This window comes from Sciurus vulgaris (assembly GCF_902686455.1).
Source record: "Sciurus vulgaris genome assembly, chromosome: X".
NCBI classification, from domain to species: domain Eukaryota; kingdom Metazoa; phylum Chordata; class Mammalia; order Rodentia; family Sciuridae; genus Sciurus; species Sciurus vulgaris.
The window spans coordinates 96,342,466-96,414,554 of record NC_136471.1 but is presented as its reverse complement, the minus strand read 5'-3'; the positions used below and the strand labels follow the sequence as shown (position 1 = coordinate 96,414,554).

At 41.0% G+C, this 72,089-nt stretch overlaps 1 protein-coding gene and 2 pseudogenes across 3 annotated transcripts; 2 read left to right on the top strand and 1 right to left on the bottom strand.

The window, feature by feature from the left end:
* The first annotated feature begins 1,510 nt into the window (after nucleotides 1-1,510).
* Nucleotides 1,511-2,947, top strand: LOC306652024 (syntenin-1-like; annotated as a pseudogene). The gene has a single exon. The product of its transcript is annotated as a syntenin-1-like (transcript).
* Nucleotides 2,948-34,677: 31,730 nt separating this feature from the next.
* On the bottom strand, nucleotides 34,678-36,137 carry LOC306651279 (protein SET-like; annotated as a pseudogene). Its single transcript has one exon. The product of its transcript is annotated as a protein SET-like (transcript).
* A 17,227-nt stretch (nucleotides 36,138-53,364) lies between these two features.
* Nucleotides 53,365-55,181, top strand: LOC306651409 (magnesium transporter NIPA2-like). The gene is made up of 2 exons (XM_079123975.1): nucleotides 53,365-53,764; nucleotides 54,247-55,181. Exons 1-2 carry the CDS (start codon nucleotides 53,563-53,565, stop codon nucleotides 55,119-55,121), a joined length of 1,077 nt encoding a protein of 358 aa, XP_078980101.1. The 5' UTR covers nucleotides 53,365-53,562; the 3' UTR covers nucleotides 55,122-55,181.
* The last annotated feature ends 16,908 nt before the right edge of the window (nucleotides 55,182-72,089 follow it).

Genomic DNA, 72,089 nt, shown 5'->3' with positions numbered 1-72,089 from the left:
TATATACATGTGAAATGATTAAAATCTAGGAAATTAGCATGTGCAATGCCTCACGTAGTTATCATTTTGTGGTGAGAACACTTAACATCTCTCTTAGCAGTTTTCAAGAATATATTAGTAGAGGCCAGGCATGGTGGTACACACCTGTAATCCCAGCAACTTGGGGGGGCAAAGGCAGGAGGATCACAAATTCAAGGCCATCCTCAGCAATTTAGCAAGGCTCTAAGCAACTTAGTAAGACCATGTCTCAAAATAAAAAATAGAAAAAGGACTGGAGGGGCTGGGATCATGACTTCATGGTAGAGCTCTAGCCTAGCATGTGTGAGGCACTGGGTTCAATTCTTGGAACCACATACAAATAAATAAATAAAGGTTCATCAACAACTAATAAAAATATTTGGAAAAAAAAAAAAAGAAAAAGGGCTGGAGATGTGGTTTCATGGTTAAGCATCCCTGATTCAATCCCAGTGCTACCAAAAAAGGTGGTGGTGGGTTGGTAGAGCACTTGCCTAGTATGTGTGAGGCCCTGAGAAAAGAAAGAATCCATTGGCTGTAAAGAAGTGAATTTATTTTGCAGCCCTCTATACTGTTCCATTGAGCAATGTGTTTGTTTTAATGCAGGTATCATGGTATTTTGGTTATTATAGATTTGTACTATAGTTTGAAATCATGTAGTGTGAAGCTTCTAGGTTTGTTCTTCTTTCTCAAGATGCCTTGACTATTCAGGGTCTTTTGCGATTCCATTCAAATTTTAGAGTTTTTTTTTTAAATTCCTGTGACGAAGTCCTTGGCATTTTGAGAGGGATTGCATTGAATCTGTAGATCTCTGAACTATAGCCCCTGTTGGACTTTTTAAATACTTTAAGTCCAAAAAAGGCAATATATTTGTGCCTATACTCTCATCCTTAAAAGGTTTTCCTTAAGAACTAGACAAAATTGATATAAACATGGGTATCTGTGTTTTAAAACTTTTTCTTATTATGTCTTTTAAAAATGTACATTATGCCCTGGGTTCAATCCCCAGCACTGCAAAAAAAAAAAAAAAAAAAAAAAAAAAAAAAAAAAAAAAAAGTACATTCTTTCAGTGTAATATGGAGATAGGAGAGAAATATAGAAGTTAAAAAGAGGTAGAGAGCGAGGTGAGGTGGTACATGTCTATAATTCCAGCAATTTGGGATGCTGAGGCAGACAGATTGCGAGTTTGAGGCCAGTCTTTTTTTTTAAATACATTTTTTTAGATGTTGATAGACCTTTATTTTATTCATTTATTTATACCTGGTACTGAGAATTGAACCCAGTGCCTCATACATGCTAGGCCTGCGCTCTACCACTAAGCCACAACCCCAGTCCTCGAGGTCAGTCTTGGCAACTTAATGAGACCCTCTGTCCAAATAAAAACTGAACAAGGGGGTCTCAGAAGTCAGTGCCAGTGACTGGAGGTGGTGGCAGCAAACGGGTGCTTGTGTTCTAGGTGAGCTGCTCTGACGGGAAGGAGAAAAATCCTGCAAAAATGTCTCTCTATCCATCTCTTGAAGATTTGAAGGTAGACCAAGTAATTCAGGCTTGAACTGCCTTTTCTGCAAACCCTGCCAACCCAGCAATTTTGTCAGAAGCTTCTGCTCCCATCTCTGAAGATGGAAATCTCTATCCTAAACTGTATCCTGAGCTCTCCCAGTGCATAGGCCTGAGTTTAAATGATGAAGATACACATGCAAATAGGGCCATGGTCCCTGGGGCACCAGTTCAGGGGTTGGTAGCAAGGCCTTCCAGTATGAATTATATGGTGGCTCCTGTAACCGGTAATGATGTTGGAATTTGTAGAGCAGAGATTAAGCAAAGGATTCGTGAAGTCATTTTGTGTAAGGATCAAGATGGAAAATCAGGCTTAGGCTTAAATCTATAGATAATGGTATATTTGTTCAGCTAGTCCAGGCTAATTCTCCAGCCTCATTAGTTGGTCTGAGATTTGGTGACCAGGTGCTGCATATCAATGGTGAAAACTGTGCAGGCTGGAGCTCTGATAAATCACACAAGGTGCTCAAACAGGCTTTTGGAGAGAAGATTACTATGACCATTCATGACAGACCCTTTGAACGCACAATTGCCATGCACAAGGATGGTACTGGACATGTTGGTTTTATCTTTAAAAATGGAAAAATAACATCCATAGTGAAAGATAGTTTTGCAGCCAGAAATAGTCTTCTCATCGAACATAACATCTGTGAAATCAACAGGCAGAATGTCATTGGTTTGAAGGACTCTCAAATTGCAGACATACTGTCAACATCAGGGACTGGAGTTACCATCACAATCATGCCTGCTTTTATCTTTGAGCACATTGCTAAATGGATGGCACTGAGCATTATGAAAAGCCTGATGGATCACACCACTCCTGAGGTTTAAGTCACAGCACAGTGTAAACTCAGCTGAACTTCTCCAGTTCTCTTCTTGGGAAGCTTCTGGGTTAGGCACACGAAGCTTCCCTGGAGCCAGGGAACATACGCTGCATGAGGACCTTTCTATACATCATGGCTGGGAACCTTACTGTTGCATCTGATACTTTCTTCAGATTTCAAGATAGTTGTAGCCTTATCCTGGTTTTACAGATGTGAAACTTTCAAAAGTTTTTATTGACTTTCCTAGAATAGTTTCTCTACTGGGAACCTGATGCTTTTATAAGCCATTTTGATTAGGATGATTGATACAGGTTTAGTTTTGTGTGAGAAGCAGTCACTTGTCTCCTAAGAAATGAATAGTGTGTTCATGTTACTTTAGTATGGTATATTTACATTTTTAACATGTTACCATAGTACAGTTAGGATGATTGCCTTTGATAGTTTAAGTTCTGTGTGTGTGTGTGTGTGTGTGTGTGTGTGTGTACGACACCAATGAAGTAACACTGATTTCATTCCGTGTAAGCATTACAGAGTAGTAGGTTGCAAGAGATTCTAGTGATTGTTATTAAATTTTAACTACCTTCGCTTAATAATGCTTGCACTGTCACCTTAACTGTGTTAAGCATCTAGAATAAAAGCCAGAATATAATTATTGCTGCCTTTCTAAAGTCCAAAATGTAGTTGTATATTAAACTGAAATGTACACTAGCCCATAACAGTTTAAGGGTACTTACTGAGCAATGGCATAGCTGCTTAGTTGTAGTTGAGATTTTCTAGTCATTGAAAATTTCTTTCTTCTAAAATTTGCCAGAATCACTTTCTGAAAAGCAAATTGCTATATATTTAATGTAAAAATTCTTATACTAAACAGGATAAACTTTGGACTCCTTTTTTGTCATCTGTGGATTAAATGAGATAATACTTAATTTTGGTATTTGAATCTTAATTTTTTGTAACCTAGCTACTTCAGAATGCCCTTAGAATGTTTTCCGGATAATTTGTTGTCCCCTGACTCCTACCTGAAAACAAAATGTAAGTGACACTTTATCCTTTTTTTAAATTTATGCCTATTCTATTTTAATTAAATATGTATAAAGTTAAAAAATACTGAAAAGGGCTGGGATGTGGCTTAGTGATAAAGCACCCTTGGGTTTAATCCCTAGTATCATATACAAAAATGATAAAGGGGGGCTGGGGGTGTGGCTTGCTGGTAGAGCACTTGTGTAGCATGTGCAATGCCCTAGGTTCCAACTCTAACAGGAGAAACAGAGAGAGAGAGAGAGAGAGAGAGAGAGAGAGAGAGAGAGAGAGAGAGAGAGAGAGAGAGAGAGAAAGAAGAAGAAGAAGAAGAAGAAGAAGAAGAAGAAAACAAGAAGGAGGAAAATGAGTAGCACATGGATGAGATTTACAGAAATGGACTGTGGCAGTTCACTCTTTCTGAATTTTCAGGTACCGTTTCCATAGAGTGCAATGCATGGCTGATCTGAGGTGGTCATTGCCTGTGGTAGCTACTCTATAAATGGTAAAAAACAATGTGTAAGACCTCCACAGAAGCACTCTTCAGTGTGACTGTAACTTTCAGATATTGTTAAGAAATGAACAGTGTCTGAAACCAGGATTCCAAGGAACAATCCAATCCCCCTTCATTGTTGGTTATGTAGCAGAGGGAGAGAGACTGTTTCTCTTTCCATAATAGGGCTATTTTTTCTTCTCCCTTCCCTTCCCATTCCATCTTTCTTTCTCTCTTTCTTTCTTTTTCCTTCCTTCCTTCCTTCCTTCCTTCCTTCCTTCCTTCCTTCCTTCCTTCCTTCCTTCCTTCCTTCCTTCCTTCCTTCCTTCCTTTCTCCTCCTCCTCTTCCCCTCCTCCTCCTCCTCCTCTTCCTCCTCCTCCTCCTCCTCCTTCTTCTCTCCTCCTCCTTCCCTCTCTCAATCTCTCTCTGTCTTTCTCTCTTCTGCAGTATTAGGCAGTGAACCCAGGGGGTACTTTACCACTGAGCACTGAGTTACATCCCCAGCCCTTTTTACTTTTTTATTTTGAGACAGGGTTTCAGTAACTTGCCTAGGCTGACCTCAAACTTGTGATCCTCTTGCCTCAGCCTCCCAAGTAGCTGGGTTTACAGGCATGTGCCACCAGGTCCAGATTTATTGACCCTTTCTTTTTGTGACATATGGATAACACTATGCATTTAAGTAAGGGTTAAATATGTGTTTTAAAATAAAATCTGTTTCCAGGCACGATGGCACACGCCTGTAATCCCAGTGGTTCAGGAGGCTGAGGCAGGAGAATCGTGAGTTCAAAGCCAGCCTCCGCAAAAGTGAGGTGCTAAGCAACTCAGTGAGACCCTGTCTCTAAATAAAAAACGAAATAGGACTGGAGGTGTGGCTCAGTGGTCAAGTACCCCTGAGTTCAATCCTCAGTACCCACCCCCCAAAAAAGTCTGTCTTCACATCTATCCTGGGAACCAGAATATTTTAATAGGTATTAAAAACTGTACACTGCTCCAAAGTCATTAAAAACAATAATGTATGTGGCATTTCGGGCATTACAAATGGCTTTCAGGCATATCTCATTTGTTCTCTGTGAAAACACTCTGGAACATAGTATTATCATGCCTTCCTTACACATGATGAAGTTGCTGCTCAGAAAGTTGGAAATTTTGCCCAGGGTGATGTACTAAGATAGTGGTATCTTTATCCAGATCTCTCCAAAGCTGCTTTCTATTAGTTTGTTCTAAAACGTGTCTAAGGGCAATTACATTGTTTAAAGGAAGAAAGTACTTTTCAATTCTCCTAATGAATATGATTATGTGTAAGCTTTAAAAACTTCAAAGGAGCTGGGTGAGTGGCACATGCCTGTCATCCTAGTGACTCTGGAGGCTGAGAGAGGAAGATCACAAATTTGAGGCCAACCCCAACAATTCAGTGAGACCCTGTGTCAAAATAAAAAGAATAAAAAGGACTGGGGATGTAGCTCAGTGATAAAGTGTCCCTGTTCAATCCCCAGTGCCCTCCCCCCTCTTCCACTCTCCCCCTACTCCCTCAAAAAACAAAACAAAACAAAACAAAAAAACCAAACCAAAACAACAACAACAAAAAAAACCAAAGAAAATGTATTTCTGTTATGTGAAGGTGCAAAAGCTGCTAGTAGGGTCAACTCTCTAGAAGTCAGTTAATTATTTTGGCACATCTCATTCCTTAACTTTACCCTTTTCTACTCTACCCTGGTGGGATTGATGTGGTCCTAGGTGAACAGCTCTCCATCATGGGCTGGGTAGGGAGGCACATGTTACAGGTCTATCAGGATTGCTACTTTATTAGTGGTTCTGATGTGAGGTTCGAAAGTAAGAAGTTTAACAAAGCTGACTTTATAATTTTTTTCAGATTTTTTTTCAGATTTCAGCTATTTGTGGTAGCTATGTCTTAATCCTGAATTTGAGAAATGGAGATTGTTATTCTGTTGCCCAGGCAGAGACTGAACATCAATTCATTTGTCTCTCCATCCTATCTTTGGTCTGTTCTGAAAACACCCATAATGGGGAAAAAACCCACGGGGCTGCCTACCACCATTTTTGTGATGCTGGGGATGGAACCCAGGCTCTCCTGCATGCAAAGCACGTGCTCTCCTACTGAGCTACACCCCAACCCTTGCCTCCATATATATGTATATTTTTTTGGCACCAGGGATTGAACTCAGGGGCGCTTAACTGCTGAGCCACATCTCCAGTCCTTTTTGTTTTTTTTTTTTTTAATTTTGAGACAGTCTTGCTAAGTTAGTTAGGGCCTCGCTAAACTGCTGAGGCTGGCTTTGAACTTGCCATCCTCCTGCCTCAGCCTCCCAAGCCACTAGGATGACAAGCTTGAACCACCATGCCTGGCTTGTTTTGTTTTCAATGGTACTGAGGATTTCACCCAGGAGTGCTTAAACACTGAGCTACTTCCCCAACCCTTTTCAGTTAGGGCCTTGCTCAGTTGCTCAGTCTGGCTTGAAACTTGCAATCCTACTGCCTCAGCCTGGGAGTATAGGCATGTGCCACCATGTCAGGCTTCCTCCCCATTTTTATAAGCATAGAAACACTGAAAGCTTCATATGGTGCCATTGTGGTAATAACCAATGTTGAGGTGAAATAATTTTATTTGTAAGAAAATAAGCTGAGGGCTGGGGATGTAGCTCAGTAGTAGAGCACTTGCCTAGAATGCACAAGACCCTGGGTTTAATCCCCAGCACAAGTTTTAAAAAAAAATGGTTTGTTGGGGGCTGGGGGTTGTGGCTCAGTGGTATAATGCTTGGCTAGCATGTGTACTGGGTACGATTCTCAGCACTGCATAAAATAAGTAGATAAAGGTCCATCAACAATTAAAAAGAAATATTTTAAAAAATGGTTTGTTAGGGCTGGGGAGATAGCTCAGATGGTAGAGCGCTTGCCTCGAAAGCACAAGGCCCTGGGTTCAATCCCCAGCACCGCCAAAAAGAAAAAAAAAAAAAAGAAAAATAGTTTGTTGGAGATAAACTGAGACCCACCCAGCAGAGTCTGACACTTTCAAGTGGGCTACTTTTATTGGATTTATGGAATTAAACAGAAGACAAGGAAATGTATCCAATACATGATTACTTGTCCTTGACTACATCTGAAGCTCTAATCTCAACAAAGAGGTTGGAGCATGCAGGGAGAGTGTGCATTGAATCCACAGCTGGTGTGTGTTCTCCAGGGAGCTTTTTAATGCAGGGATTGACAGTTTTAATTTCTTATTGCAATGCTATGACATTTCTTATTTTTCCCATAGCTCTGTGCGTGCACAGGAGTGTGTGTGTGTGTGTGTGTGTGTGTGTGTGTGTGTTGCTGGAGATTAAACACAGGGCCTCACATTGTTAGGCAAACACTGATCTACATTCCCAGACACACATTGCTAGGGAACCACTGAGCTACATCCCCAGACCTTTTCTTTTCTTTTTGAATATTATTTTGAGATAGGGTCTTGCTAAGTTACCCAGGATGGCCTCAAAGTTGTAATCCTCCTGCCTCAGCCTCCCAAGTATCTGAGATTACAGGCATGTGCTACCATGCTCAGTCCCATACTATCCTTCTATGACTTTTTTTTTTCTGGTACCAAGGATTGAACCCAGGGCCTCATGCATGCTAGGCAAGTGCTCTACCACTTACATCTTCTAACATCCCTCCTTTCCTTTCTTCCATTTTTCTGCCAACAGTCTCCAAAGTAGAATTTGGGGAAAACCCATTTTTTTTCTTTTAATAGAATTTTGTAAATACTTCCAAGAAATCAGAAGTTCTGTTTCTATTTTGGAAGTACAATTTTATTTTGTTTTGTTTTATTTTGTATTTTTCTGGTGCTGGGGGTTTAACTCTGGACCTTGAACATGTGTAGCTCTACCACTGAGTCACACACTCGGCCCCAGAAATACAATTTTAAAAACTGCACTTTGTCAGGCATGGTGGTACATGCCTATAATCCCAGCAACTCAGGAGGATGAGGCATGAGGATCAAAAATTCCAGGCCAGCCTGGACAATTTAGTGAGACCCTGTCTCAATAAAAAACAAAAAGGACTAGGGATGTAGCTCAGTGGTAGAGCACCCCTAGGTTCCATCCCCAGAACCGCATGTGCGCATGTGCACACACCCACAAACCCAACAATCCTTTAACAGTCCCTTATCAATTTCACTGAAAATATAGCTTTCCAAATTGATATTTGCATTTTAAAGGATTATTAGATGCCAACAGTAGAGATAAAGAAACCGTTCATGTTCCAGAGCTCAGTAATGTCCTCAATATAGTGCTTTATGTATGACAGACTTCATTCTCAAATCTCACAAGGTACTCCTTTCATCTGAAGTTAGCACTTTACAGGTGTCTCTTCCATGTCATCTTGCTCTAAGAAAGAAGGAGCACCTTTGGTTTTAGTCAGACCCTGCTCCTAATTTCTCTTTCTGGCCTTGATCTTTGTCTGCAGCTTTAGAAGGAATGTTGAATGTTGCTTTTAACACAAAGCTCTTGCCACTCTCTGTTTTCATGGTTCCAAGAACACAAATAAAATAGCAGAGGAACCTAAATTTTATGGGAAAGAATCACCTGTGTTTAATCTCTCTTTCTCTCTCTCTTCCTCTTTCTGTTAATATTCTAGGAAGAATACAATGACAATGAATGCATTCCTGAGCAAAATTAAACAATAGAGTTGGCACAACATGGCCGACCGTCTCTATGGCAACCTCTCTTGACCGTGTGTGCACATAATTTACTCATCCTGGTAAATCATTTTAAAATATAAATGATTTTACATTCATGATCATGCATCTGTGATCATCAGTTATTTGTCTCGGTGGTGTCTCTCTGCTATTGTTTCTGCTCAGGGATCTTATAAAAGCTGTGGAGGAGGTAGGTGGAGGAGACACAGGAGATGGATGACTCATTTTAACCTTTTCTGGAACAAACAGGTTGATTACTTTAGGGGGAAAAATGACTTTAATATCTGCTTCCTCCCACCACCTGGATACGTTTCTTGGTGAAATTACAGTGCCCCTCAGCAATGATCTTTGCCCTTCAACCACTGCCATCAGGCTTGGGCTACTTTTCAAGTGCTGTGTAGGCTTGAGAGTACCTTGCATTTAAGTAAGTCTGGGGGAATATTTTGGTAAAGAGGCTCAGTTGTCTCCTCCTTGTTGGAGACAATTCTTTGAGAATCTCATTTGCTAATATCTTATCATGAGAGTTTAAGAATCACTACAGATCATCCTTATTAGCCTCATTAAACCAGATAGACATACAAACCAATGTGGCAAACCCAAGGCTTCTTTCTCTTTTTGGGGGGGGTGTACTGGGGATTGAACTCAGGGGCACTCAACCATTGAGCCACATCTCAGCTCTATTTTGTATTTTATTTAGAGACAGGGTCTCACTGAGTTGCTTAGTGCCTCGCTGTTGCTGAGGCTGGCTTTGAACTCGAGATCCTCCTTCCTCAGCCTCCCTAGCTGCTGGGATTATAGGCATGCACCACTGTGCCCAGCTAACCTGAGGCTTCCTGATGTCATAGCTTAGAAAGTCAGCTATAGGTTCAGGCCACCACATCTGCAGGGCACATGCATTTGATAAATCCCTTTCTCTCTATGGCCTTCCATTAGTTTTTACCATAGTGTTAAAAATGTGTCAATATTCCCTGATGAGTTTGTCAGTGTCATGGATGTGTCATCTCCCCTGTGAGCTGTGACAATAATAATAAGAAGAAGATAAGAAGGATCCACAGAAGGCAGGAATCCCTCTGTGACCCATGGGCTACTGTAAGGATGCCATCTTGGTCAAAGGAAGCATTTTATTCTGTTCATGCATTGCTGAAGATCCAGGGTTGAATGAGTGACTTGAACTGTGGTTCTTTGCTTACAGTACTGGAACAACCTACACAAAAATGCTAATTAGTCACTCTTCAAAATTATGAAAAAAATAATGCTTTTTTTTTTTTTTAGAGGCAGGGTCACACTGGGGATGTAGCTCAGTGCTAGAGTGCTTGCCTAGCAGGTGTGAAGCTCTTGATTCGATCCTTAGCACTGCAAAAAATGATTAAGAGTCAGGGTGGGGCTGGGAATATAGCTCAGTTGGTAGAGTGCTTGCTGGCCATGCACAAGACCCGGGGTTTAATCCTCAGCACCACCAAAAAAAAAAAAAAAAAAAAAAAGAGAGAGAGAGAGAGAGAGAGAGAGAGAGAAAGAAAGAAAGAGTCAGGGTTTTGCTAAGTTTCTAAGGTTAACCTGTCAAACTTGGGATCCTCCTGCCTCAGGCCCCTGAGTTGCTGGGGTTGCAGGTATGTGACACTGAGTCCAGCTGACTCTGGGGTTGAATGCCCGTCATAGCTTTCTTCTCACAAAGAAACCCTAGGATTCTCCATGTCTACCTTCCCAAAGTTGGAAAATTGGTCTTCATCTGTCTCAAAGGCTAGCAGAGGTTTTCTCCTTAGAGACAAAGAGCTATGGTTGCTAAATCATTCAAAAGCTATATAAGAATCTTCCTTGTGGTTTGAGGGTTCCAGCAAAGATTCCTGCCATCTGTCTGTGTGTTTTTCTGTCGCTCCTGAAATCCTGGTACCATGCCCATGATCTAAGCAACTAATTCCTATGGCTATTAGAATTTCTCTACTGATTTTCACACTTGCTTTCTGCTTACATGTTGCTATCGATTAAACTTAGCTTCTTGTTTATAGCAATTATAGGCTTCTCTCCCCCTTTCCCACACTTTGGTGCTGGGACTCCAAGTCAGGGTCTCACAATTGCTAAACATTTCTTCTACCACTGAGCTACAACCCCAGCCCCAGTAGGAGTTATTACAGTGAGAAGCAATAAGAGGTTTTGATTCTCAGGAAATGTAACCCAATTTTCTCTTTTGTTCTGACATATTTTTCCTTGTCTTTGTTACTGTAGTTATACCCAGAGAAGTAATGTTTGGTTTTGCATGTATAAAAATCCCTGTTTCCCACCAAAGGTAGTTCACAGTTGCTTTTTTTTTTTTTTTTTTGTATCGGAGATTGAACCCAGGGGCGCTTAACCACTGAGCAACATCCCCAGCCATTGTTTATATTTTATTTAGACACAGGGTCTCACTGAGTTGCTTAGGGACTCACTAAATTCCTGAGGCTGGCTTTGAACTCATGATCCTCCTGCCTCAGCCTCCCGTGCCGCTGAGATTACAGGCCTGTGCCACTGTGCCCGGCTCACAGTTACCTATTTTAACAGTAACATGTAGTATGTACTGCACATTCCTTTCCTTAGACTTTTAAAATCATTTTCAGCTTTTGTTCTACTATACTGTTATTCCCTGTTCCTTTTTTGGAAGCACAGCAAAATAACTTGCTACTCTTTTATAGGTCATAAAGATTTTTTTTAAAAAAACTTCATTTTATGATTTTTATCAGGGGATCCAAGATGGCGGTCTAGAGGGAGGCTGCGTTCCTTGTCGCTCCGCAACGCCGGATTCAAGCAGAGGATATCTGTTTCTCGGTGAGGCAGTTTTTGCTGCGTATCGATGCCCTGCTCTTTACCCCATTTGTCTGCTGTGATCACCTGCAATCTGCCAGCTTATCGACGCCTTTTTTGAGAGCAGATTGCTCACTGTCAGGCGTCTATCATCCGCCATTTGCCTGCCTCTCGCCTGTCCATTGCCTGCCTTACCCCTATCCATCACCCAACGCTCGAGGTTCACCTCCCGATCGTCTGACAGCTGCCAGCAGATTGACCGCAGACCGCCAGTGGAGAGCCAGCTGCCTGCTGCTGCCTGGAAGTTCACTGTCACAGTACCTGCAGGTTTGATTACATGTGGCTGCCGCCGTTTTGAGACAACAGCCAGGCCCTGTAGGACCCCTGGCCGGACTGACTGAGCCACGTCTCCAGGATCCCTCAGCCCAACCGATCACTCCCTGCCTCCCGGGCCCTCACATCTACTGACTGCTCCCTGCCGCCAGGACCCCCAGACCAACTAACTGACTGTGCCCAGACCAACTGATTGCACCCGGCCTCCTGGATCCCACAACCACACCAAACACACCCGACCTCCAGGACCACTGCCAGACCAACTGCATCCTGTCTCCAGGACCTCCAGCTGACCACGTCCACCCCTGAGCTGCAGCTCCCCATTTGCCAACACATTTGGAAGCCAGAGCAGCCATGGTATTGGCACCAAAATAGACAGGTAGATCAATGGTACAGAATAGAGGACACGGACATAAACCCAAATAAATACGATTTTCTCATACTAGACAAAGGTGCCAAAAATATGCAATGGAGAAAAGATAGCCTCTTCAACAAATGGTGCTGGGAAAACTGGAAATCCATATGCAACAGAATGAAACTAAACCCCTATCTCTCACCCTGCACAAAACTCAACTCACAATGGATCAAGGACCTTGAAATCAGACCAGAGACCCTGCATCTTATAGAAGAAAAAGTAGGTCCAAATCATCACCATGTTGGCTTAGGATCAGACTTCCTTAACAGGACTCCCATAGCACAAGAAATAAAAGCAAGAATCAATAACTGGGATAGATTCAAACTAAATAGCTTTCTCTCAGCAAAGGAAACTATCAGCAATGCGAAGAGAGAGCCTACAGAGTGGGAGAATATCTTTGCCACTCATACTTCAGATAGAGCACTAATTTCCAGAATATATAAAGAACTCAAAAAACTCTACACCAAGAATACAAATAACCCAGTCAACAAATGGGCTAAGGAAATGAATAGACACTTCACAAAAGAAGATGTACAAGCAATCAACAGATATATGAAAAAATGTTCAACATCTTTAGTAATAAGAGAAATGCAAATCAAAACTACACTAAGATTCCATCTCACCCCAATTAGAATGGTGATTATCAAGAATACAAGCAATAATAGGTGTTGGAGAGGATGTGGGGAAAAAGGTACACTCATACATTGCTGGAGGGACTGCAAATTAGTGCAGCCACTCTGGAAAGCAGTGTGGAGATTCCTTAGAAAACTTGGAATGGACCCACCATTTGACCCAGCTATCCCACTCCTCGGCCTATACCCAAAGGACTTAAAATCAGCACACTACAGAGATACAGCCACATCAATGTTCATAGCGGCTCAATTCACAATAGCCAGACTATGGAACCAACCTAGATGTCCTTCAATTGATGAATGGATAAAGAAACTGTGGTATATATATATACAATGGAATATTACTCAGCTATAAAGAATAATAAAATTATGGCATTTGCAGGCAAATGGATGAAATTGGAGAATATCATGTTAAGTGAGATAAGCCAATCTCAAAAATCCAAAAGAGGAATGATCTCACTGATAAGCGGATGATGACACTTAATGGGGGACAAGAATGGAGGAAGGAGGGACTGTATAGAGGGAAAAGAGAGGTGGGAGGGGTGGGGGGAAGGAAAAAAATAATGGAATGAATCAAACATCATTACTCTATGTAAATTTATGAATATGCAAATGGTATGCTGTAACTCCATGTACAAACAGAAACAACATGTATCCCATTTGTTTACAACAAAAATAAATTAAAAAAAAAAAACAAAACTTCATTTGATTACCAAAAATGCCCCAACACATGCAGTAAAGCTTGTGAAATGGCCAGGGACAGTTTTTGGCACAGAAAGGTATCTTTGTTTATTAACAAAATGCTTGAATGTGGCACCTACAACACAATAAGATTGTGACATGCTTTCTTAATTGTGAAGTAAAGTCTAAACTATATTCAAATGTAATGTTAAATAGGATTCTTTTAAATTATTTGAAAAACTAATAATTCATTGTAATACAAGTGGTACCATTTGATGAATTGCATTATCGGGCTACTGGATCTTGATATTTCGTTTACTAAATAACAGAATTTCCTATAGAATCTGCTAGACCAAGACAGGCCTTTCCTCTGAGCGGTAGTGATAAAATTTTCTAAATATGTGAATTGGTGGTATTTTTTGTGTACCTTTTCTTGGTACTGGGAATTGAACCCAGGGGCAATTTACCACTGAGGTAGATCCCCAATCCTTTTTTATTTTTTATTTTGTGACAGTGTCTCACTAAGTTGCTGAGGCTGGCCTCTAACTTGTGACCCTCCTGCCTCAGCCTTCTAAATTGCTGGACATTTTTTGTGTATTTTAAGTAAAAAGTTAAAAGATTAGTTAGATGATTTTTTTGAAAGTTGTTTTTGTTTCTTAATACCTATTTTTCTTCAGAGAGTGATTTAGTGACTTCCTGTGAAATGCCAAGTCTGGCTGCTTTGAGAGGTAACAAGAGGCCACTAAGGAAAATCAGGGAGGACCAACTAGGAGATTATAGCCCTCATTTGCTTGGCTTTGAGCAAATGTGCAGCAAATATTATTTATGTGTTAAAGTGCAGTTGTAGCATTTTTATAAATGGTTGGCTTTTTGAACAGTTGGATTTCATTGAATAATATAGCCTTCCCCAGTATAACCTGGGAGGGTTGGTCTAGGATACCTGTGGATACCAAAATCCGTAGATGCTCAAATCTCTTATATAAAATGATATAGTATTTGCATAGAACCCACACATTCCTCCCATATACTTTATTTTTTACATATTTTTCAACAGTAACACAGGTTTGTTTGGGACAAACCTGTGTGGGGGGGTGCCCATTGGAGACTGAGACCCCCCCAATTATTTAAATTATTATTTAAATTATTATTTAAATAATTTCTAGATTACTTATAATAACTGATAAAATGTAAAAGCTTTATAAATAGTTGTTATACAATATTGTTTAGGAATAATGACAAAAAATGTCCATGTTCAGTGTAGACAGTTTTTTTTCAAATATTTTTCTCTCACAGTTGTTTGGATCTCTGAATGTAGAACCTGTGGATAGTGATGGCTAACTGCATATTAAAATGGTTTGATTTCCAAGACTGATCCATTTAAAACTTATAATAAACATCTTATAGATAAATATGCCCCACCCTCTTTTTGGGGGGTACTGGGGATTGAACCCAGGGTACGTAACCACTGAGCCACACCCCCAACCCCTTTTTGTATTTTATTTAGAGTCAGGGTCTCACTAAATTGCTTAGAGCCTTGCTAAGTTGCTGAGGCTGGTTTTGAACTGGCAGTCCTCCTGGCTCAGCCTCCCAAACCTTGGGATTATAGGTGTGCACCACCTTGCCTGACCCCCCCATTTTTTGGGGGGTGGGTACTAGGGATTGAAGTCAGGGACAATCCACCACTGAGCCACATCCCCAGCCCTATTTTGTATTTTTATTTAGAGACAGGGTCTCACTGAGTTGCTTAGCACCTCACTGTTGCTGAGGCTGGCTTTGAACTCCAGATCCTCCTGCCTCAGCCTCTGGAGCCACTGGGATTAGAGACGTGCACCAATGCGCCCAGCTCCCCACACTCATTTTTGACACTACAGGGTGATATTGAAACGTTCTGTTAGTGGCTCTTTTTTTTACTTACCTGTAATAGTGTAAGCACTAAATCACAGTTGTATATTTAAGTTCCAATAGAAATATGTTCAGAATGAGTTTTCCCTTTGACATTTTATATTGTGTAAACAATATGAAATGAATACATTGCTGTTGCCATCACCATATGTTTTGCTCATCACTTATGTTTTTTTCTGTTAGTTTGTTCATAGCGGAGCGTAGACTGCACCCGGACTGGAGTCAAGACAGCTGGCGTGAGTCCCAGCTTACTAACCACATGGCGCTTAAAACATAGAAGTCGGCAAAGGGCCACAAATGCCCATTCTCTGAAGTTGGGTATGATAAGTACATTTATAGCCTAATTTGCTTTATTTTTTTGGTACTGGAGATTGAACCCAGGGACTGTTAACCACTGAGCTACATCCCCAGCCCTTTTTGTATTTTATTTAGAGATGGCCTTGCTGAGCTGCTCAAGGCCTCACTTAAGTTGCTGAAGCTGGCTTTGAACTCAGGATCCTCCTGCCTCAGCCTCCCTAGCAGCCAGGATTACAGGTGTGTACCACTGCATCCTAACTCAAACTATTGAGACTAACTATGCTTATTATGTAACTAACTATAAGTTATTGTATAACTGTGGTGTAATTCTAAGTTTGATAAATGTGTATGATCGAAAACTTCCATTTAATGGTGGCACACACCTGTAATCCCAGAGACTTGGGAGGCTGGGATTACAGGCAGGTGGATGGTAAATTCAAAGCCAGCCTCAGCAACTCAACCAGGCACTAAGCAACTCAGTGAGACCCTATCTCTAAATAAAATATAAAACAAGGGCTGTGGATGGGCTGGGGTTGTGGCTCAGCGGTGGAGCACTTGTCTAGCATGTGTGAGGCACTGGGTTCGATTCTCAGCACTGCATACAAACAAATAAAATAAAGGTTCATCACCTACTAAAAATATATATTTTTAAAAAACGGGCTATGAATGTGGCTCAGTGGTTAAGTACCCCTGGTTTCAATTCCTGGTACCAAAAAACAAACAAACAAACAACAAGTACCTTTCATTTACACTGAATGTAGTGAAGCATGTCTCTGATTCCAGAAGCAAGAGGATCACAAGTTTGAGGCCAGCCCAGACAGTTTAGGAAGACCCTGTCTCAAAATAAAAAGGGCTGGTGATGTAGCTCAGTGGTATGGCTCTTGTCTAGCATAGGCAAGGCCTTGGGTTCAATCCTAGGTAGTACAAAGACACACACTCATAAAGAAAACTTACAGTTAAGTAAACTTTTGGTGCTCTTACTAATCCCCCTCCACTGAGTTGATACCACTCCAGTGGTAGGCAAGTGCTCTGCCACTGAGCTACACCCCCAGCTCTCAGTCTATCAAAAAGATGTCTGAACATGCAACTGGAAGGGGTGGGGTGACCTCAAACATCAGAACAGACAATGGGATCAAAAAGGTGGCCAGCCACAAAGGAGAAGCCATGAAAAACACTAGCACAGTGGCATGTAGGCAAACAGTGCCCTTCACCTGTGCATACTGAGGGAAGGGCACATCATTCATTGCACCCCCAAGTTACCAGTGCTATAGAACAATATTGGCCACATTACCAGAGCACTCACTATAGTAACATTTTTAGGGCATACATTTTACATGAGTTTGAAAATTTTCCTTTATTGGTCTGCTTTCAGATTTTGTTTAATGCAACATATGTTTTAACTTTGAAAAGGAGAAAATAATGGCAAACTAGAGACTGAGTACACAGTCTATTTTGGGTGCAGGTGTTTGCTCACAGTTCCTTCCACAACAAGCCCAACTTTTTTTTATTTTTGGTACTGGGGATTGAACCCAGGGGTATTTAAGCACTGAGCCACATTCCCTGTCCTTTTTTTATAAAAAAACTTTTTGTTGTTGTTGTTGATGGATTTTTATTTTATTTATTTATTTTTATGTGGTGCTGAGAATCGAATTCAGTGCCTCACACGAAGTAGGCCAGCACTCTACCACTGAGCCACAATCCCAGTCCCTAGTCCTTGTTAAAATATTTTATTTAGAGATAGGGTCTTGCTAAGTTGCTGAGATCCTTCTGCCTCAGCCTCCCAAGCTGCTAGGATTATAGACATGGGCTGCTGCTCCTGGAAAGCCCAACTTTTGATGGAATAAAGGATATCCTGATTCCCAACCCCCGAATGAGATTTTGGACAAGTCCCCTTACAGTTCGATGTCTCCATTTCCTGACCTGTAAGGCTGACAAGACTATATACCTATTTGATTTAAGTTGTTGTTGGCCTAGTTCATCTCCAAATACCCTTTTTACTATAAAATTCCTGTGATCTGGGGCTGCCAATGTGGCTCACTGGTAGAGTGCTTGCTTAGCATGTGCAAAGTCCTGGGTTCCATTCCCAGCACTTCAAAAAAAAGTTACCCTGGTCGTGTATTCCTATATGAACAGAGGAGAGTTATGTCTGATTCATTCCACTGTCTTTCCCATCACCCTCTCTTCCCTGCACAAATTTCTTTACATTGGATTTTTTCTAGGAAATTTACAGTTATGTTTTCTTGTCCTCCCTCTTATAATACCTTAAATTATACTCCACATCTGAGCTCCCAGTGGGTTCTTGGCCACTAACACAGTGCAGGGTTCCATCCCTCCTGGGTGTTGATATATTAAAGCAATTTGACACAAGAAGCTGATGTGGGAAACTGTAAGGTAAGGTGACATTGGAAAGATGTTTCATCAAAATGCCAAAGCATGCGAAAGCATATCCTCCCTCGCATTTACGCACTTTGATGTCAAGTGGTCAAGCAGTTCCTAAGCAACCGTGCGGAGGCGGTTGCTAGCCTGGCTTGTCACATGTCCACTGATTCAATTGGAAAAGAAACCATGAGCTCAAATGCATTCAGACAGTTTATTGCTTAAAGGGACAGTAAGAATGAGACCATTATGATGTCAGTTACCATATCCCCAGTCCCACAGAATGACATTGAACTGATGGTGGTGGGGTGCACAGGTGTTGGGTCACTCTGTCATTGTGTGTGCACGTGTGTTTGTGTGTGTGTGTGTGCACATATGTTTGTATGTGTGTGGTGCTGGGGATAAGACTCAGGGCCTCCCACACACCAGGCAAGTGCTTTACCACTGAGCTACATTCCCAGCTCTCAGTCTGTCATTGAAGGGCCGATCCTAAACCACAGTCAAGCAGTTTTATAATAAACTTATGGAAGTCTGCAGCTGAGCCATAAGCGTGGTCAAAGCCTCATATTTCCCCAGAGCTAGGGAGGCCAGGATGCTTGTCTTGCCAGGTTCTGGGAAAAAATCTCAGGTTGTTCTGCCATGACTCAAGTCAGATTTCAGCCAAGCCTTTCCCTATATGTCTTATATGGAGATGTGCAAGGTTGCCATGGTGTCATGGCAGAGCCGTTCCCTGATAGCTGCATCTTCCAACCTTTTGTGAGCCCAGGTGAGAATTGCTTATTTATTTATTTATTTATTTATTTATTTATTTATTTATTTATTTATTGTTACTGGGGATTGAACCCAGGGATGCTTAACCACTGAGCCATATCCCCAGCCTCTCTCTCTCTTTCTTTCTTTCTTTTTTTTATTTTATTTTGAGACAGAGTCTAAGTTGCTAAGACTGGCTTTGAACTTGCGATCCTCCTGCCTCAGCCTCCGGAGCCACTGGGATTATGGGTGTGTGCCACCTCACTTGGCTCCCAGCTGAGAATTCTTTTTAGAAACCTAGGCCATCCCATTGGATGTCCTCAGTTATTTTTACCAATAGGGGTTTGGATGAAATCCTTTCTATTTGTCTTAGGTGACATCAGATGAGAGTAACTGTGGCTATGAAACCCAGCAGAATGATCAGACCTATTTGGAGAATAGACAATGGCCAAGCTCCTAGTCCAGAACCAAATTAGCTAAGTATGTCATTAAACTAGGTGCAATAATAGGTACTATCAATGGCATGCAGCCTGCTCGGGCTTGCCAGCAGGAAGTCCAGGGTGATGTGATTGCCCATCACCATTCATGACAGAGCTTAGAGTGGTTTACGTGCAGCAGGCAAGCACAGATCTGACATCCACCTACAAACTGGTATCCCATTTGGGTACCAACTATAGCAGCACTATAAGTACTATTTTTTTTTTATATCGGGGATCAAACTCAGGGGCACTTAACCACTGAGCCACATTCCCAGCCCCTTTTTGTGTTTTATTTAGAGAAAGGGTCTTGCTGAGTTGCTTAGGACTTTGTTAAGTTGCTGAGGCTGGCTATGAACTCACGATCCTCCTTTGAACTCACTCAGCCTCCCAAGCCACTGGGATTACAGGCATGTGCCACCGTGCCTGGTTATAAGTACTATTTACTAAAATAGGAATAAACCAATTTTGTGTCCCTTATGATAGACAAACCCTTCAAGTGAAGTTAAATAATTCCTGCAAAGTAGGTTGAAGAAGTATTTCTGGAAAGAACTATTTTACTTCTGCTGTGGTCTGAATATTTGTGTCCTCACCAAATTCATATGTTGAAATCCTAACCCTTAAGGCAAGGAAAGTGAGATGTTTTAGGAGGTGATTTGATGATTAGGAATTAGTGTCCTTATAAAATAGGCCCAAGGGAGCTTGCTGACCTCTTCATGTGAAAACACAGGGAGAAAGTGCCATATATGAACTAGGATGTGGCCTGTCACCAGACACAAAATATGCCAGTGCCTTGATCTTGGACTTCCCAGTCTTCAGAACTAAAATGAGGAATGTTTGTTGTTTACAAGTACTCAGTGGAAGTAATTTGTTGTGGCAGCCAGCACGGACCAAGAGCTGTCACCGCCAGAGCTGTTATAGCCAAAGCAGCTTCACTGCTGTAGCCTGCTCAGGGTGAACTGGATTTTGCTAATAGATTTGCAGAGACCTCAACGGCAACATCTCTTGACTTGGAGTCTAGGTCGTGGTTACAAAGCATTCTGAGATGACAGGCCAGGCCAGGTGTCCTGAAGGCAAGAGCCAAGACAGCCCATGGTGCCTCCCACTGTGTCAACATCCCAGGCTGCTCTCCCTTTGCCAAGTAATCAGTATAACTGGGGTCTGAGGCAAACTTGTTTTCTAATCTTACTCATACTTTCCCCATACTATGTCTAGATTTGTCTTGAGGTGGCTCAGTGGTTGTTTTTTCTTCCCTTCCCCTTCCCCCTCTTTCTTTCCCTTCCTTCCTTCCTTCCTTCCTTTCTCTCTCCCTCCCTCCCTCCCTCCCTCTCCCTCCCTCCCTCCCTCCCTCCCTCCCTCTCTCTCTCTCTCCCTCCCTCCCTCCCTCCCTCCCTCTCTCTCTCTCTCTCTCTCTCTCTCTCTCTCTCTTTCTTTCTTTGTTTCATAGTGGAGATTGAACCCAGGGGCTCTTAACCACTTAGTCACATCCCCAGCCCTTTTTATTTCTATTTTTTATTTTGAGACAAGATCTTGCTAGATTGCTTAGGGTCTAGTTAAGTTACTGAGGCTGGCCTTGAACTTGCAATCCTTCTACCTCAGCCTCCTGAGTCACTGAGATTACAGGCTTGCCAGCAAGTCCAGATTTTTTCCTTTCTCTCTCTTTCTTTTTTCCTTCTTTCTCCTTCTTTTCTTTTTTCCTTGCAGTACTGGGGATTGATTCCAGGGCCTCACACATACCAGGCAAGCTATACCCCAGCCCTAATGGTTTCTTTTTTGTATACCTTGTGTCTTCTAGAACATCTCCCACCCCTTCACATTCGCACTGCTCTAGGGCCCACTCAGCAACAGTATCCTTGGACCTATGAACACCATTGTCAATGTGTGTGACTGCTAGTCTGAGCAGGATGAAAAACACCAGTTGAGGTATGTGTGGAAGGGAAAAAGGTTGAGTGAAAAAGATTCGTAGTGTGGTTTAAGTCTTTTATAGACAGTCTGAGCCTCTTCTCTTGCTCCCATTTTCATAAACACTTTATTTTTTTATCACTATGGAGGGGGCACAAGGGATTGAACCCAGGAATGCTTTACCACTGAACCACATTCCCAGGACTTTAAAAATTTTTTTTAAATTTGAGACAGGGTCTTGCTAAGTTCCTGAGGGTCTTGTTAAGTTGCCCAGGCTGGCCTTGATTTTGTGATCTTTCTGCCTCAGCCTCCTGAGTTGCTGAGATTACAGGTGTGTACCACCACATCCAGCATGAGTCTATTTTTTAATTAAAAAAATTTTTTGGTACCAGGGATTGAACCCAGGGCACTTTACTTTTATTTTGAGATAAGGTCTTGCTGAGTAACTTAGGGCCTCACTAAGTTGCTGAGGCTGGCTTTGAATTCACAATCCTCCTGCCTCAGCCTCCAGAGCCACTGGGATTACAGGTGTGCACCACTGTGCCTGGCTGAGTCTATTTTTTTAAATGGCATTTGTACTTGTGGGCATATGGGTCATGAAATATTCAGCGAATGGCCCGCTATTGGGTAATTTTTGCTAAAAGGCAGCACCATTTGATTCTGTTTAGATATGTTTTGAGAATCCAAAAATGAACCCTCACCCATGGATGCATCTTAGAATAGTATGTTCCCACCTGCTGTGCAGACAGGGATCGGAGTGTCACACCCTGAAAAGACACCTGAAATTGGTTTCTGGCAGATATGAAGAGGAGAGGGAATTTAGGGCCTATCTGCTAGGTCCAGTCAGCATTAGTGACCTCAGATGGAATATATACTTTGAACTTCCCTTTGCCACCCAGCTGTGTAAGTAGCAGTCTCAAGTGTCCTTGGGTTCTTGTGCCAGAATCACAAGCCTTGTTTTGGGGCCCAGTCCTACATGGTAGATGGGTTACCACATTCTGTACAAGGCTGTGTCCAGGGCACCATAGCCCTTATCTGAGCATTTTGTTAATGTTTATCCTGAAAGGGTCTTGAGCCATGGGCATCCACACAAGTGACAAATGGGCATGGATCTAGTGCAATCCACCACGATAATGTTTGTCCCCATGGAGGCTAAGAGTTGGTCATCTAGTCAACATGCTACCAGGGCACTAACCATAGGTCCAGGACAAGCCCTGCAGCCTGCAACTTTGTCCAAAGAACAGAGTTCCCTTTTCCATGCACTATTCTTTTTAAACTTTTAATTTCGAAATAATGATAAATTTGCACAAAGTTGCAGAAACAAAAGAATATACAGGGCTAGGGATGTAGCTCAGTGGTAGAGCACTTGCCTAGCATGCATGAGACCCTGGGTTCCATCCCCAGCATGCCCCATCCCAAACAAAATACGAAGAAGTTCCATGTATCCTTTACACTGTTTTTCCACAAGTGTAGTATGATATCAAAAGGAGGAAACTAGCTGGGCACGGTGATACACGCCTGTCATCTGAGGCTCGGGAGGCTGAGGCAGTAGGATTGCAGCCCACTGTGATCAACCAGCCTCAGCAACTTAGTGAGATCCTGTCTCTAAATAGAAAATAAAGGGGGCTGGGGATGTGGCTCAGTGGTTGAGTGCCCCTGGGTTCAATCCCCAGTACCAACAACAACAACAACAAAAAGGAAGAAACTGACACTGGTATGATCCACAAGTTCACGAGTTATATTCAGTTTTCACCAGTTTTATGTGCATGCTTGCATGTGTGTGTGTGTGTGTGTGTGTGTGTGTGTGTGAAGTGCTGTGCAATTTTAGTACATTTATAGATTCATGTAACAATCATGACAGGATTCAGAACTGTTCTCTGAGCACAAAGAGCTGGTGCTAACCCTTTATGTTCCCGTCCCCTCCCCCTTGTCCCCCTGGCAACCACTAATCCTATCTCCATCTCTGTAATTGTGTTATTTCAAGAATGTTACGTAAATGGAATCACACTGTATGAAATCTTTTGAGCTTGGTCTTTTTTCCACCCAGCATAATTTCTTTGAGATACAACTAAGCTGTTGCAATTATCAATAGTTCTCTCCTTTTCATTGCTATTCTGCAAAACGGATATATCACTGTTTGTTTGTTTAATCACTTACTCACTGAAGATATCCTGGCTAATTTCAGTTTGGAACTCTTATGAATAAAGCTGCTAAGACCATAGGTGGACAGGTTTCTGTGTAAATATAAATTTTCATTTCTCTGGGATGAATGCCCGAGAGTGCAATGCTGGGTAATATGGTAGTTACATGTTTAGTTTTATGAGAAACTGCCAAAGTATTTTCTCCTACTCTGTAGCTTGTCTTTTCATTCTCTTTAAAGAGTCTCTTTCAGGGCAAACATTTTTAGTTTGGATGAAGTGCAGTTAATCAAATTTTCCTCTGTGCTTTCCAATGTGCTTTTTGTGTTGTGTATAAGAACTCTAGCCTGAGACCCTTAGATTTTTTTCCAGTTTTCTTTCTTTTCTTTTTTTTGGGGGGGAGGGGCGAGTACTGGGGATTGTACGCAGGGGTGGTTAACCACCAAGACACATCTCCAGTCCTTTTTATATTTTATTTAGACAGTGTCTTGCTAAATTGCTGAGGCTGGCCTCGAACCTGTGATCCTCCTACCTCAACCTCCCAAGTTGCTGGGATTACAGGCAGGTGCTACAGTGCCTGGCTCTTCTATGTTTTCTTTTAAAAATTTTAAAGTGATATGGCTGGAGTAGCTAGAGTGCTTGCTTAGCATGTGTGAGGCTCTGGGTTCCATCCCCAGCACTGCAAAATGTTTTTTTTAAGTGTTACATTTTATACTTAAGTTTATGGTTCATTCTGGTTAATTTTTGTATCAAGTATGATTTAGATTATGGTTAATTTGGGGGACCTATGGATGTCTAATTGCTCAGCACCATCTGCTGAAAAAGCTATCCTTCCTCCATTGAATTGTTTTTGTTCTCTTTTCAAAAATCAGTTGGACATATTCATGTGGGGCTCTCTCTGGGTTCTAGACTGTTCCATTGATCTATGTGTCTGTTTCTCTGCTAGTCCACATTCTCTTGATTACCAGAGCTATCTACTAAGCCCTAAGGTCAAGAAATATGATTCCTCCCATTTTTTCTTTTTTAAAATTGTTTTAGGCCAGACATGGTGGTGCATGCCTGTAATCCCAGCAACTCAGGAGGCTGAGGCAAGGGGATCACAAGTTCAAAGCCAGCCCCAGCAACTTAGTGAGACACTGTCACAAAATAAAAAAATAAAAAGGGCTGGGGATATGGTTCAGTAGAAAAGCACCCCTGAGTTCAATCCCCAGTGCCAAAAATTTTATTTTGGCTATTTGAGATCTTTGGCCTTTTCATATAAACTTTAGAAAAAGTTTGTATATATCTATGAGAACTTGACTGATACTTTTATTGTAATTACATTAACCCTAAAGACCAGATTGGATAGAATTTTATTCATTTTTAAATTTAATTTAATTTTTATTTACTTATTTTTTACCATGTGGAGTCTTCCAATCCATGAACAGGATATATCTCTCCATTTATTTAGATATTCTCTGATTTCTCTCATCAATATTTTGTCAATAATAGCATACAGATCCTGTGCATTTTGTTAGTACTAGAGATTGAACCCAGGAGTGCTCTACCACTGAGCTATGCCCTCAGCACTTTTTAATTTTTATTTTGAGATAAGGTCTTGCTCAGTTGCTGAGGGCCCTCACTAAGTTGCCAAGGCTGGCCTTGAACTTGTGATCCTCACATCTGGGATTCCCAAGTAGCTGGGATTCCAGGCATGTGCCACTGCATGGAGCTTCCCGTACTTATTTTGTTAGTTGTATACCTAAGTATTTTACCTTCTTTGGAGTAATTGGATTTGGTATTGTGTGATTTTTGTCTTTTCGTTTTTTGCCTTTTTTGTTTTGGTGCTGAGGTTCAATCCCAGTACCTTGTACATACTAAGCATGTGCTTGCTCTACTGTATCCCCAGCCCCTGGTATTGTGTTTTAAATTTGGATCATTAATGTATAGAAATACTACTGTGTGTGTGTGTTCCAATAAAACTTTATTTACAAAAACAGACAGTGATCCATATTTGGTCACAGGTCATGGTATGCTTGTCCCTTCTTTAGGAGAACATAAAAATAACTTAAAGCAGATATGCTAAGGGTTTCTTCTCAAAAGCAGCTTCTGTTTTTATTAAATGGATGAAAAAATACCAAAATTATTTCCATTTGAAAAAAGTTCTAGTATATCGTTCTCTTTAGTAACATTATGGTTACTTTTATGTATGAAGTACATAGGCTAATGCATATTTCCATGGCTATGCATATCAATTTGTATCAATTCTGAATTCTTTTAATATATATCCTAATCAGATGAAAGTAATCCAATACTTTTCCCCTGAATGAAACATTTAGACAAAAGCTCTCTCGTGGCCAAAAATGTAAGCAGCCTCCCTGTCTCTTTGTCATACATAAGTCCTTTTGTATCTTCCTATGACTCAGTTCTTTTATTTATTTATTTATTTTGCAGTGTTGGTGCTGGGGATTTAACCCAGGACCTCATTTATGTTGGGCAAGTGCTGTCTCTATCACAGAGCTACATCCCCAGTCATTTTTATTTTATTTTTGAGACAGAGTCTTGCTAAGTTGCTAAGGTTGGCCTCAAACTTGGGATTCTGCTGCCTTGGCTTCCCAGCAACTGGGATTGCAAGAGTGTACCAGTGAGCTTAGCTTCTGTTATTGATTTCTAATTCGATTCCACACAATCAGGTTAGTTTACTCTATGATTTCAATTCTTCTAAATTTGCTGGGATTTGTCATATGGCCCAGGTAATGTTATATCTTGGTGAACGTTCTATGGGCACTCAAAAAGAACATGTATTTCACTGTTATTGGGTCTAATGTCCTATAAATGTCAATTAGTTCCTGTTGATTGATGGTGTTGTTCAGTTCTTTATCATTGCTGATTTCTCTCTAGTAGTTCTACTAGTGCTGAGGATGGGTGTTGATGACTTTTGTTAGAAATGTGAATTTGTTGGGGCTGGGAATGTAGCTCAGTTGGTAGAGTGCTTACCTTGCAAGCACAAGGCCCTGGGTTCAATCCCTGGCACTGGAAGTCTGGGGCTGGGTTGTGGCTCAGTGGTACAGCACTCGCTTACCACGAGCAAGGCACTGGGTTTGATCCTCAGCACCACATAAAAAAAATGAAATAAAGGTATAAAAAAATGTGAATTTGTCTACTTCTTGCACCCTGATCAGCTTTAAAAAAATAACTTAATTGTAAATGGACACAATATCTTTACTTTATTTATATGTGGTGCTGAGGATCAAACACAGTGCCTCACACCCTCTAGGCAAGTGCTCTACCACACAGCCACAACCCCAGGCCCCCGATCAGTTTTTGCTGCTTCTTTCTTTCTCTGAGATAGGGTCTTACTATGTTGCATGGTCTAGCCTTGAACTCCTGGATCCAAGTGGTCCTCCTTCCTCAGCTTCCTGGCTTCATGTATTTTAAAGCTATTTTGTTTCATGAGAATGCCTTGTCTTTTTAGTGGATCGATTTTCTTTGTCACTGTGGGTTGATTTGTTCTGAAATCTACTTTTAAAATTTATGGTGCATGGTACATTTTTTTCCAAACTTTTATTTTTAGCCTACCTATGTCATTGTATTTGAAGAGAATTTTGTATTTGTGTGTGGTGCTGGGAATAAAAACCAAGGGGCTCAGACATGCTGGGCAAATGCTCTGCCACTGAGCTTCACCCTAGTTGAGGTGGATTTCTTAGAGATAGCATATAATTGGTTGTCTTCATTTTATCCACTCTGCCAATCTCTTTTAATTGGCTTATCAAGACCATTTATATTTAATTAGTGATATGCTTGGGCTTCTGTCTGCTCATGTTTTTCTCCATGTATTTTCTCTCTGTCATTTAGGTTGGGTGATTTCTACTGTTCTGTTTTCAAGATCACTTCTCTTCTGTCATATTTGTTCTGCCATTGTTTTTCACAAAAGTTTTACATTTCTATATTTTTCAGTTGTATCATTTCCAATTGGTTCTTTTTTATATCTTCCACATGGTGACATTTTCTATTTCTATTTTGTTTCCAGTTGGAATCACTTTAAAATCTTTGTCAAATAATTCTAGAATCTGATTTGTCTCATTATTGGCTTCTTATTGATTGTCTTTTTTTCTTTCACATTGTGACTTTTCTGGTTTTTAGTATGACATGTGAATTTTTAAAAATTATATCCTGGACATTTTGCCTATTATGTTAGGGTGCTCAGGATTTTATTTATATCTTCTATTTTAGAAGATAGTCATCTTATTTAGGTTTGGCATGCAGGTCCTTGCCTTTGGGGGCTGTGAATATAATAAGAATTTAGTTTTCAGAGACCATGCAATGCCCCTCTGGTCTGCCTAGTTAGTCTGTCCCACTGGGGCAACATCTCTGTCTTTGTTGATGCCAAGGGTGGATATTACTTCCCTAGTTCCATCTGGTGCCACTTGATGGGGGAATGGAGTATATGGGCTTGGAAATGGGAGTGCTTTTCTCTGCTTCCCAGGGCTGGCAAGCCTCCTGTTCCATATATATCAGTGCCACTCAAGGGTGTAAGGCTGTTTCCTGGGTCTGAATGCTACATGCCAAGTTTTAAGCAAGGTGTTCTTTTGTTTCTTTGTTTTGCTGTGCCAAGGATCAGATCCTGGGCCTTGCACATGCTAAGCAGGAGCTCTACCACTGAGCTGCATTTCCAGTCCCCATAAAACAGGGTTTTTTGTTTCGTTTTGTTTTGTGTACTGGGGATTGAATCCAGGGGCGCTTACCACTGAGCCACATCTCCAGCCCTTTTTATTTTTTATTTTCAGACAGGATCTCACTAAGTTTCCCAGGCTGGCCTTGAACTTGTAATCCTCCTGCCTCAGCCTGCTGGGATTATAGGCATGTGTCACTGTGCCTGGTACTGTTTTCTTTTTTCAATGCTGGGGATTGAATCCAGGGTCTTGAGTACATTAGGCAAGTGCTCTAACATTGAACTACACTCCCAATCCACAGGTTGGTTTTTTTTTTTTCAGTTGTAGACAGACACAATACCTTTATTTTATTTATTTTTATGTGGTGCTGAGGATTGAACCAAGTGCCTCAAATGTGCTAGGCAAGTACTCTACCACAGAGCCACAGCCACAGCCCTCCAGAGTTTTTTTTTAAAGCACTTCCTGGGCTGGGAGTATAGTTCAGTGGTAGAGGGTTTGCCTAGCATGCATTAGGTCTTAGGTTAAATATCTAGCACCATAAAAAATATAAGATAAAATAAAGCAATCCATCTCTATTAGGATTTTATTTAATGCAGTGATCTTTTTTTTTTAAAGTATTTTTTCAGCTCACAGTTCAGGCAGTTGAAAATCCATGCAGTATGGCACCAAATCTGGTGAGAGTGCCCTTGGCTATGTCACAACATGGCCGGGGGCATCACAATGGAATTACACACAAGAGGGAGTGATCACTTGGTGAGATGAGAAGGCAGAAGCAATTTGGAGGTCAGGGTTGCTCTTTTATAGAAACTTGCTAGTTTTGTTGTTGTTGATTTGCACTTTTTTTTTTTTTTTTTTTTGGCACTGGGGATGAAACCCAGCAGCCTTTTACCACTGAGTCACATCCCCAGCTCTTTTATTTTTTTAATTTTGTGACAGGGTCTTGCTAAGTAGCTTAGGTCCTGGTTAAATTGCTAAGGCTGGCTTTGAACTTGCGATCAAAGCTTCCCCTCCCAGGCTTCTGGGATTACAGGCGCCACTGCACCTGGCTAACACAATGATCTTACCTTCCCTCTCATCCATTATTTCACTGATACCATGTGGCTGAGCTGAGGAAGTCAAGTTTGCTCCTGTTTGTGACTTTTCCTATTGCTACTATTTTATTTGTGGCATTTCTTTCTTGGGAACTTTCCGTATGATCAAGGGAAGTATTACATATGCCTAAAATATCATTACCATACTTTAAGCGTCATTAGTTCTAAGCACTGGGTGTGTATCTGTCAAATAAAACATGGTACAGCTTGAAAAAGCATCAACCATGGTGCGGTACTGTGGATAAGCCAACAGGACATCACCATCCAATGTAATTCATCTATTAAGAGCAAGTAAAGCCAATGCCCCATGTAACCAGGACTTTATAATCACAAGACCACTGGACCAAGTGTTAACAGAAGTTGCAGGTCTGGCATGCAATGGTAGTTTCTGAAACAGATACAGAATCCTCTACTTTTTAAGAGACAGCATTTTTTTCCCTCTTGACTTGCAGAAGGACTGAACGTTGTGAATTCACTCACATAGATATGAGAAACTGCTTGGTAAGCAGGACTCTGGATTCATTGGGATTGACCAGCTACCCCTGCTGGTGGAGCTGAGGTAACACCAGAGCCCGCACTGTGGAGAATGAGGCTTTAGACGAGCCAACCCACACGACATCATCCACCTTGTGAAAGCTTTGGGAGTCAGAGGGTAGAGTCACTTGCACTGAATCTTGACTGATGATGAATAGCAGGGAGCGGTCCCATGCATGCTTTTTACAAGGGGCAGTGACCTGAAAAGAGAAAAAGGATGAGCTATGGGATCCCATGGGCTCTCCGCATATCCCTGAAGTTGGTCTGTACTGCTCCTCTGTTGTCTCTCCAAAAAGGCATTGTGGCCTTACTTGGCCCCATGTTGGGTGCCCATTTGTCAAACTGTCAAGTAGTCCCTAAGCAGCAGTGCAGTTAAATTTGGTTCATCACATTTCCATAGATTTAGGTGGTATGGAGACAATAAGCCCATGAAAATTTATTATGTACAGACAGTAAAAGCAATGTCAGAGGGTGGGGATGTAGCTCAGTTGGTAGAGTGCTTGCCTTGCAAGCACAGGGCCCTAGGTTCAATCCCCAGCACTGCAAAAAAAAAAAAAAAAAAATAGCAATGTCAGTATTGTTTCACTCCTCACAGACTTCCTCCCATGGGACTGCACTGAACCAGAGGTGACAGATGACAGAAAACATGCATAGTGGCTTGCTCCATCATGGAGGATCCTTTTCTAGACTATAGCCAACCCATTGCATAGATTTGCACTGAAGTCTTTGGCTGTAGCCAGCCACGGTGATGCATGCCTCTAATCCCGTTGACTCAGGAAGCTGAGGCAGGAAGATACCAAATTTGAGGACAGCCTCAGCAATTTGATGAGGCCCTAAGCAATTTAGAAAGACCCTGTCTCAAAATAAAAAAAAGAAAAAGCTTTGGGGATGTAGCTAAGTGGTAAAGCACCCTGAATTCAATCTCCAGTACCAAAGGGGGAAAAAAGAAATTAAATGTATAAGATTATTCTATTCATAGGTAATTTCAATTTAAAGGTCCTTTGCATTCCCACATTTATCCTTTGTACAGTTGCTGTGTATTCATAGTAACTTTTTGTAAACCTTCAAGAGCTATAAACAATTCCCTGTTGCCAGAGACTTGTATTTAAATCAGTATTACTAGCTAAACGCCTAAATTTCTTTCTTTCTTCTTCCTCCTCCCCCTCCTCCTCCTTTTTCTGGGATTTAACCTGGAGACACTTTACCACCAAGTCACATCCCCAACGCTTTTTTCATTTAGGGATAGGTTCTCCATAAATTCTGAGGACCTTCCTAAGTTGTTGAGGCTGGCCTCAAACTTGTGATCTTCCTGTCTCAGCCTTCAGAGTTGTTGGGATTATGGTATGCACCACCACACCTAGCACATCTCAATTTCTTTTAACATGTGATTACCTGTTTATATATTCTATATTGCAGGCAAGGTAAATTCAGACTCTTGTCCTCTTGTCCTGGGTTTTTATTTTTTTGAACTGGGGATTGAACCCAGAGGTGCTTAACCACTGAGCCACATCGCTAGTCCTTTTTATATTTTATTTTGGACAGGGTCTCACTGAGTTGCTTAGGGCCTCATCAAGTTGCTAACATTGGGTTTGAACTTGCGATCCTCCTGCCTCAGCCTCCCAAAACACTAAACTGAATTTTAATAAGTACTTCAGAGCTGGGCATGTAGTTCAGTGGTAGAGCACTTGCCTAGCATGTTGAGGTCCTGGATTCCATTCCAAGCATACAAACAGACAAACAAAATGAAAAACCACTTTGTATTGCTGTTAATATTTCCTTGAAGTGAAATTTTCTAATAAGGATGCATTTGAAAGCACAGGGAAAGGAAGAAGCATGAGAATAAATGGGAAGAATGGGAGAAGCAGACAAAAAAAGGAAGAAAAAATTTATTTATTTACTTATTTGTTTGTTTATTTTGGAGAACAACATGTCAATTTTTTAGACTTTACTAGTCCTGGCAAAATCTTAGGATTATTCAGTTTCTAAGCATCTTTTTTTTTTCTTTCTGGTACTGAAGATTAAACCCAGGTGTACACTACCACTGAGCTACATCCCCAGTTCTTTTTTAATTTTGAGACAGGGTCTTGCTAAGTTGCTGAGGCTCAACTCAAACTTGTGATGCTCTTACCTCAGCCTCTGTAATCACTGGGATTTCAGTTGTGTGTCACCATACCTTGTAAGATTCTTTTTTGGTGCTAGGGATTGAACCCAGGGCCTCATACATGCTAGGCAAGCACTCTACCACTGAATTGTACCCCCAATCCCTAAACTTTGTAATTTTTAACAATTCAAATAATCATTGAAAAAAATGACAAAGACTGGGAAGGAAAATTGTACCTTTTTTGTAGTGGTGGTACTAGGGATTGAACTCAAAGCCTGGCACATGCTAGGCGAGTGCTCTACCACTGAGCTACACACTCAACCTGGAAATTACACCTTAAAATTTTTTTATTAGTGCATCATGATTATACATAATAATGGGATTCATTGTTACATATTCACACAATGTAATTCGTTACATATTCATGGCACATAATTTGGTACCTAGTACCCGCCTCCCTTCTTTTTTTCCAGTACTGGCTATTGAACCCAGGTGTACTCTGCCACTGAATTACATCCTCGGCCCTTTTTATTTTGTTTTATTTTGAGACAGGGTCTTGCTAAGTTGCCCTAGCTGTCCCGGAACTTGTGATTCTCCTGCCTTACCCTTCCAAGTAGCTGGGATTACAGGCCTGTGCCAGCATACCCATCTAGGAGCCATCATTTTCTAGGGGACAAATTGCTGTCAGTTTGGTTTCACTGTAATGACAACCTCAGTTGGCATCATACACCACCAAGAAGCAAATCGGAGGCAAGAGGTGGGCAACTGATTTTATCAACTGAAGCCTGGGATACTTCATTCATATCCTTGGTTCTCTCATCCATCCTTTAGAAGCTGGGATCGTCTTTCGGCACTCATCCTGTGAGTGCTTCCTCCTGCTACACCAAGAAAATGGTTGTTCAAAGCACTTGCCATCAGTGTCAGGCAGGATAAACTTTGTGTTTGGAGGACTATCAAATACTCAGACTATGATGTTTGGTATCAAAGTGGTTAAATAGTTAAAAGAAGGATATGATTTCAGCCAAACTGCTTCAAATAATTAAATATACTAAAGTTTCATTTATATTCTTTTGTAGTGGTGCTGGGGATGGAACCCTGGACTTGAGCATGCTAGGCAAGCACTCTACCACTGAGCCACTCCCTAACCCCATAAACTCTTTTTATTTTTTGTTTTACCTGACAGTAGAATGTATTTTGACATATCATTCATACATGGAATATAACTTCCCATTCTTGTGGTTGTACATGATGTGGAGCTACACTGATTCTGTATTCATATATGAACACAGGAAAGTTATGTCCGATTCATTCTACTGTCTTTCCTATTCCCACCCACCCCTGCCACCTGCTTATTGTGAATCAGCATCCGTATATCAGACAGAACATTGGGCCTTTGGATTTTGGGAATTGACTTATTACACTTAGCATTATAGTCCCTAGTTCCATCCATTTACAGACAAATACCATAAATTATTTCTTCTTTATGTATGAGTAATATAGCATTGTGTATATGTACCATTCCATAATACTCTTTATATCCACATTAATGTATGAAAATCTCCCATAGTTGATACAAATCTCAAAATAGAAATGGTATCGCCCCTCTTGAGACTTATCCTTAAGTACAGGAGTCTACATAGTTATAAGGCTAATGGACACACATACAAACACATATATATCTGTATATATATAATTATATATACATGAGATATACATATATATATGATATATATATTTAGTATCATATATATTACTAATAGCTAAAGTATACTGAGATATGTATATGTATATATATAACCAAATACCTGAGAAAAACAACTTAAAAAGAGGAAAGGTTTATTTTGGTTCACTTTTGCAGAAGTTTTAGTCCATGATTGGCTCACTCCATTGCTCTGAGCCTGTGGTAAGGCAAAGCATCATGGCAGAGAGGCTGTGATACAGCAGAACTAGTCACCTCATGGAAACAGGGAAGGGGAAAGAGAAAGAAAGGGAGGGAGAGAGGGAGCACCAGGGGCAAGATATACCCTTCAAAGGAAGCATGCCACCAGTTATATACTTTCTCTAACTGGGCCCCACCTCCTAACAGCCCATTCAAATGTGAACTTACCAATGGATTAATCCACTAATGAGGTTATGATCCAATTACTCATCCAATTACTTCCCCAAAGCCCCACTCTGAACATTGCTTCATTGGGAAACAAGAATCCAATTCATGAGCCTTTTGGGGACATTCCAGATTCAAACCATTTTATATATATATATATATATATATATATATATATATATATATGGTCTTTTTTCTTCTTCTTTTTCTTTTACAAGATCTTGTTATGTTGCCTAGGCTGGCATCAAACTCCTGGGGTTGAGAGTGATATTCCCAAATATCCTCAACCTTCCCAATAGCTGGGATTACAGGCACACACCACTGCACCAGGATTATTGGACACTACTACTAATGAAGACATGTAGCAAAAATTGAGTACATCTAAATCTGCAGAATTAGTGATTTGTGTAGGATCACTTTTAAAAAAAAGTTTAGTTAAAACATCTGTTTTCACACATGTATATAAGGTAATAATATCTGTCTCATTCTACCATCCTTTCCATCCCCTAGGATTACTTTGTGTGTGTGTGTGTGTGTACACATTTAGTTTTATTGTAACAGAGCAACTTGTACACTTTTAACATTTAAAACTGAGCATCATCTTTCCTTTCCAGTGAAAACAAAAAAGAAAATTTAAAAATAAACAAACAAAATTACAATAGAGAATGTAAATTCCAAATAAGATCCTACAGGTTCTGCTGATTCTCCCATCGAGTGGCAGGGCTCAAGTCACCATTAGGAGAGAATTTTATTTTAAAAGTGTCATCTTAAACTGCAAGGATGTCCATTAAACATCACAATTAAACATGCCAAAGGAGAAGCCATGTTGTCAAAATGCCCACTTAACCCACCCAAACATCTCAAACCCACCCTTTGCTGACCTTCTATAACCCCATTTTTTAAAGTTTTTTTTTCTTTTTTTAAACAAGAAAAAGTAGACAGATACATGTTGGTAATTGCTAACTGTCCGTATTCACATAGAGACACAGTGTAATCTCTGAGCCCAATATACACAGAAAGGAGGAAAAAAGCTAGATTCTATGCACTACTACACAGGGGCCTAGCACCCTCCAGCTTCCAGCAGAGTGAAGGGAGCAGAAGGTTTTTCTTTTTTCCCACAGAGCATGGTGGTGTTGATTCCATACAGTTTTTTGTTTTGAGACAGGAAGGGATAAAAATGAATTCAGAACAGAAGGGTGTAGATTCTTTTCCCATTATACTCTGCTCAAGGTATTTCCCCCAAAATAAGTTGAGAACCATGGTTTGAGAAAAGAGACCTCAAGAACAGGGTGACTGAGCACAAGGGGGGGAGGGAGGGGAAGAAAGGAAGGGGAAAAAAAAAAGACTGCAGCTTGCTCCCAGGGACCGAATTAAAAGGGAAAAAAAGAAAGAAAAAGAAAGAAAAAAATACAACAAAGAAAAAAAAAAAGATTGGAATCCATCAGTGTTCAATTAGTCATCTTCTCCTTCATCCTTCTCTCCTTCCTCCCCTTCATCATCATCTTTATCCTCTTCACTTTTATCCTCATCCCCTTCTTCATCAATATCTTCCAATCCTTCTTCTTCTTCATCATCATCATCATCTTCTTCTCCTTCCCCTTCTTCATCATCCATATCAGGAACCAAGTAGTACTGCAATGGATTTGGCCGAATATCATCTTTGATGACCTCTCCTAATTCATCTGCACCTGCATCAGAATGGTCAGTAAACCAGGTAAAGAAGCTCTCTGGTTCTTCATGCTGCCTCTTCCTGCTGGCTTTATTCTGCGTTTGACTTGAACGTTTCGTCAAATCCTTTCCAGATTTCCATTTGATTTCAGTGGACTTTGAAGATGGATCGCCACTCTCATTCAGATGAAATTCTTTGGAGAGAACTTTATTTTCGAAGTAAGGATTTTCATCAAAATAAAAATCTATTCTGTAACCTGATTTGATATCTTCCAATTCTGTCACTTCAACTCTGGTCAAATAATGCAGCACCTCTTCATCTTCCTTCCCAAGCAGTGCAGACACTTGTGGATGGTTGACAAATGTTGTTACCCAAAAATTTGGGATTTTGGCGATCAATTCTGACCTCTTCTGAAAAAATGTTTGGTGGAGTTTGTTATATTTCTGTTCTACTTTCAGTATCTCCTCACTGGCTTGTTCATTAAGTCTGTCTATTTCATTTTGTACTCCATCAATATGTTCAATTGCTTCTTGTTGTTCTTTTTCACCCTTCGGCAGGCAAGCCCGGAGAGGCCGATGAATCCGCCTGCCTTGGGGCAGGAGGCAGTTTTGGTTTCTTCATTTGAGACTGGAGCGAAGATTGGCGTTTGGGGGCCATTCTGTGAGGGAAGTCAAGGAGCAGAGCTGAGGTCTCACAGCTCACCAGGGAGAAGTGCAGAGAGCCCTAGGATCACTTTTTTACCTCTAGTTTTTATGTCAACTTGATCTTTCACAACAACACAAGGTTGTTCAAGTCTCATCTCTAGCCATAACTTCCCCTGGTATTTCAAAAGGGACTGCTTATTGCCAACAATTAGAGAAATGTAATAAATGCTCTTACAAATGCGTTTAGCAATGCCAAGAGTTGGTTTCAATATGAAACAATGGGAACTCCCATACACTGCTGGTGAGAGCACAAACTGGTACAGTGACTTTGGAAAACTGGCATTAGCTACAGTTTTCACATATGCATACCCTTTGACCCAGCTATTCCACTCCTAGGTATACACCCAGCAGAAATGTGTTCATATATGTGTACCAAAAGAAATGGAGATGTATGCTCACATCTGCATGTTCTTGTAAAAGTAAAAACCTGAAAAGAGTTCTATGGTTTAAGATGAGGTGTCCCCCAGTAGCTCATGTGTGAGACAATGCAAGTTTAGAGGTGAAACGATTGGGTTATGAGAGCCTTAATGTAATCAGTACATGAATCCCCTGATAGAGATTAACTGGGTGGTGACTGTAGGCAGGTAGGGTGTGGCTGGAGGGGGCAGGTCATTGGGAGTGTACATTTGAGGCAAGCTCTGTCTGCTTCCTGGTGCAGTATTCCCAGCACCTTTCCTCTACCACACCTTTTTGCCATGATGTTCAGTCTCATCTCAGACCCCAAGGAATGGACTTGGCCTTCTATGGTCTGAGACCTCTGAAACAGTGAGCCCTCGAATAAACTTTTCCTTCTCTAATTGTTCTTGTCAGGTCTTTTGGTCACAGCAGGGAAATAGCTGAGTAAAACAACAGTCTAACCAGAGACCTGCCTCTGGTCTATGTCTACCAAAAATAGAAAGAAGGCCTGGCATGGTGGTACACACCTGTAATCCCAGCAATTTGGGAGGCTGAGTCAGGAGGATCACAAGTTCAAAGTTAGCCTCATCAACTTAGTGAGACTCTGTCTCAAAATAAAAAATAAATAAAGTGCTGGGGAAGTATCTCAGAGGTAGAGTTCCCCTGCGTTCAATCTCCAGTACCAAAAACAAAACCAAAAAACAATAGAAAGGATAAATTGTGGTATATTAATTCTGCAAAGTATAATCTATCCTCCATGTTGGTGGGTTCTGCATCCATGGATTCAAACAAGTGCAGATCAAAAATATTTGGGTAAATAAAATTTCATTTGCATTGAGGATGTACAGACTTATTCTCTTGTCATTAGTCCCTAAACAATGGAGTATAACAACCATTCACATAACATTTATATCAATTAGGTGTTATAAGTAATCAAGATTGCTACAGAAAGCATAAATATATTCAAAGCATGAGGTGAACCATGTTACATTTCCCCACTGTCAATTTCTATATTCCATTTCTATGGAAAAATGGGCAATGACATATCCAAGCTGCTTCCTGATGAGACAGGGCAAAGTTGGCGGAAGTGATCCAAAGTCCTTGTTCTCTATCAGTTTGGGGCATAAACAGTTAAGGGCAGTCAGTATCAGAGAAGTCCAGAAGTTCATAGTAGCAGATGGCAGTTGACTGGACAAGGTATACATAAGGGAAGGGGTCATGATAGGACAATAACAGAGCAAGGCATTACTTTTTTGTAAACAGTTAGCACAAAAGCAATTAGTATTTCAGCCAGTCTCTGAAAACCATGAAGATAGCAACTTATAATCATACAAGTGAAAAACACATTGAGTTTATGTAGGAGGTTAGGAAGATTTGTAAGTCTATGAGACCAAATTGACTCAGGACAAACCTGTGAATCTAGAGTCCTTTGTGATCATTATTATTAGGCACTCCCACATAAGAACCCTTCCTTTATAGCATCCAGCTTTACTTACTTTTGGTAGGGCTGACAAGTGTACATCTTAAATTACATTTAAAAAAACATTGTTTTCCTTTAAAATGTCCATGTAGGACTGTGCTCAGGCTATACTCTCCTGCCAGGTGTTGAAGACCAAGCTGGTCAAAATTGCCCTTGTTCCTATGTATTCTCAAGAGTCACCTGAGATTCCTCAGAGACCACTCTTGGGGACATGTGTGAAGCCTCTTGGCTCTTTTAGCGTTTCTCTACCAGTGGTGCCACCTGCCAGGATGGGTTGGTGTCTGGCTGACCATATGTGGCTTCTCTTGGAAGCATCAGGGGCACTTCTGTCTCCAGTGAACCTCCTCTTTGCAGAATGCAAGGCTTCCTGTTCTCTAGGGTCCTCTCCATCTCACTGAGCAGCAGATCGGGTGACTCACTGGAGTTGCAGGGCCCAGAGAGGGGTCCTGTTGTTCTCTGGGTCCTGGCTGACCTTAGAGGGAAAGTGCCAAAATGTTGGTTGGCTGCTTTTCCTTTGGCCATTTTACTTCCTTGACTTTGGTCTCCAAGTTTTTTATTTTAAACACCCAGCAAGCCAATTTTACCAGTCCTAAAGAGGGAGTAACAGGTTATAACTTCAATATCTATAATTTTACAGTTGCCCCTTTCATTTAATTGGGGTTAATATTAGTACTGGAAGTCAGCATTATATACTATCTGTCCTGTAGGTGAGGGCTTATCCTGAATTAACCCAGATTTTTTTTAAGAAGAGTACTTTTGCAAAACACTAACAGGCAACAGTTAAAAAGTCTATAGGAGCTGGGGAGATAGCTCAGTTGGTAGAGTGCCTGCCTTGCAAGCACAAGGTCCTGGATTCAATCCCCAATATTGCAAAAAAAATGTTTACAAGGAAAATATAAAATTAACAGAGCAAAAGCATTCAAGACTGGGGTTGTGTCTCAGTGGTAGAGCACTTGCCTAGCATGTGTGAGGCACTAGGTTTGATTCTTAGGACCACACATAAATATAGGAATAAAAAAAGGTCTTTCAACATCTAAAAATGTTTTTAAAAACATTCAGTTTGTGTAATAGCTATGAACAAAGAAAAATGATTTTTATAATCTTGAACCTTTACTTAGTTATATATTAAATCCCCTGATTAAGATCACAGTAATCTTTACAACAAAAATCAATCTTTTGAACATAACTTTAAATGAACTTAAGTCTAACCTATTTGGAGCCAATCTAATATGGAGTAAGGTGGGAGGCAGAAGTTTATCTCAGGTTAAAGTGGGGCTCTTCAAAATATGATATTACATCTGAAACATGAACCAAAGAAAGGCTAAGAGTTTTTTAACTTTCTTTTTGTGGAAAAAGTGGCAGAATGCTTCCATGTTTTACAGTGTCACCTTTAAACAGATCGGGCTCTCCTTATTGTCTTCCAAAAATGCATTTAAATTCCAATTTCAGTGTGAAGAGTAACACAAAATTGTATATATAACTTATTGATAACAGGTTACGTTATCTGGCTATAAAACATCAAATCACATGAATGAGTACCAACTAAATTTGTTATATTTTTACAAACCCGAGATTTTTCTACACGTAATTTTAGTTTGGAGAAAACCAACTTGGCAAAGTGCTCTCCTAAGCTTACATTTAACTAAGTTTTAACTTTTAAGGTACAATTTAGAATTCAAAGTGTACAGCAGGGCGCGGTGGTGCTCACCTGCAATCCCAGCGGCTCAGGAAGCTGAGACAGGAGGATTGCGAGTTCAAAGCCAGCCTCAGCAAAAGCAAGGTGCTAAGCAACTCAGTGAGACCCTGTCTCTAAATAAAATACAGTAATAGGACTGGGGATGGGGCTCAGTTAAATCCCCAGTACCAAAGAAAAGAATCCAGAGTGTATGGTAACAATAATCACAGGTCTGCATGGGGTAACAAAAATCAAAGGATAGACGTAAGTCTCTTATACATTTAGAAAACAGTGTTAATGATTAGAAATTGACTTAGTCAAAGCAAACAGATATAAGACAGGTCTTCAAATTACAGTGTGGCTCTTCTATGTCAGATACAATGTATAAAAGAAACCACTCATTGGTTATCTTGCCAGTAAACTTACATAAACTTCATTTTACATACTACTTAGACAAGGTAGACAGACATAGCTCTCAGATGCATACATATACCTAGTCACATATATTTAGGGTGGCACTATATTGTTATAACCTAAATAACAGGTGTTAATTTAACCAGTTACAAAGTGATCATTTCAGACTTTGAAACAGGTACAAACCCTACTTCCTTTAAGACTTAGTTTCCCTAAGTAATAAAACCTGACAAATACAAGAAAATTATCTTGATAAGGGCATATCAATGTTGTAGACTTTGCTTCGTATCAGTACACTAAAGTTCAAATAACTTTAGCTAACTACACTAAATATAGCAATTTAATCACAAGCAAAAATTTATTGATATTTACCTTCCACAAACCTGCAACTTACTGAAACATTCACTGTAAGGAATCCCACGGAAACCACGCCGGACACGGGAAATCACATAAGGGATTTTATTAAGCAGAGTGTCTCCCTGCAGGGTAAGAGAGAACATGAGAGGAAAAGAAAGAGAATGAGAAAGGGCGTGTGCTAGAGAGAGTGTGAAAGCCAGGAGGATAGAGAAAGTGAGGAGAGACAGAAGGATGAGAAAAGATGGCGGGGTAGCTACAGTAAAGCAATTGAATTCCACCGGGCTAACAGGGGACCAATATCGGAGAAGGATACTTGCAAGCTGACTGATGAACCATAGCTAGCCAGGATGTTCACAGATTGACAAGTGGTTGGGAGGCGGGGAAAACGGCTGCACCGGAAAGGTCAGGGGGAGCAGCTTTGTACATTACATTCACAACTTCCTTACATCCTTAGTTTTGCCTTCTTTCATCTTGGGCTTTAGCCCAAGAATGTTACTTTATCAGACAAAATATTTTCTCATCCAGAAACATTTCTTTTACCTTCTAATTTTCCATACTAAAATATTTCCATACCTATTACTTTCTTTTATCTTTTCTAGCTTTGGACCCTTTCTTAAATTCATATTCTGAAGCTGATCTTATGAATGTTATCTGTGTACTTAATTTACATAACAGATTTCATCCCAGGAGAGGATTGGACAATCCAGCATATATGAAAACTGTGCCTTAATCTTTTTTCTCCCAGGTTGCATTCAAGGGGTTGGAACATAGGATATTTTTGAAAGCCTGACCTGTCTCTGTTATCATTATCACAATGCCATCAACTTTGAGTTTCCCACTGTGAGTTGTACCCAGAGTCATTTCTTTTGGCCTTTTTTAATTTCTTTTTTTTTTGGGGGGGGGGTTGTACTGGGAATTGAACTCAGGGGCACTCAAACACTGAACCACATCCCCAGTCCTATTTTTTAAATTTTATTTAGAGACAAGGTCTCACTGAGTTGCTTAACACCTTGCTAAGTTACTGAGGCTGGCTTTGAACTGATGATCCTCCTACCTCAGCCTCCCGAGTCTCTGGTATTACAGGCATGAGCCACTGTGCCTAGTTCGACCTTTTTCTTATACTAGGCATATTGATATGCAATGGAAGAGGCCTTTTCCATCCTTTTCTTTAGGTTTCCTTGAGATCCCTTTGCAGAAGCTGCCTACAAAACACAGGTTGGTCTTAGTTTCTTTTTCTTTTCTGGGTGCAGTTATTTATTCTGCCAGTCTCCCCAGGCATTTAGCTGGAAGGGATACTATCATAGCAAGAACTGCTTTGCCCCAGTGATGACTATTCCCTGGCCAAATGGGGGGTCCTGTCAGATCTTAAAAGGAGACTATTCCTGTCCCCAGGTCATAAACTGACAATGCTGGAACCTACTGCCACATTCTTTGTGGCCAGCAGCCTTCGCCCTCCATGGGCAAAAGGGGCTGGAAGGCAGGGCAGAGGCCAGGTTTTCTTTGGTCATTTTTTTACAGCCCAGGCAGCTTTTCTGGAATTTTTTTTTTCCAATTTAGGGTCGGTTTCCTTCATCCACAGTGAGATGATCTGTAGCTGCCTGGGGCCAGGCTCAGATACAGTGTTTTGAGTGAACTTTAAAAAGATTTAAATATTTTAAACCCTTTCTTCTGGCATCCTGCTGTCTTGCACACAAGAGGCAGTGCCTTTTTGCACCTTCAACTTAGTTTCTGACTGTTCAGACTCCTTATCATGCAACTGCATAAATGCCTGTACATACAGAATCTCTTTCATATACTTTACCCCTGACAGACCAACTTCAACGTCAAGATTGTATAATAATCCAGAAAAAACCATTCAAAGACCAGATTGTGTTACGGTAAACCCTCTTTCTCTTAGATAGGCTTATCTCTATAGGTGGCCAATGCAGCCAAGATCTCTCTGCTCAAGAGACTACCAGTGAGATCAGCATGGTCCATGTCTTAAAGGGCCAGTAACAACAACAACAACAACAACAAAAACCAAAAAAACAGACAAGAGAGGATCACCAAAACCAGGGCCAACAGACTGGGAACCTTTAAAACAGAGAGACCTGTACATATAAATTTCTTCCACTTGCTTCACCTTTGATAGTCCAACTCCAAATGCAAGATTGTACAATATTAGATATGGAAAATGAAAAAAAAAAAAAAAAAAAAAAAACCAACACAGTGAGGCCTGAGAAAATGGAGTGAAAAAAAAAAAAAGCTATAGATTGACAGCTTTCTGAGTGCATTCCTTCCCAATGACAGAACAGTCCCTAGAAAGGAAGCCAAAGCATTGATTCTTTCCCAAATAAATCCTTTCCCAGTGACGGTACAATGGGACCCTGAAGGGAAAGAGATAAACACTGAACACTAACTCCAGACCCTCCATTCTTCTCCAAGTAAAAATATTGCCCATTAAAAACAAATTTTTAAATTCTCACAAACCTGTTTCCTGAGTGCCCAAGGTGATATCCTCACTAGACCACTCCCCCAAAAATAACCTACGTAGGGCTGGGGTTGTGGCTGAGTGGTAGAGTGCTGACTAGTATGTGTGAGGCACTGGGTTCAGTTCTCAGCACCACATAAAAATAAATGAATAAAATAAAGGCCTATCTGAAAAAATTAAAAATTAAAAAATAACCTATGTAAACCCAGACCCTTTCTTTGGTCAGGGACTCATTTTCCACTAGGACAGTGGTTCACTGGCACCATTTCATCCCTGTACCCCCTGTTCCTGAATAAGCAGCTGAGATGACTTGTGAGGTTTGCATCCTGCCCGGTCTTTTTGTGCTAACATACAATAATCCAGAAAGCTATTTAAAAGCCAGATCATCACAGTAAAACATTATCTTAGGCTTATACCTATAAGTGGCTCTTCAACTCGCTTTACCTCTGACAGATCAACTCCAATTGCAAGATAGTACAAAAAAGAAACACACAGAGAGACAACCAGAGAGGAGCCCTCAAACCAAGGCTGACAGATAGGAACATTTAAATTGACCAGCCGAGATCTTTCCCAACAGACTATCTATAGGATCAATGTAGTATTGGCCATGTCTTAAAAGAGGCAGTAACAGATACAAACAAAACAAAAACACAGACAACCAGAGGCCAAAGAAACAGATGACAACCTAGAACAGGTCAGAAGGGAGTAAATATCCCTAGGTTTGAGTCCCACTTAACTGTGACTCCTACACCAGTGGTACCACAGATGTTCCGTAAAGAAGGACCAGATATTGGCACCTATTTTGCTGCCACCATTATTCTGCCTCCACCACACCACTTTACAACCCAGATTGTTAGCCAGCGAACCTCCTAATCAGTCGTTGGTCCGTTGTTATCAGCCCGTGAAATTCACCATTTTCTCTCCCTCTCCTCCTCAGTCTTGCTGCCTCTCTCACTCACTTGCTCTCTCTCTCTCTCATCCTGCACACAGATACTCTGCCTATCCATTTAATAAAATCTCTTGCGTAAGTTCCCTCGTCTGGAGTGATTTCTGGGTGCTTTCACCAGATGTTCCCACAAAGAGGAACCAGATGTGTGGAGAGTCCTGTGTGCACACTGGGGTCTTATCAAATGGCCAGTGGTTTTGCGACTTTACTGAGTTCAGTTTCCTTTTTCTCAAAGTGGATCATGATGGAGCAACCTGTCGCATTCAGGGAGAGAAGGCAGGAGCTCCCTGAAGGAAAAGGAGCTTTGGCAGCTACTGCAGAAGTCCCTCAGTCCCTCCCTTTACTCACGGGAGCCAAGGCAAACTCACCCGCCTCCTAGCTCTCCTGCAGTTGGCTCTCAACAAGTTTGCCAGCACCCTGCATCCTCGGCATGGAAGTGGGGTTCCCTGGAGAGCCAGGCCTGCCCAAGGAAGCTGGAGTGGGGGCTACTCTCGGGTCTTACCTGGGGTGCCAAATTTGTTGCTGAAAGGTCGGTCCTTGTCCCCAGTGTTAATCCAATAATGAGGATATGGTTTTGAGAAGAAGGAAAAAGAAATTTTATTGCTTTGCTCGCAAAGGAGAAACACAGGGAACTCCAGTCCCAGAGGCTGTGATTCTGCCCATCAGCAGGAACAGGGAGCTTTTAAAGTGGTGACTCTAAGGCTACATTCTACGTGTTGTCTGTCCGAGTTGTAATTTACTTGTTAATTTGGGAGTCATTTCTGAGATCTTCTGGTACCATCTCCAAAGTCTGGATTACTTTGTTCCTATGGTGGGTGTGTGTTCAGGGACAGATAACTCTGCCTAGGATGGGGAAGAAAGGTAATCCTGTTTCCTCTGAGATTAGGGATGGGGAGAGATTAGGGAGGAGCAGGGAGAAAGGAAGAGAAAGAAACATGTCCATTTTAAAAATAAATTGCAGTGGCAGAGCAGCAAGGGTTATATTCAAAGCATAAAGTGGACCACTGTTACAAGACTGGTCTCAAACTCATGATTCTCCTGCCTTGGCCTCCCAAGTCCCTGGGATTATAGGCTTGTGCCACCATGATTGGCTTGCCAATCTTTTTTTTTTGGTACTGGGGCTTGAACCCAGGGGGACTTAACCACTGAGCCACATCCCCAGCCCTTTTTCATATTTTATTTAGAGACAGGGTCTTGCTGAATTGCTGAGGGCCTCACTAAGTTGCTGAGGCTGGCTTTGAACTTGCAGTCCTCCTGCCTCAGCCTCCCGAGTTGCTGGGATTACAAGTGTGCACCAAGTGCCCAGCCCCAAACTACCTTCTAATGCATTCTGACATTTGCTTTTCCTCCAGCAGGTGTGAGAGATCCATTTGCTCAGAGGCTTGGTGTTGTCTTTCTAATTTTAGCCATTCTTATGGGGATGTGGTGGTATCTTGTGGTTGAATTTTTTATGAGATCGATGACTGATGTTAAATATCTTTTCAGAGGTTTACTGGCAATTTGGAAACTCTCTTTAGTGAAGTAACTGGTGAAGACTTCTGTTTGTTTGTATGTTTGGTACTGGGGATTGAATCCAGGGGTGCTTAACCACTGGGACACATCCCCCAGCCCCTTTTATATTTTATTTTGAGACAGGGTCTGGCTAAGCTGCTTAGGGCCTCACTAAATTGCTGAGGCTGGCCTCCAAATTGCAATCCTAGCTCAGCCTTCTGAGTTGCTGTGATTACAGGCTTGCACCACCAGGCCTGGCTGGTGAAGACTTTTGATAATTTTTCTACTGAGGTGTCTTCTTCCTCTTATGTGCTGGGCATGACCCAGGGCCTTGCTCATGGTGATAGTAAGTGCTCCACCACTGACCTAACCAATAAAGTATAATAAGCTACAAATAAATCAACATGAACCCCACTATTATGTATAACTATAATACACTAATAAAAGCATTAAAAAAAAAGAACTACAAGGAAGCCAGGTGCGATGGCACACACCTGTAATCCCAGTGGCTCTGGAAGCTGAGGCAGGAGGATTGTGAGTTCAAAGCCAGCCTCAGCAAAAGTGAGGTGCTAAGCAACTCAGTGAGACCCTGTCTCTAAGTAAAATACAAAATAAGGCTGGGGATGTGGCTCAGTGGTTCAGTGCCCCTGAGTTCAATCCCTGGTACCCTAGTACCAAAAAAAAAAAAAAAAAACCAAAAAACAAAAAACAAAACAAAACAAAACAAAAAAACAAAAAACAAAAAAACAAAAAAAAAAAAAACCTACAAATAAATAAGAGCAAGACAGGGCTGGGAATGTAGCTCAGTGGTGGAACACTTGCTTAGTATGTGTAAGGCCCTGGGTTCCGTCCCTAGCATGCATACACACACACATATAAACAAATAAATACTGCTGGGTATGGTGGTTCACTCCTCGTAATCCTGGGGACTTGGGAGGCTGAGGCAGGAGGATAGCAATTTTTAGGCCAGCGTAGGTAGTAGCTTAGTGAGATCCCATCTCAAAACCAAACAAATAACAAGGGGTGTGGATATAGTTCAGTGGTAGTGCCCCTGGACTCAATGCCCAGTACCAGGATGAAGTATATATCCATAGACAATATTTTTTCAGTGCTGGGAATTAAACCTAGGGATACTCTCTCATTGAGCTACATCCTCAAACCTTTTTTATTTCTACCACTGAAGTACATTCCTTTTTGGTACCGGAGATTTAACCCAGGGATGCTTTACTACCGAGCTACTACGTTCCCAGCTCTTTATTTTGTTACAGACTCTAGCTACTTAGGGACTTGCTAAGTTGCTGAGGTTGGCCTTGAACTTGTGATCCTCCTGCCTCAGCATCCTGAGTAGCTGATCCACATCTCTTTTTAAAATTTCGAGACTCTCTTGCTAAGTTTCCCAGGATGACTTTGTTGTATATTTATTGTTACATTGAGACATAATAGTATATATATTTGGGATATGGTGTCACATAAATTTGATACATGTATACAATCTGTAGCAATGAAGTCAGGGTAATTAGCATCTTATTCTCCTTAAACGTTTATCATTCCTTTATGTTGGGAATCTACAAAGTATAACCATTGTGTATATATAAGGTCTGTAGGCTTTAATATAATGTGTACTCTTTTTAAATTTTTATTTGAAAAAAAATTTTGGCACTAGGGACTGAACCCAGGGGTGCTTTACCACTAAGCTACATTCCCAGACCATTTTGGTTTTTTATTTTTGAGGCAGAGTCTTGATAAGTTGCTTAGGACCTTTTTAAATTGCTGAGGCTGGCCTCCAACTTGCAATCCTACTGCCTCAGCCTCCTGAGTCTCTAGGATTATAGGTGATGTGCCACCATGCCTGGCCCTACGTATGTACTCTTATTTAAGAAAATTTCAGAGGCTAAGGGTGTAACTCGGTGGTAGAGCACAAAGCCCGCTCAATCCACAGCACAAAAATGAAAAAAAGAAATTGTTCCAAAATCAAAATATGCTCTTGTGTATCTTCTAGAATCATTTTACTTGCCTTTCATAGAGTGGTCTATAAGCCATCTGAAATTGATTGGTATGTTTGATGAGAAGTCCTGTTGACTATTTCCCACTACACCTATTTAAACAAAGTCTGTTTCCTCCACAGGGGTGATGATGTCTTTGGTGTAGCAGGTACATGCTACAGACATGTGCATAGTCCCTGGCCTGGCCATAGTTTAGCTGGGCTCTCTGAAGTTTCCCCTGCTCTCTGTGTTAAATCGTTTTCCTTATTTTGCTGTGATTCCTAGGCCATTAGCTCCCCTAATTACCAAGTGATTGCTATGTTGTTTTCTTTCTTTTCTTTTTCTTTTCTTTCCTTCTTTTTAAAGCCAGTCCCTGTTCCCAGATGTTCTATTGACAATGCCCTGAGGAATAATAAATTGCTCAGCAGTCTGATCCCATTAAACTCAGGCAGGAATAGCTTTTGAGGCCAATCTTTGAGGCTTTTTTTATGACTCCAGGAGGGCTCTTCTTAGTTGTCTATTCCAAGTACTCTGGCAAAATAACTGGCCTATGGTTTAGCTTGTTGCTCTCTTTTTAAAATTTTTATCATTTTGTTGCTGTTGACACAGGGTTGTGCCATGTTGCCCAGGCTGACCTTGAATTCCCATCATCCCATGTCAGTCTCCCTGAATAGGTCAAATCACAGGCTTGTGCCACCATGCCCAGCTCTTTAAATTCATATTTTAAAAGTATGTATTTAATTCTGTTATGCTCTGGATCAAATCCAGATACTAATATATGTGAAAAATGGCACTACAACTGAGCTACACAATCAGGTCCTAAATTTATTTATTTCAATATTTTTTTAGCTGTTGATGAACCTTTATTTTATTTATATGTGGTGCTGAGAACTGAACCTCACACATGGTAGGCAAGTGTTCTACCACTGAGCCACAAACCCAGCCCCTACATTTATTTTTTAATTGATAAATAAAAGTTGTACAGCCAGAGCTCAACATGGTGGCACACACCTGTAATATTATAACAGTGGTCCACATCACCTTCTGAATATAGCTCTGAGGCTTATTTTTAACAGGGACATGTTTTCCTTTTCCTCTTCTCCCTCTCCCCGCCCTAACCTGGGGGCAGAGAACAAGACTACCTTGAGTTAGTTATCTGTGCTCCACAGGAAGGAGATGTCTGCCAGAGGATCTAGGAAGTGAGTATCTCCCAAATTAACAAGTGAATCCTAACACACCATCAGGGTGCCCTGGGACCCCTGTCAGGGCACACCTGGAATGTGCCTTTGAAGAGCTCCTTTAAAGTCCCCCTATTCCTTGCTCCCTTTGGCAGCACCTGTACTAAAATTGGAACAATACAGAGAAGATTAGCATGGCCCCTGTGCAAGGATTGATGAAATGTTTCATATTTTTATTCAAACTAAAAAGCTTCTTCTTAGCAAAGGAAACCATTAATTATGTGAAGGGAGAGCCTACAGATTGGGAGAAAATCTTTACCACATACACCTCAGATAAATCATTAATCTCTAGGATATATAAGAAACTCAAAAAACTTAACACCAAAACAAAACAAAACAAAACAAATAACCTAGTCAATAAATGGGCTAAGGAACTGAACAGATACTTCACAGAAGAAGACACAAAATCAATCAACAAACATATGAAAAAATGTTCAACATCTCTAGCAATTAGAGAAATGCAAATCAAAACTACCCTAAGATTCCATCTCACTCCAGTTAGAATGTCATTTATCAAGAATACAAGCAACAATAAATACTGGTGAGGATGTGGGGGAAAAGGTTCACTCATACGTTGCTGGTGGGAATGCAAAATGGTGCAACCATTATGGAAAGCAGTACAGCGATTCCTCAGAAAACTTGGAATGGAACCACCATTTGGCCCAGTTATCCCACTCCTCAGTTTATACACAAAGGACTTAAAATCAGCATACTACAGTGACACGGCCACATCAATGTTTATAGCAGCTCAACTCACAGTAGCTAGACTATGGAACCAACCTAGGTGCCCTTCAACAGATGAATGGATAAAGAAAATGTGAGAGATATATATGGAATATTACTCGGCTTTAAAGAAGAATGGAATTATGGCATTTGCTGGTAAATGGATGGAGTTAGAGAATATCATGCTGAGCGAAATAAGTCAAAGGCTGTATGTTTTCTCTGGTATGCAGATGCTAATTCACAATAAGGGTGGGGGTGGATAGGGAAGAATACCTAATACTTTATATTAGGTAGAGGGGAGTAAAGGGAGAGGAAGGGGTGTCAGGGTAGAAAGGATAGTAAAGTGAAAGAGACATTATTACCACATGTACATATCTAACTGTATGACTGATATGATCCTTCAATATGTATAATCAGAAATTACATTCCATTTATGTATGATCTATCAAAATGTATAAATGCATTCACTGTCGTATACAACTAATTAGAACAAAACCCCCCCCCCAAATCCCCATTTCTCCTGATGTGCAGAAGCACAGGCTGTGGGACAGAAGTCCCCTATATTTCTGCTTTGATAGCAAAGCAATAAAACAACTTTTTCCTTTTTCTCAGAACCATGTCCTCATTATTAAATTGGCATTAATTGACACTGGGGACGAGGACTGACTTTTCTGTTATAATATCAGCTATTCAGGAGACTGAAGCAGGAGGATTGCAAGTTTAAGACTAGCCTCAGCAATTTAGTAAGACCCAATTTAGTAATTAAATTGCCCCAGCAATTTATTAAGCAATTTTTTTTATAATAAAAAATTATAAAAAAGGGCTGGGGCTGAGTTCAATCCCCAGTACTGGAGAATGAAAAATAAGTTTTACATGTTAATGGGGTACCATGTAGTGTTTCAATACATGGACATGTTGTGTAATGTTGAAATCAGGTTGAACATATCTATTTCCTCAAACATTTATCATTTTTTTTATAGTTAAAGGAATTCAAAACTCTTTTTTGGGGGGGGGAGGGTACTGGGGCTTGAACTCAGGGACACTGGACCACTGAGCCACATCCCCAGACCTATTTCTTATTTTATTCAGAGATAGGTTCTCACTGAGTTGCTTACCACCTTGCTTTTGCTGAGGCTGGCTTTGAACTTGAAATCCTCCTGCCTCAGCCTCCTGAACTGCTGAGATTACAGATGTGTGCTACCATACCTGCTTCAAAATACTTTTAAAAAATTGTTTTTTGATTGTTGATGGACCTTTATTTTATTCATTTATTTGCATGCGGTGCTGAGGATCAAACCCAGGGTCTCATACAGCTAGGCAAGCGCTTTACCACTGAACCACAACCCCAGCCCCTCAAAATACTTTATTTTAGCTTTTTTTCCCCCTTGGTACTGGGGCTTGACCCCAGGGCTGCTTTACCATTGAGCTACATCCCCAACTTCTTGCTTCTTAGTATGGCTCCCCAACCCTCCCCATAGCCACTCTCCTCCATCTCTAGTAACCATTCTACTTGAAACTTCTATGAGATCAACTCTTTTAGTTCCACATGAGATCATACACTATTTGTCTTTCTATACCTTGCTTATTTCCCTTCACGTAATGATCTCCAGTTCTATTCATGTTGTTACAGATGACAGAATTTCATTTTTCATTCTTTTTTTGTGGCAGAATAGTATTACTGTGTGTGTGTGTGTGTGTGTATACCACATTTTCTTTATCAATTCAATCATTGATGGATGCTTGGGTTGTTTCCATTTCTTAGCTATTGTGAATAATACTGCAAGGAACATGGGTAGACAGATGCTCTTTGGCAAACTATATATATATATATATATACATATATACATATATATATATACCCAGAAGTGGGATTGCTGGATCACGTGGTAGTTCTTCTTTAAAAATGTTCAGGAACTTCTATACTCTTTTGCATATGGTTGTACTGGTGCCCTTCATTAAGGGAAGCTGTGTATTCCAGCAGCTCAGGGGGCTGAGGCAGGGGGATCATAAGTTCAAAGCAGCCCCAGCAAAAGTGAGGTGCTAAGCAACTCAATGAGACTACTCTGTCTCTAAATAAAATACAAAATAGGGCTGGGGATGTGGCTCAGTGGTCGAGTGCCCCTGAGTTCAATTCCAGGTACCAAAAAAAAAAAAAAAAAAAAAAAAAAAGAAAGAAAGAAAGAAAGAAAAAAGAAAAAGAAAAGAAAAAGGCACTGTGTAGTAAAGAATTCAACCTTAGTTGAAGAGAAGTCTGGCCTTTGTTCTTGTCTTCTGAGATCTCTAAGCCCTTAGAATGCCATACTTTATAAAAGTGTTTTTGTACTTTGGGGCTGAAGCTGTCACTGGATGGGGTCTGAGGAGATTCCCCAGAAGGGAGATGGGGACCTCAACTCAACTGTAGCAAGTTCTTGACTTACACCATAGACAGGAATTTCAGGATGCATCTAGAGGCACAAGCAGGAAAAGTAAGTGATAGAACAGGATACTCAAAGGGACAGGGAGCATGAGTGTTCAAGAGTGACACATGCTGTTGGGGTCTCAGGCTTCTTTTTATTTTTGTCATATTATTATTATTATTATTATTATTATTTGTGCTGGAGAGTGAACACCAGGACCCTACCACTGAGTTCCATCCCCAGCCCTTTTTATTATTTATTTTGAGACAAGGTCTTGCTAAGTTGCTGAGGCTGACCTCAAACTTGTGATCCTGTTGCCTCAGGCTCCTGAGGGCTGGGATGACAGGTGGGCATCACCATGCCCAGTGCTTTTTTTCTTTTTAATGGAAATTTTGTAAATGATGAGCATGAGAGCCACGGGGGTGGGGAGGTGATGTCAGCTTAATGAGATGGAGTCTTTTGATCCTGGAGCAAAGAGCAGGTCATGATGGTGTAGTTCTTGGACTACCTAACCATGTGTTTCTAGGGTCTCCAGCAATCTCAATCTTCTGTCTCTATCTCTGTCTCTCTCTTTGATACTAGGAATTGAACCCAGGGGTCTTTTACCACTGAGTTACACCTTCAGTCCTTTTTATTTTTTTCTTGAGATAGGATCACGCTAAGTTGCTTTAGTACTTTCCTAAATTGCTCAGACTGACTTGAATTGGTGATCCTCCTGCCTCAGCCTCTGGAGTTGCTGGGATTTCAGGTGCAATGTGTTTCTCTAGGCTTCTTTTAATTACCCTAAAATACATTTTGTAAACTAACAAGCTATAACGGCACTTGTTGGGTTAAACACTAATCAGTGCCTGGGGAAGCTTACAGTGAGATAAAGTGTCTAAAAGAATGTGATAACAAAGGAAATGGAGAGGGGGAGCTGGCCACTTCCCTTTTCTCCTATCTTTAGGAGAGGATCTAAGCCGAGTGGCCCTGCTTGTAAAGCAAAGGAATGTACTCATAAAACATCTGAAGAAGTCCCCCCGCGCAGTGGGCATGCAACCTGTGCTATGTATTCCCTGGCTTGTAGGCACGTGCAGCCCTCACTGTTTCCTGCCCACCGCCACTGAGGAGTAAGCAGTAAAATGTCCAAAACCTCTCTGTTGAGTCCACATTCTCTCTTTGGGATTGGTAAACAGTATGCGTGGGGCCTTGGCAGTCCCAGGGTGGAACAATGGCAAGATTCCAGAGGGAAACTTGTGGAGTTGACTCTGGAATTGGGAAAGGGTATGCAGTCTGCAGGGGACATCCTGGGCTGGCTGCCAGCTTTGATGTAGTTGGAGGTAACTTCCTATTGGAAATCACTGTGTGAATATAGGGATACCCTGAAAATGCTAAAAGAAGGGTACTGAAAATGGAGGAGCAGTATCCAAAGTGGTCACAATAAAGCCATAAAGTGAAAGGAAATGAGGAATGCCCCTTCAGGGGTGGCAAGGACCCTGCTGTGTGCATTAAAATTAGCTACAGACTAGGAGTTAGTCACTCAGGCTCAGAGATTCCCTTTTTTGACCAGTAAGAAAGCAGGATAGGGGTTCTCCTCGGCGGTGGCCCTCGGTCCCGGCCTTGGCGGGCCTGGAGGTCATCCTGGGTAGGTTTATGTCAGCGCCCCTATGGAGGAGGCGGCTTGCACGGCTGAGTTACAACCCCAGGCCCCTGTGGTCCTTGTTTTCTACAGACAAGTTTTTGCTTTTCAAAAAGCATGATGTAAATTTTACCCCTACTACATTAAGCCTGTTGATGTGTATGTGAAGACTGCATCCCCCTGCCTCAGTACCAGCAGTTTCTCTGTTCTGTGATCAATGTGATTCACAGGAGCTTCTTAAGTGACAAACGAAATGAGCCCAGGGTGTGGAAAATATGATTTCTATATTGGTTTGGGATTGGCTATGACCTCCAGCATTTTCATAGGAGGGAGTTTCATTTTGGAAAAAAAAAAAAAAGGCCTTCTGCGACTTGCCAGAAAAGGCTCCATGAGAGCAGGTCAAGGTGGCCATGCATATCTTAAAGAATGGTCGTGGTGGGCTGGACTGCTATCAAGTATGTATAGAGAACATTTCAAGAAAATGTTATAACTATATGTTAAAATATTTGCATATACTCTCACAGCCTTGTTACTGGCAAATTTTAAAACTTAAATCTTATTTTAGTGAAAAAATTCAAAACATATTTAAACCTGTAAAAGTAATTCAGCAGTTAATAGTTTAATTTGAATATCAAGACCTTTTTTACCCATCTGATTAGAACATGTTTGATACCACTATACATTTTTTAAAATACTGCTCAATTTAAGAAAATAATTTTGTGACTGGTGTTATAGTTCAGTCACAGAGTACTTGCAAGGCCATGGGTTAGATTCCCCAGCACTGAAAAAAAAAGGAGGTAATTTTAAAAGGGAAAATTCATAGGAAAATCTGATTTTCAGTTGTTCTCCCTCTATTAGTTCTCATTCCAAATTGAAAAGGAGGCATTTTTATTTGATAAGACTGCCCAGGCTTATTTTGAAGACTGTCTTTAAAAAGTGGGGGCAGGCAAGGTGGCCAACTTTGCTGCATATGCCTTTGCACCAGCCACACTGGTGACAGCACTGGGAGCTCTCAGTGTCCTCGTCAGTGCCATTCTGTCTTCATACTTTCTAAATGAAAGACTTAATCTTCATGGGAAAATTGGATGTTTGCTAAGCATTCTAGGGTCTACAGTTATGCTCATCCATGCTCCAAAGGAAGAGGAGATTGAGACCTTAAATGAGATGTCACACAAGTTAGGTGATCCAGGTTTTGTGGTATTTGCAACACTTGTGGGCATTGTGTTCTTGATATTAATCTTTGTGGTGGGACCTTGCCACGGACAGACAAATATTCTTGTATACATAACAATCTGCTCTGTGATTGGAGCATTTTCAGTCTCCTGTGTGAAGGGCTTGGGCATCGCCATCAAAGAACTGTTGGCTAAAAAGCCTGTGCTGCAGCATCCCCTGGCCTGGATTCTGCTGCTGAGCCTCGTAGTCTGTGTGGGCACACAGATCAATTACCTAAACCGGGCCCTGGACATATTCAACACTTTCATCGTGACACCAATTTATTATGTTTTCTTTACAACCTCAGTTTTAACTTGTTCAGCTATTCTTTTTAAGGAGTGGCAAGATATGCCTGCTGATGATATCATTGGGACTCTGAGTGGCTTCTTCACAATCATTGTGGGGATATTCTTGTTGCATGCCTTTAAAGACATCAGCTTTAGTCTAGCAAGTCTGCCTGTGTCTTTTCGAAAAGATGATAAAGCAATGAATGGCAATCTCTCTACTATGTATGAAGTTCTTATAGTAATGAAGAAAGCTTATCCTGTGGAATTGAACAACACACTGGTGAGAATATCTCCTGGAGAAATGGAAATCTGACGGCTTTTTAAAAAGAAAGATGCGATTTAAAGGTTAATTCATAATTATGTTATAGAGTGATTTTGAATATCAGAATCTGTCTGAAAAAACATTGTCCTCAAATAAGGTTCTCTAAAGACAATCTTTTTAAAGTTTTCACTAATTTGAACCAAGAAGTTGCTTTTCTTATATTTAAACAATGGTAGCTCACTAAAATGCCCTCAGTATGTGGCCAATTTCTATTAACATTGTATTATTGTAGAGGTATTTTACATTTTGATTCTTTCTTCAAAATCTAAATGCACTAATGACAAGTTTTAAGTCTATAAAAATGCTTTAGTTTTTCATTGGTGATGAAGGTCTGAAGTGTACATTTGTCATTCCCACTCCTTTCAATCCCTGATCATATAAGGCTTTTTGATTGTAAACAAGAACAAAACTATCCCAATACATTATCCTCTGATTTACCTTACCTATAAAAAAAAGAAAGCAGGATAGAACTTGGTGCATGGCTGTAGATTATAGAAAATTAAATAAGGTGGTCCCTCCACTTTATGCAGACCTTTCCACTATGACCACCATTCTGGAAGAGCTCAGCATCAACTTGGGAACATACCACTGTTTAGCAGACCTTGCTAATGCATTCTTTATTATAAATAAACCTTCTGAGAATCAAGACCCTTTGCCTTCATGTGGGAGGGCCAACAATGAATGTTTACGATGTTACTTCAAGAATACCTCCATTGCACCGGGCACAATGGTGCACACCTATAATCCCAGTGGCTCAGAAAGGTGAGGCAGGAGGTTCATGAGTTCAAAGCCAGCCTCAGCAAGTTAGCAAGGCCCTAAGCAACTCAGAGAGATCTTATCTCTTAATAAAAATTAAAAAAGGGCTGGGGATGTGACTCAGTGATTAACAGTCCCTGGGTTCAATCCCCAGTACCAAAAAATAAAATAAGATAAAATAAATAAATAAAAATTAAAAAATAAAAAGAATACCTCCATCACCCCACCTTTTGTATGGTAACAAACTTGGTGCTGACCTCCACTGGTAAAAATGTCAACATAATGATTATATCCAACTCTTTCAGTGCTCACCAAGGCACCCCTGCTTCTGACTCACTTTCAAGGGAGAGGATGGGCCATAAACCCTGACAAAGTGCATGAGGGCCTAGCTTATCAGTGAAATTCTTGAGGGTGGGTAAGACAATGGTTAGACCTCAGACTATAATAAATTTCAGGCATTTCCACTTCCCAACACAGTAAAGCAAATATAGGAATGTGTGGGGCTACTGGATTATTGGAAGGATTTTATCCCTCACCTGGCTTGGTTATTATGACCCCTGTAGTATTTGTATAGGAGATAGTGTGGGACAGGACTGATGCCTATACCAAGGCCTTTAAAAGGGTCAAATGAACAGTAAAACAGGCACAGACCATTGTGACACTAGACACATTGGAACCTGTTGAGTTTGCTGTCCGTGTCATTCTGGATGACTTTGGACAGTGCTTATGACAGTGGATTAACAGAGACAAGACTTCCATTGAATTTTGTTCACAATCATGGAAGGGGACAGAAGAACGTTATAGCTATTGGAAAGACAACTCTGTGCCACACATGCTGCCCTTCTTGTTCAGGAGCCCATCACTAGAGAAGTGCCAGTCAAGGCTGCACAACCAGCAAAGGTCAGATGGAGGAAGCCCCAGCAGAAGAAATCACCACTTGGCTCGGTGGTAGAGTAAAGCAGGCACTCCAAAGACCACGTGGGCCGCTGTGACACACTGGGACTTCCCACGAGGAGGTCTGATGTTGTTGCCTCATGCCAGGACTGTCTCACCCACTCTCAGTGCTACCCACAAGGATGGATGCCACCAAAGGGCATATCAAGCAAGGTGACTGCCGTCCTCATCAGTGATGGCAGATAGAAAACATTTTCTCTCTCCCATTATCAGGAGGGACCCAGTACGCATGCATTGACCTGTGTAACGTGTGTTACAGACTTGATTCAAGCCTTCCCAGCAAAGGAGCCAATCAGAAGGCAACTCCTAAGGGACTGATCTGACCGTGTATGGCACTCCACTGGTAATTGAGAGTGGCCAAGGAACTCATTTCACAGACCATGACATATAACAGTGGGCTCCACACCAGGACATGGATTTTCCAACTGTCTTACAGTCCAACAGGAGGAGATTAACTGACAGAATGCGTGGCCCGCTTGTCTGCAGGACTGAGGCTAGCTCCGTGCAGGCGTGAGCTGCTCACCTGCCCAAGGCACAGAGGACCTTAACTGAAGAAACCCAGACCCTAGAGGTCTACAGCTGCTTCTGTTATCATGTCCATGGCTGCCAGCCTTAGGGTTACAGATAAAGGACACTTCCACTGAGCATTTCTTAAGCTGGCCTTGGGCACAAACAGCTGCCAGCTCCTCTAGACTTCACACTGGAGACAAAGAGCATTAGTTGGCCATGGACTAGTAAGCCCCTGGTGACCCCAGTGACCCCACTGACCCCTTGATGGGAGGAAGAATGTCTAAATTTATGAGCAAAGCCTATTGTGTTGGGAATCTGGACCTTATAAGTACAGGTGATGTTATCCTCGGGGTTCATCACCCAAGGAATGCTTTGGATTCTGCTCGTTATGAACACCTTGTTGATGAAGGTTATGTGTTCCAGAGGTGTCTTATTCTTTCTGTGTCCCTGAAGTGCAAACAGACAGTTTGGCCTGGTACACTTGCCCAGGCAGGCCTACTTTGCAGGCTACTTTACAAACACAAGATTGCACAGTGGCCTGTGTCCTGCCTCATGGAGCTGACTGGCCATTCCTGGTGCCTATTAAACATCTGTCAGTCATATTCTCCATAGGTTGGCAACAGGTAACCTATTCCTGGACTGGGTAATGGAGTTGCACATCATACCAACCAGATGACTGCTGAATCAGCTCAGAACTCCCTGTAACTGCAACACAGAGACTTCCCTGGGTAGTCCAACCATAAACGAGATAAAATGGACTTGGATAAAACAACTGAATTAAAACACGGTATCTTCCATGCTTTAACCCAAGTGTCTAAACAAATTAATGCTACCTGAATTACTTTAGCATGCTTGCTTATAGCTTCTTGTTTTTGGTACTGTTGTGGACTATGGATAAGTCCTGTCTTGAGGGCTATGCAGAAGACACAGAATGGTTTGAGATTGCGAAGAACATGCAGGGACTTTCCAGGCACTGAAAGAGTGGAGTGTTGTGTTAAACAGTAATCAGTGCCTGGGGAAGCTTGCAGTGAGATAAGGTTTGTTAAAAAAAAAAAAGTCTGACCACTTTCCTTATCTCTAATCTCTTTAGAAAAGGAGCTGAACAAAGTGGCTCTGAACAGAGTGACTCTGGTTGTAAAGGAATGTACTCATAAAACACCTGAAGAACTCCACCTGTGTGGTGCTGTGCAACCTATCCTGTATTTTCCCCCTGCTTGTAGGCATGGTGTGGCCCTCCATTGTATCCCCGCCAGCTGCTGCCAAGGACAGTAAGTAATAAAATGTCAAAACCTCTCTATTGAGTCCTCCAAGTTCTCTCTTTGGGATTGGTAAACAATATGCTTGGGGCCTTTGCAGCTCTGGGGTAGAACAGTACTAATTAACTGGACTTACAGTGCTCTAAGATTTACCAGACCATTTAATAATTTAAGCCTGAAGGGAAAACAGGCCTGGAGAATAAAGGTGAGGGAGTTCAAGGAGATTTATAGTTACAGTCCCTCTTTCTTTCCCCATTGGTCTCTTTCTACCTATCCTTATTTCTTCTGTCTTATCTCAGGTTATACTAGATAGCCTAACAATAGGATTTAAGATGGGGGCTTTGGATCAAGTTACATCAGATCAGAGTTTGAAAGGGCTGAAGACTGAGTTCAGTCACATAGCGAGCCAACCATGACCAAGCCCCATTAAAAACTGCGGACACCACAGGGCATGGTGGCACACACTCATAATTCCAGGTACTTGGAGGCTGAGGCAGGATGATCACAAGTGTGAGCCCAGCCCTGGCAACTTAGTGAGCCCTTGTCTCAAAATAAAAAATAAAAAGGGCTAGGGATGCAGTTCAGTGGTAGAGTTCTTTAATACAAAAATATTCCTTAGCTGTTAATGGGCCTTTTATTTTATTTATTTATATGCAGTGCTGAGAATTGAACCCAGTGCCTCAAGGGTACTAGGCAAGCACTCTACCACTGAGCTACAACCCCAGCAAAACAGTAGAGTTCTTGCACAGCACACATGAGACTCTAGATTTAATCCTCGGTACTAAAGACAAAACGATGACAAAAAGATTTTAAAAACAAAGCTCTGGACATGAAGTCTGGGGTGAGCCTCCTTGGTTTGTAATACTCTGTGCACATTGTTTCTATATTTTGACTCACTGTTAGAAAAATTATTGCCATTCCTAGGTTATAAATCAATCCACTGCCTTCCCTGTATGTGGTATTTGTGTGTGTGTGTGGTTTTATTTCATACATTGATATCTCTGATCCATATGGGATTTATTTTAACATACAGTGTGAGGAATGGGTCTAGTTTATTTTTTTCCATTTTGCTATGTTCTTGTCATAATAGCACTTATCAAGTATGGTCATTTTTGTCCACTGATTTGAGATAACTGCTCTGCCATCCCATTTTCCTTACCCATTTGGATCCATTTCTGGGTTTTCTATTTGATTTCACTAGTCTGTCGATTCCACATGTGTTAATTACAAAAGTTTTATAGTATCCTTTATTCTCTGGAAGACCCAGTTCCTCCTCATGATTCCTCTTTTTCCAGAGTTTTCCTGTATAGTCTTGCATGTATATTCTTTTACATTAACTCATTCAACTCATCAACCCAGAAAAACATATGATAGTATTTTTACTAGGTAATTTTAAATCTACATTGAAACGGAGGCAGGAGAGAAGAAACAAAAAACAGGCAGAAAGGAGACGACAAATTTAATCCAAAAGCCTTATGCTAAAGTTCCTCATACTTTCCTTCCCAAAGCCAGGATTTTTCCCAAGCCTGTCACCCGCTAAGCCAGTTCTCTCTCCCAGGCCTGTCACTCTCCAATTTCTGGGAAATCTGGAAATCTTCACTCATAATCTTAAAGTTACTGGAAATTCACCCACTTGTATAAATTACCTGTGAATCGTTAATTAATCTACTAATACATGTATTTTTAGAATAGATTGAGCAAAGAAGATATAAAACTAGTGTAGGACACTTTCCCAACATTACCTGTTGATCAGATAATGGAGAAGACATCAGTCTAAGGAGGCTGAAATTTCCAGATCTTCATAAACTGTATTGTGATCATCAGACTGATGTTGTCCCCACCTACCTTCCCACGCCAGCCCTGCACCAAATTTTCCTTAAAAGAAGAGCCTAAGAACCCTAAAGGCATCTCTCGCTTGAGATTACCCACATTTACCCTTGAATGTGTACTTCTTGTGTTCCTAAATAAATCTCTGTGCCTCATCTCTGACATGCTGATATTCTTTTCCATCACATATATAAATGACCCCATCATCTTCAGTTGAGGTTCCCCTCTCTGGGACTTCCTCAGTGCCTGGCCAACTCCGGAATCTTAATTACTACATAAAATTGTCTCTGTACAAATATGGGGAAATGTTTACATGGCTTAACTTTTAGTCGCATGGACATATGTTCTCTGTACTTTTCCATGCAAGAGTGCACTAATGAATAGTTCAAAGAACATGAGCATTTTGAACTTTGGGACAGTGCAAGGTCCTGAGAACTGTACTTAGATACAATTCATATATTCACATGATTATTTTTCAGCCACTGGGAGGTTCCCCCCCAAACCCTTTGAAAGAAGGTTGCGGGCACCAATTTTAAATGCCTCAACACATTTCTCTTTAAAGTAAGTACAATCTCCTATCTCTCCATATCTTTATACACCTAAGAATTAACAATAATTCTCTCATATCACTTAATATTCAGTTTATATTTATTTTTCACCGATTGTCCCATAGATCTTTTGTAACTTTTTATTTTGGGTACTGGCAATTGAACCCAGGGGTGGTTTACCACTGAGCTATATCCCCTTCCTTTTTGATTTTGAGACAGGGTCTTACTAAGTTGCTGAGGCTGGCCTCCAACATGTGATCCTCCTGTCTCAGTCTTCTGAGTAGCTGGGATTACAGTTGTGCATCACCACATCCAGCTATAACATTTTTAAAAGAATATTTGGTATAGGTTCATTCATTACATTTGGTTATATCTCTTCAGTCACTTTTAAGCAAAAATAGTGTGCTTTTTTTTTTTTTTTTTTGGCTGGGCAGAGAGTGCTGAGGATTGAATCCACCCCTTCATACGTGTTGGGAAAGTACTCTACCACTGATGTACACCCCCAGCCCTTTTCATTTTTTATTTTGAGGCAGGATCTTGCTAAGTTGTCCAGCCTGGCCCCTAACATGCCATGCTCCTCCCTCAGCCTCCTGAATAACTGGGATTACAAGTGTGCACCACCTTGCTCAGCTAGTATGTTCACTTTATTTATTTTATTTATTTATGTGGTGCTGATAATTGAACCGAGTGCTTCACACATCCTAGGCAAGTGCTCTACCACTGAGTTACACCCCCAGCTGCATATGTTCCCTTTAAAGATGCTGATCTCTGTGGGAAGCCATCCTCATTAGCAGAATCAGACTAGGTTGAACCATGGGACACAGATGCCTGGTTTTTAGGAACTGCTGGGAAGCATGTGGCACTGCGTGAGAGTGGTTCCCTGTCTCCTTCTGGAATTTTCCCCCTAAGAGGATGGATCCCCTAACTCCACCCTATCCTGTCCATCACAGAAGAAGCTCTTCCTGGTCTTGCTCCCTTTACCTGTGTATTATAAATAAAAGAGAGAGTTGGGCGAGTTGTTGTTTTTGTAAGAGGCCAGAGCTGGTATGGTCAGACCCGTCACGCCCCCTCTCATTTAAAAAGAGTATTGGCTTTTGTGTGTTTATTGAGTAGGTAAGTTTTTTGGGTAATAGATAGAAAACCCACCAACATCCTGCTCTGGCAGTTAACCATTTTTTCCTTTTCTCATCCATGCAAGACATGGCAGAGAGGCACCCCACAGATCTCTTTCTTTTTTTATTTTTGGTTCTTTTTGGTTATATAAGATGTTAACTTTTTTTTTTTTTTTTTTTTTACTGTGCTGGGGATTGAACCCAGGGCCTTGTGCACTCTACCAACTGAGCTATATCCCCAGCCCCCAGATGTTAACCTTTTAAAGAGACCTCTTGCTATCATCTCATAGACCCTTACCTCTGGACTGTTACATAGGAAAGAAACAAACTCTTGTATTTAGGAGACTGTTTTGATGTGCTTTTGTTACCAATTTAGCTTAATTAACAAATTACATTGACATGACTATGAAAAATGCATAATTTTGTATCTTATAGATGACATCTTGTCAGATTCCCCAGGAAACATGTGTATGCTGAATTAAAATAACCTACAGGGCTGGGAAGTGTAGCTCAGTGGTAGAGCACTTGCCTAGCATGTGCAAGGATGTGGGTTCAATCCTCAGCACCACAAACAAACAGAAAATCAATCAATCAATCAATCAATCAAATGACCTACATATCTACCAACTGATAGAACAGTAGACAGATTTTAATTTCTAAAATCTTTTCTAGCCATAAGCTAATTTATAGGAAGCTAAGAAAGAAACCAACCATTTAAATCATTAAAAAAAAACACAATAAAAATTATTTGGGAGAAGCCAGGCACTATGGTACATGCTTGTAAACCCAGCGGCTCCGAGGATCACAAGTTCAAAGCCAGCCTCAGTGAAAGAGAGGCACTAAGCAACTCAGGGAGACCCTGCCTCTAAATAAAATACAAAATCGGGCTTGGGATGTGGCTCAGTGGTTGAGTGCCCCTGAGTTCAATCCTCGGTACCAAAAAAAATTACTTGGGGAAGCTGGGGGTGTATCTCAGTGGTAGGGTACTTTTTCTACCATGTGCAAGGCCCTAGCACCACACACACAAAAATCTTTTCATCCCATGTCTGTACATATTTACTCTGAATTTTCTTCTCCTTCCCCCGACCCTGCCTTCTCCTCTCTTATTTCTGTGGTTCTGAGGATTGAACCAGGGGCATTCTACCACTGAGCTGTATCCCTACCCCTTTTCATTTTTTATTTCAAGACAGGGGCTCCCTAAGTTGTCTAGGCTGGCCTCCCATTTGCAGTCATTTATCTCAGCCTCTGAATTGTTGAGACTGTGGGCATGCATACCCACCTGGCAGTAACTTTGAATTTTGAGGTCATGATAAATGTACTTCTCCTAATACAGGGAATATCAAAAAGATAGTAATCATCTTTACTCAACATCCCATCTCTTCAAATTCAAATGCAGATTTTTTATTATATGAAGTTTTGATCTTCATGTGTGCATCAAAATGCACAGCATGAGCTCAGAATATTTTATTTATGGAGCCAATGAGACAGTGAGGGGCCATCATGGTGGGATGAAAGTGTGGGACAATGAAATAAACTCCTGGGGACAATAAGCAATAATCCTTTGTAGCATGGCATGTTGCTTCTCTACCTTGGTGCTCTTTTCAACAAGACCTGTCATGAGACCCTGATCAAACCACAGAACCAGAAATGTTTGCATAACATGAAGTTGTTACCAGGGAAACACTTAAATAAGCCCTCCAGCTTCACTTGTTCTTAGTCAACTTAAAAATCACTAGTTTTTTTTTTTCTTTTTTTTTACTGTAAACAAATGGGATACATGTTGTTTCTCTGTTTGTACATGGCGTAAAGGCATACCATTTGTCTAGTTTTTGAAGGTCACACAGCTGGGTGATACATTATTCTCCCACGGGCTTTGCTGTAGGTATCACCTCTGACTTGTGGGTTATGATGATAATGGCTGCCTAGGTTACTTTTCAGGGATGTGAAGGACACTTTTGCTGAAAATACTGGCTCTCATTTGGCCTGCAGATATCTGATGGGTGACTGAAATGAGATGAAAAGGCTTGGCATCTTTCTTCTCATATTATTCCATCCCCTTTGCTGCCTTGCCTTTTGGGTCAGATCATACTCAGCTCTGCATGTAGGCATGTTGATTGCCCACTGGATTTGGTGTGTTTCTTCTTCCCCACCCTTGTGCTTTTTAGCAGCTATAAGAGCTCAAGCACACAAAGTCCTTCACCTTATCATAAACCCAGATCAAGCCCCAAGGTCAGAATGTTTGTACAGGACAATGGCAGTGGTTGCAAGAGGAACTCAGCAGTTCCTCGATGTGACAACCCAGTGGTCTGTGCCTCACATAAGAAACATCTTTCAGAGGCTGGGGTTGTGGCTCAGTGGTAGAGCGCTTGCCTGGCATGTGTGAACCACTGGGTTCCATTCTCAGGACCAGGTATAAATAAATAAATAAAATAAAGGTATTGTGTCCATCTACAACTAAAAAATATTAAAAGAAGCATCTTTTGAAACTGTGCCTCTGATCAGTGGGAAATGACCTGACTTTAGCTACTCCAGGAAGTCAATAAAAAGCTCATATCTCCCTTTTTTGGTCCTGGTCCTCAGATCAATGCTGTGTTCCTTCAGCTTAAGTCCCAATGATCCCCTTTGGCTGAAGCCCCAATTAAAGCCTTGGCTGTGTGGGCTCCCAAAATTTGGCTTGGTTGTTTTTCCATCACTGAGTCAGAAGATCCCATCTCTGCTGACACTATGACCCTATTTAGGATTACTTTTGTTTTTCTTGCCACCCGCTAAGTGCTTGCAGAAAGACAATGCATATCTTCCATCTTCTGCTCATTCTTGCTTCATTAATGATGTTTTTCTTTATTTGTTTATTTATTTATTTATTTAATTTTGGGGGCAGTATTGTGGATTGAACTCAGGGACACTGGACTACTGAGCCACATCCCCAGCCCTATTTTGTATTTTTTTTAGAGACAGGGTCTCACTGAGTTGCTTAGCATCTCGCTTTTGCTGACACTGTTTTTGAACTTGCAATCATCTTGCCTCAGCCTCTGAGCTGTTGGGATGAAAGGCATGCGCCACCATGCCCAGCAGAATAATGTTTTTAAACTTTTGCCCATTTTAGGTAAACAATACGTCTATAAAATATGTCTCTGGCACAAAGACAGTGGGAGACCTCTGAGTGCTGGGCCCTATTATTGAACTAGGGCCTCCACATCAATCTCCACTACCATTTACATGTCAGCCAATGACTAGTTAAGGTAAGGGTGATGTGGTATTTATTTTAAAGTTTATCAAAATAAAACAGGAACAGGGTCAAAAATTAAATTTTCTTGGAGAGGCAGAATTAATTTTGTCAAAATGGTCATACTACCAAAAGCAATCTACAGAGTCAATGCAATCCTCATCAAGATACCAATGACTTTTTTCACAGAACTAGAAAAAACAGTCCTAAAATTCATGTGGAAGAATAAAAGATCCAGAGGAGTTAAAGCAATTTTGAGCAATAAGAGCAATCCTGGAGGCATCAAAATTCCTTACTTAAAATTATACTATAGAGCTACAACAACAAAAACTTCAAGGTACTGGCATAAAACTGACACATAGACCAATAGAATAGACCGAGAGAAGCAGAGACAAACCCACACAGGTCCAGTCAGTTGATCATTGACAAAGGTGCCAAAAAACATACATTGGAGAAATGATAGCCTTTTAAACAAATGGTGCTATGAAAATTTGAATATCTATATGTAGAAAAATGCAACTAAATCCCTAACTCCCTGCACAAAAGTCAAGTCCAAGTGGACTAAAGGCCTCGGATTCAGACCAGAAATTTTATAACTGCTAGAAAAAAACAGGCTCAAGACTCCATCATACAGGTTCTGTCAACCACTTCTTCAACAAGACCCCTCAAGCTCAGGAATTTAAAAGAAAAAGAATTAATAAATGGGATGGCATCAAATTAAAAAGCTTCTGTACAGGAAAGAAAATAATTAAGAATATGAAGAGCACTGGGCACAGTAATGCATGCCTGTAATCTAAGCAACTCTGGAGGCTGAGGCAGAAGGATTGCAAGTTCAAAGCTAGCCTCAGCAAAAGTGAGGTGCTAAGCAACTCAGGGAGACCCTGTCTCTAAATAAAATACAAAATAGGGCTGGGGATGTGGCTCAGTGGTGGAGTGCCCCTGAGTTCAATCCCCAGTACTCCCCAAAAAATAAATCAATAAAGAAGGGCTGAGGATGTAATTCAATGGTAAAGCATCCCTGGGTTAAATTCCCAGTGCCCACGACTAAAAATTGTGAAGACAGAACCTACAGAATGGGAGAAAATCTTTGCTTGCTACTCTTCTGACAGAGGATTAATATCTAGAATAAATAAAGAACTCAAAAAACTTAACACCAAAGGAAAAAAATAACCCAATCAATAAATGGGCAAATGAACTAAATAGACATTTATTCTAAAGAAATTCAAATGACCAACAAATATATGAAAATATGTTCAACACATAGCAATCAGGGACATGCAAATCAAAACTACACTGAGATTTCATCTCACTCCTGTTAGAATGACAATGATCAAGAATACCAATAATAAACTGGGCATGGTGGTACTCACCTGTAATACCAGCTACTCAAGAGCTGAGACAGGAGAATTGCAACTTCAGTGCCAGCCTTGACAAATTGGTGAGACCCTGTCTCAAAATAAAAGGGCTGGGGATGTAGCTTAGTGGTAGAGTGCCACTGGGTTCAATCTCCAGTATGAGAGAGAGAGAGAGAGAGAGAGAGAGAGAGAGAGAGAGAGAGAACACAAATAAATGCTGGTGAGGGAGGGTGCTGGGGAAATAGGAACAATTAGAGTACTGTTGGTGGATTGTAAATGAATACAACCACTATGGATTTCAGTATGGACGTTCCTTAAAATACTAGGAATGGAACCACTATATAATGCAGCTATTCCTCTCCTTAGTATTTATCCAGAAGGATTGAAGTCATCATATTGTAGTGATACATGCACACCTGTGTTTATAGCAGCACAATTCACAATAGCCAAACTGTGGAACCAGCCTGGGTGTCTGTCAGTGGATGAATGGATAAAGAAAATGTGGTATATATATGTAGTGGAGTTTTATTCAGCCATAAAGGAGAATGAAATTACGTCATTTGCAGGAAAATGGATGGAACTAGAGACCATTATATTAAGTGAAATAATGTAGACTCTTCAAGTCAAGAGTTGTATGTTTTCTCTCATATGTGAAAGCTAGAGAGAAGAAAGGAAAGAAAGAAGACTTCATGAAAATAGAAGACAGAGCAGTAGACTAGAAAAAGGAATCTGGGGAGGGAAAGATCAAATTGTGAGTCGTGCATGTATGAATATATCAAAATGAATCCTATTATAATGTAAAACTATAATGCACCAATAAAAAAGTAAATATTGCCCACTTTTAGAATAAATTTAACCAAATACAACCTAAACCTTGTTTGAATTTCAATTTGGCTAAACCAAATATAAAAATAAAATTATAATAGGACTGGGGTTGTGGTTCCATGATAGAATGCTTGCCTAGCATGTGTGAGGCACTGGGTTTGAGTCTCAGCACTACATATACTAAAAATATATATATTTTAAAAATTATGATATATTGGGAGATAACACTAAATGGACAATCAATAATATTAAGTCATTACTGCTAATTGTTTTGTGGTATAGTATTTTATTTGAATTTTTTTCCTTTTTTTGTAATACTGGGAATTGAACCCAGAGGCAATTTACCATGGAGTTACTTCCCCAGTCCTTTCTATTTTTTATTCTGAGACAGGGTATCACTAAGTTTTTGAGACAGGCCTTGAACTTGTGATCCTCCTACCCCAGCCTTCCAAGTAGCTGGAATTATTGTAAACACTGCATCTGGTTACATCCTTATTTTTAACAGTTCAAATTGTTTTATTCAACAGTCCAAATTGTATACACACACACAACAGAAACTAAACAAATTTGTCTTCCTTTCTTTCTGTGTGGTACTGAGAATGGAACCCAGGGCACTTTACCTCTGAACTACATCCCCAAATCTTTTATTTATTTATTTTTGTGGTGCTGGGTATTTGAACCCAGGGCCTTGTGCTTTCAAGGTAAGCACTCTACCAGCTTAGCTATATCCCCATCCCCATCCCCAGATCTTTTTAATTTATTTTGAAACAGGGTCTCACTGACTTGCCTTGGCTAGCCTGCAATCCTCCTACCTCAGCCTCCCTAGTAGCTGGAATTCAGGCATGTACCATTGCATCTGGTCAGAATTATTTTCTAAAACTGAGATAGGAATCTGGGGATACAGAAAAGGAAACATACACTGAGTCTCAAAAGAGAAGTGCCTGTGATGGGCTGACAGATCTGACTCCATGAGAATGTTACAGGCCAGACTCTAAGGGAAATGACTAAACAGACTCCATTTTGCTCTGAGACTCCATGTTATGTAGGAAATAAACTTCTCCCATGGGAACACCCCACCTCTGTACCCATCATCAGTTACTTAGCGTGACATGTTTAATAATATACAATGGCAACTCCTTTGTAGTAACCAATGTACCATGTAAACAGTAATTGTGTGGATGTTAGCAATCATTCTTTAGTTTGTACCTAGGTAAGGGTCAGTCTGACCCACTTTCCCCTCTGTCGATGATCTCATGATGTTATTTTGTAATTTTGAATCATAGCAACAGACACTTATGATTGATGTGATTTTTGGTATAAGAACCCCTACAACCCTGTGGTCGGGGCTGTTCTCTCAATAGCCATTTTTTTGGGCATTGTGTGAGACAGTCAGCTGGCCAGCTTAATAAAGACTCTCAAATTTGGACTTCTCAGTGGTGATTGGTCTGTTCTTAAGTTGCACTGTCGCCGTCCAGCGGGACATAAAGACACGTACACCTCAGATTGTCATGAAGGAGCTTTTTTTTTAATTCGGATAACACCCTCTCTATATAAGCAGTCTCATGCATAAGCAGTTTCGATTAGATATGTCCACCCAATCCTGTTAAAGGTCAAGCAATCACGAGCTCAAGCATACATGTTACAAGCATACATGTAACAATTGTAATAGCTTCCTGTTTTTCTCCAGGCATACCAAGCATGCCCTTTGGCTCCCTGCCAGCCCACATCTCCCCCTGTTTGTTTATAAAAAGACTGTGCCTGTCTTAGGTTGTCCATGACAGAGCAACATCCTCACCCGTCATCGGAAAATGAAGCTTATATCTTCATTCCCTGTCTTAGGTTGGTATGAGCTCTTCACAAATCTTACCTGTCTCTGACTATGGGTCTAGCATAGCCAAACTTGGGGGGAGGTTCCCACATAACCTGCTAAGTCGTAGGAGCCATTTGGGAAGGGTGCTAAGTCAGGAGAAAAGGGTACAGTGGGTAACCCTGATGTGGAATTAGTGGTAAGAATAGGAGGATATAGATTGGAAGAGTTAGTAAGGGGCAAAGGGCAAGGCCATGCCTTTACTATTCCCCATAGGTAACGCATGGCTCCTCCATTAACATGGTGAGGGATCATCAACAACAGCAGTTGGAGGAACTTCCACATCTTCTTGTTGTTCTTGGTTTTCTATTGAGGAAGCCTTGACCAATCTTTCAGGCACCCAAATTGGCGATTGTGCATCCTGTGGGAAAACACAAACAGATCCTCAGGTCCAGTTTAATACTGGATCCGGGCCTTTCCATTGTCCCGATAGAATGTCCTTCCAGATCACTTGAGGTAGATGTTTTTTATTAGGCTCTGAATGACGGTCAGCAGCTGATCGGCCCTCAGAATCAAGATTTAAAAAATTTAAAATGGGGTCAACTCCTCTACCTCCTGCGTGAGATATGTGTTGGCCCGGAGCTCCGTTATTAAAGTGCCTCGTGCTTTTGCATCAAGCCGGTCTCTCGTGTTTCCTGGAGCGTGCCATCCTGAGACTCGAGTAAGGGTCTTCCTTTTGGGGGGTCCTACATTTGGGGGCTCGTCCGGGCTGAGTGCGCGACCCCAGGAGCTCGAAGACCCCTTGGAGGTACGATGGTGTGAGTCTTGAATGTTTGTGTGGGGCGCCGCAGTGTGCATGTGAGTTTTGGTTTCGGTTTGAAACAAGGGAGAGGACGTGGAATCCCTCTCCGTGCAGCCGCCTCTGTGGTCCGTCAGCACCCTCTGGCCGCGGAACGGGGGACGCCCCGGGCCCGCAAGCTGCAGCCCTGGGAGACGTTCCACGGGTGGAGGGCAGTCAGGAGGACCTGACTGTGGTTTTTCAGAACGAAGGAGACGGAGTGCTCCTTCTATCCAGGCGGGAGTGGACGCAGGGTCCTACCCCGTCAGAGGTCGCGTTCGGCTGCCTATTCAAGTCTAGGCGCGGACGAGTGTGCTTGGACGTGTTAGTGTCTGTTGTCTTTATATTGTTTTGGTGTTTGGTGTTCTTGTTTGTCAGAGGATGGGCTCCATTTGTCCTCCCTCAGGTCCCCTATTCTTAGGCTTAGGGATACTCATTGCAGGGTACTTTACAGTCCTTCTCCTTGTTCCTAAGAGATTTGTTTACTCCAATCCCACTAGGCGGAGAGCTCAGCAGCTCCATTCCCCAAAAGTAGTAGGAAATAATGTTTTGTGATTTTCTGCATTCAAACCTAACCTGATTTCTCAACCAAGAAAAAAAAAAGGTTTAAAAGTCCTTGGCAATCCCTCCCTCCCCGCTGCCTGGCCTTCCTGAAGCCTGTATTAGAATGTGAACTGTAGCAGTTTCAGTGGGAGAGGCAGAACTAACCTGAGAGAGAAAAAAAAAAGAGGTGCATTTTAAACCCCTGGGCTATTACACAGAACTAACTCATTCTCTAGGATTCTTGTTTTGTTTTGTTTTTCTTTAATGCTGTATTTCTGAGCTCATAATTTTGATCCTACATACCTAGGTTAATGATTTTTTTGAAAATAATTCGCAAGTCTCTAAGTGGTCAAACTAATGAAATGTTGATGTTAAACAATGTCTAATATCAGTTGTTTCTAGGACTTTTCTTCAACAGGAAAGAGACAGCAAATACTGTTCAGGACACTTGTCTGATATCTTGGTTTTTACAGAATAAGTGAATTAGAGTTAACATGTATGGGATTATTCTAATGTGTTTGTAGAGACATCTGATTAATTTGCAAAGTTAAAATGCTAATTGTTAAATAACATTAAGTACTCTTAAGTCCTTAAATTCCAAGGGGTATCATACTTATCAAGCGCTGCTATTCTCCAGAATAAACTTGTCTGTAATGGTAATCTTAAACTTAAGGGGTACATTTTATTGGGGATTTATTTTTATCATTTAATGTTCTATTATGGGACCTATTAACTACTTAATGATATTTAAGGAAGAAGCAAAGATCAACATCAGAATTAGAACACTTAAGATCTGTAAAGAGCCACGCCTTACCTGAGATAAGGCTGTGCATCACACCTTACTGCATGTTAGAGTGACTCCAAAATAAGTCAGACTACAGCTTATTTAAAGTTATAGTCAAAAGATTGGTTTTTGTTGTAAAATTACTGTGATCTCAAATAGGGGATATAATGTGGTTCTCAGTTAAAATTCAAGATAGCTATTATACAAGCTGAATATATTTTTACTCTTGCTAATTTCATTTTGTAAAACTGTTGCTTGTTACTGTTTTGCAGAAGTAGCTGCTTCCAGAATATACAACCTAGGTAACTTGTGATAATAAGCCATCACCTATAGAACAGATAGTGGTAACTTCCAGTACTAATACAGACTCCAGTTAGATAAAAGGGTAAATAACTGTAAAGTTATGGACATTAAAGTTAAAGCCCAGTACTCTTACTTTATGACTGGTGAGACTGGCTTGCTGGATGATTAAGATCAAACTTAGAGATTGGAGTTAAATACAGAGGTCAAGAAAATTCCATATTTGGGTCTTGCCCTCAACGTCAGCCTGAACCCAGGGAATAAGAGAACTTCTCTAAGGAGCGTTGCAACTCTGGGTCACACAACCTCCTGATCAAGGAG

Excerpts from the sequence above, each read along its gene's own strand:
- LOC306651409 (XM_079123975.1), top strand. The coding sequence starts at position 53,563 with ATGAGCCCAGGGTGTGGAAAATATGATTTCTATATTGGTTTGGGATTG. Across the intron at positions 53,765-54,246 it reads GTGGGCTGGACTGCTATCAA|TGGGGGCAGGCAAGGTGGCC; the intron begins GTATGTATAGAG and ends GTCTTTAAAAAG.